The sequence below is a fragment of the Gymnodraco acuticeps genome, unplaced genomic scaffold, assembly GCF_902827175.1.
Source record: "Gymnodraco acuticeps unplaced genomic scaffold, fGymAcu1.1, whole genome shotgun sequence".
Classification (NCBI taxonomy): Eukaryota; Metazoa; Chordata; class Actinopteri; order Perciformes; family Bathydraconidae; genus Gymnodraco; species Gymnodraco acuticeps.
In genome coordinates this window covers 4,351,017-4,422,924 of record NW_022992351.1, presented here as the reverse complement: position 1 = coordinate 4,422,924, position 71,908 = coordinate 4,351,017, and the positions used below count along the sequence as shown (strand labels likewise).

At 40.9% G+C, this 71,908-nt stretch overlaps 3 protein-coding genes and 1 long non-coding RNA gene across 5 annotated transcripts in view; 1 reads left to right on the top strand and 3 right to left on the bottom strand.

Annotated features, from left to right (window-relative positions):
• Window positions 1-6,257: 6,257 nt before the first annotated feature.
• LOC117542089 lies at window positions 6,258-9,191 on the top strand. The gene is made up of 4 exons (XR_004568372.1): window positions 6,258-6,339; window positions 6,676-6,729; window positions 7,872-7,937; window positions 8,496-9,191. It is a non-coding gene; the product is annotated as an uncharacterized LOC117542089 (long non-coding RNA).
• Window positions 9,192-19,586: 10,395 nt separating this feature from the next.
• Window positions 19,587-48,525, bottom strand: pik3cd (phosphatidylinositol-4,5-bisphosphate 3-kinase, catalytic subunit delta). Its single transcript, XM_034209173.1, has 23 exons — window positions 48,284-48,525; window positions 47,007-47,181; window positions 45,476-45,704; window positions 44,247-44,479; window positions 43,903-44,079; window positions 42,893-43,045; window positions 42,232-42,321; window positions 41,035-41,256; window positions 38,523-38,619; window positions 36,973-37,103; window positions 36,832-36,882; window positions 36,561-36,728; window positions 36,096-36,217; window positions 27,558-27,701; window positions 27,375-27,474; window positions 27,117-27,283; window positions 26,321-26,427; window positions 25,751-25,829; window positions 25,481-25,651; window positions 23,640-23,763; window positions 21,510-21,655; window positions 21,291-21,423; window positions 19,587-21,211 (listed from the first exon to the last, which is right to left on the bottom strand). Exons 2-23 carry the CDS (start codon window positions 47,145-47,147, stop codon window positions 21,074-21,076), a joined length of 3,123 nt encoding a protein of 1,040 aa, XP_034065064.1. The 5' UTR covers window positions 47,148-47,181; window positions 48,284-48,525; the 3' UTR covers window positions 19,587-21,073.
• A 4,593-nt stretch (window positions 48,526-53,118) lies between these two features.
• tmem201 (transmembrane protein 201) lies at window positions 53,119-69,315 on the bottom strand. Of its 2 annotated transcripts, XM_034209111.1 has the most exons (11): window positions 69,062-69,315; window positions 68,314-68,434; window positions 68,038-68,226; window positions 67,761-67,940; window positions 65,906-66,270; window positions 65,600-65,800; window positions 61,658-61,878; window positions 60,773-60,835; window positions 56,085-56,375; window positions 55,755-55,883; window positions 53,119-55,138 (listed from the first exon to the last, which is right to left on the bottom strand). In XM_034209111.1, exons 1-11 carry the CDS (start codon window positions 69,169-69,171, stop codon window positions 55,041-55,043), a joined length of 1,968 nt encoding a protein of 655 aa, XP_034065002.1. In that variant the 5' UTR covers window positions 69,172-69,315; the 3' UTR covers window positions 53,119-55,040. The 2 variants fall into 2 exon arrangements, with proteins under 2 accessions (XP_034065002.1, XP_034065003.1); XM_034209112.1 differs by lacking the exons at window positions 53,119-55,138; window positions 55,755-55,883; window positions 56,085-56,375; window positions 60,773-60,835; window positions 61,658-61,878 and having other exon boundaries at window positions 62,459-65,800.
• Window positions 69,316-70,700: 1,385 nt separating this feature from the next.
• The window catches only part of foxl2l (forkhead box L2-like), a 1,430-nt gene continuing 222 nt past the window's right edge, over window positions 70,701-71,908 (bottom strand). The window contains 2 exon segments of the mRNA XM_034209482.1: window positions 70,701-71,643; window positions 71,646-71,908. The exon segment at window positions 71,646-71,908 is cut by the window's right edge and continues 222 nt beyond it. Coding sequence (XP_034065373.1) covers window positions 71,207-71,643; window positions 71,646-71,908 — 700 coding nt within the window. The 3' untranslated portion in view covers window positions 70,701-71,206.

Here is a 71,908-nt window from a genome sequence, read left to right as displayed (position 1 = left end):
ATATATTATAGGTCTCACCATCTCAGATATATACAAAACATGTCTGAAGTGTTTGGCTCGAAATAACAAGCAGATCACCCATTGTAGCATCCCATAATCCCCTCTTTCTGCCCTGTTTCTAAAGTGCTGATTCTCTGTCTGTTACTTTAGTTTAGATGAAAATAAGGGTCCACTCCCAACGCCCCTCTGCGAGATATTTGGTTAAAAAGAACATAATGGTGCTCTAGGAGGAGATTCAGGTGATAAGGTTGGCGGTAGTTACCTTGGTTGGTTATTGGCTAATGGTTACACCAGTCAAAAAATCGTTATGACATCATAAAGTCAAAATCTAATCAGCTTATTTTTCAGACAGGTTTTTATATAAATGGATCAGGACAAAAAGTGAGTGAATCTTTTTTCCTGAAACTTTCAGAATCTCTTCCCACAGAGGGGACACATGTTTATGTATAAAATACATGAAAAGGTGCATTTTGCATGATAGGTCCCCTTTAAAGAACCGTAAGTACGTTTATAGGCACTTATACATACATTACGAGAATATCTTCCATTTGTATTGTAACTTTCAATATGGATTTGTAGTTATTATTATAGTCTATAATTATAGATTAGTTGTGGCTGTGAGTGGGTTCCCGGAGTTATACGATACAATGTCGTATATCTACCGGGACCGCAACAAAAAGGAGCTGGCATGGAGGAAAATAAGCAAGGAAGTAGGCTTATCTGGTGAGTTATACAAAAATATACATCCGTTGTTTGCTTGATTACAGATACCAACAACACATTAGCATAACCAAGTTAGCTCAACCGCCGGTTTAACGGCAGATAACGGTTAAAAGTTACCGTTTGTAAACGTTTTTTTCTTGTCAGAGGAGGTAGGCTATGCCGAAGGAAGTGGGAAGAGTTTGAGGGACACCTATGTGAAAAAAAAGAAGAGGGAGAACTTAGGATAGGAGAAGTGGGTCAGCAGCAGGGACCAATACAAAATGGAAATAGTCTGCGGTCCTGTCCTTCCTCGACCCATTTGTTACCCCCGAGAAAAACTACCAGCAATATGGTGTCGGGGGTCGAGGAAGACAGGACCTCTGAGTACGGAGGTGAAGCGCAGGGAGCAGACGGGAGAGGTTGGTTGACAAGTGGTGCTTGAATCAGGTACCGGTGTTGACTTAGTACCGGTTCTCGATACCCATCCTTACTTATGAGCATCCTTATGTTCGAAGTCGAACATGGTGTTTGTTATGGCCAATCCATATAGCACAGAAGTCCAGTAACAAACCACCACTCCGGTTCAGATCAGGGGGGCCGTTCCTCCCAATCACGCCCCTCCAAAGTCTCCATCATTGCCCACATGTGCGTTGAAGTCTCCCAGCAAGATTAAAGAGTCCCCATACAGGACTCTTTCCAGGGTCTCCAAGAAGGCCGTATACTCTGAACTGCTGTTTGGTGCATAAGCACATACAACAGTTTGAGTTTTCCCCCCCATAACCCGCAGGCGTAGGGAGGCGACCCTCTCGTCCACTGGGGTAAACTCCAACAACGAAGCACCCAACCGGGGGCTTGTGAGTATCCCCACACCCGCCCGGCGCCTCACACCTTGAGCAACTCCAGAGAAGAATAGAGTCCTGCGGCATGGTGATGCTGGACCTACAAAAGGCTTTCGACACTGTCAATCACCCCATTCTGATTGACAAGCTAAAAGCAATTGGTTTTGATAAACTATCGGTGAGCTGGATGCAATCCTACCTGGAGCACTGAAAAAACTGATTTTAGATGTTACATGTTTTAATCTAGCCTTTTTTAATAGATTTGAATGTGTTATTGCATCCTTCTTATCTTTTTTAATTAATCTTAACATATATTGTCACTGTTTAAAACAAGCTAATTTCATTCATTTAAAAGTAATTAGAAAAAAAATATGTACAATTTAATTACCACATATGGAGAGGCGAAGTCCCTCCCCTTCCGAAAGCCTCCATGGGACCCCAGAAGCGGAAAATTATACATTGAAGTCAATGGAGAGAGAAAGGTTATCTTTTGATCCCGTTTGAATTGTGCCACGAATGACACATATGATGTTTGTCAATTTAAAAGAACATTTTGCAAGTAAAAAAAATAAAAATGTGTCGTAAAATTGTGAAGTTACACATTTTTTCGTGTGAAACCGCTCAGTGAACTACAGGTCTCTCGTCTCGCACAATACGCGTCTCCAACATAAAGATGGCCGTCACGTTAGCACATTTCACCACATTCTTTCAGAATGAGAATAAAAGTATTTTACGAGGTGAAAATCACTACAAGTCTGGGCACGTTGAGAGCTGTACCTATATGAAAGGGGAGTTAGTCGGTTCTGTAAGAGCCAGCATGCGGGACCGGCTTTACAAGGTTTCGGTGAGTAATATGAGTGCAATGTGTAACGTTAATGTCAGCTAGCTAACATTAGCTAACAAGGTACACTAACGTGTTTTGTTTTAGTAACTAGTTTTCTCCTTAAGAAATTCGTGGTCTCTGTGTATGCTGTGGATAACATTAGTGTTCACAAGAACAAGGTACACTCCCGTGTTTTGTTTTAGTTGCTCTTCAGATTGAAGCGGACAGTTTTATGTGTGATCTCCTTTTTCTCGTGTCATTTGAGTTTATTTGCTGTTTGTAGATTCAAGGATTTTGGTTATCTAGGCACAGCTGTGTGTGACTCCCTCTGGTACACTGGTATGTGTTTTCCTAATGTAGAGAGCATTGATTAATTAATAAACTACACACTGAGTCTAGATCCTGACCAAATCCTTTTTTATTGTTGATCAAATGTTTTTCAAAAATGTATTCATACACATTTAGAAAAATACAATGTACAATCACAACCAATACAACACAAATTACAAAAAATACAGAAAAAACAAACAATAACAACAATCAGACAAGAGGACAAAACTATGGAAAAATAAACCCTCCCAGATCCGGACCATCCTTGTATTATTGCTCATTCAATCTATTATAGCATGCTAACAAATGGTACTTACTTTATTTTTACAGATCTGCATGGGAGACGATGGCGCGATGCAGAGCGCTGTCTGTGATTGTGCACAGGAGATGTACAAATGCAGCCACGCTGCAGCATTGGCAATATTTGCCATGTGGCAGATCAGCTCCACAGATGTTGAGTGCCAGTGGAGGAAGCCTGGCACTTAAAAAGTAGTCCAGCCGGTGTCTCAACTTTACCAACAGCGAGAGGAGACATACAACCCACTGGCCAGAGACATCGCCAACTGTCAACTGGGGGGTTGTAAACGAGGCAGAAGGGGTGAAGGCTTTTGTGGAGGCCTATCAAGTGACAGTGTTAGAATCGAGTCTGGTCTCTTTGTGAGTGAGTCGGGTGTTTTGGGAGCATCACCCGATGGACTTGTGCAGCCATCTGCCCTGCTGGAGGTGAAGTGTCCACACAGCCAGAGGAACATGACCATCGCGGAGGCAGTCCAGTTACCATCCTTCTGTCTTCGTGAGGCGGGTGGGTCATATATTCTCAAGGAGAATCACCCATACTGGCACCAGTCCAAGGGCAGCTGCATATCACAGACCGGAGTCTCTGCTACTTTGTTGTGTGGACCACGAAGGAGGTGATCATCATCCCCATCCCCAAAGACCCCTGCATGGCATGGAAATCTCCTCCTCCTGGAAAAATTCTACACCCAGCATATGCTCCCTGTGTTGGCCAGTAGAGAGGAGGACATTTCAATAAACATACTCTTAACACCCTCGGACTCTGCGTTGTGTTTCATATGTGTGATGGGGTGTTATGCAGAGGGGAGGAAAACAGGACACAGCAGATTGGGATTGTGGTGGAGATGCTGAGCAGTTATTTAATTGTTGCATGTAATTATTATTATACTGCGTGCTTCTGAGTTATTCCATCTTTTGCTGTAACATGGATCTGTATGTAACTCTATATTTACTTGTTATCTACCACACTTCCTTCTACATCATACACCATCATTATACATGATGGTGTATATAGGATATATATATTTGTATACATATCTGTAAATTGTATAATTTTATTTAAACGTCTTTTTGATCTCTCAAACTGAGTAAGATTGACAATAAAGTTGACTTTGAAAAATATATATATTCTTTATGAAAATAGTTGACTGTTGTCAAATGAATCCAAATGAAACGTTGGACTGAACTACAACTACGCCTTTAAATCTCTACGGACTGTTTTTCAGTGGGATGGCAAGTTCCTATCTTTAAACATTTATTAGTTTTTTCTCAGAACAGATTTGATTTTCTGAAGTTAATTTAACTTTGCCGACCATGTAAGGTCATTATTAAAAGGTACAATCAATTTGTTTAGGGTTGACTAAAATAATGAAAAACATTTAATTTGGATAATTTACTGACAGAATAAGAAATTCAATGATGCTCTACTCACTTGTTCCCTTTTTATAAAGTGAAACAGTTGAAACGATAGATTTTAGTAAACTTAAAAACAACCTTCTCCAAAAGCTATCAAGGAATATACCGAATACTTGTTTTAGAACTTTATTACATATTTTTATATAAATAGTTTGAATGATCCATAATTGACAGAAGCTTGTGTTTACACTGACCTGTTACTCATATATTAATGTCTTTGTAACTTCAGTAAACCACTACCTCACTAATTTATTTCATTCATCACAGTTCAGTAAACTAAGTGATACATGAACCAGTTTAATCATTATAATAACGTAGGATTGCAACTCTTTGAAACTGTAGGTGGCTCTTAAAAGAGCCGTTGTGTTTGGGTGTGCTGGTCTCAGGTCAGTCTAAGCCCTCTCTCCGCGGATGCGGCGGGCCAGCTGGATGTCCTTGGGCATGATGGGGACCCTCTTTGCTTGGTTCATCTTACTGGGGGGCAGCTACATGGATGTCGGTGCAGTCCACAATCATTGCGCAGTTGAAGGCAGAATTAATTTATTATTGACTCCGAATGAAGCACAACTTCATGTCATACAATACAATGACTTTATTTGTAATTGTGTAAAAAAATATGAGCATTGATTAGCAAGCAGGACCTGCAGGAACAGAGAATGGTGATGGATGGAGCTGGGAAGAGAAAAGAATAAAGAAAACAGATCAACTTTATTATCGGATATTAAAAATTCAATTTCAAAACAAGTTGCCGCTCCTACAGTTTTCTAGTATGTAAAGATGATTTCACATGACCTATGCAAAATATCACACTCAATACATGTGTGTCTCTGGGGGGTGCATTGTGCCTTTGATGTATATAAATAATATACCATAACCAAATACTATTACGTACAGTGGAAATCAGGTTGCCAGAGCAGGTCAGTGTGCATGTTCCTCAACGTCTCAGCAGTTACAGGTGAGGTAAAGAGAAAAAGGTCAGTAACAACACTTTAAAGTAACAACACTTTGAATAATTATCTCTTCTAACAATTTTCTCTCAATAAGCACACAACGACTGTCTTTCCAACAAACAGATTGTCATCACAATGAAACACGTCCAGAAGAATGACATGCAAAGCTCCATGCCTGCCTTCGACTCTCCCTGAACTGCTTCCTTAGCACCCAGTGGAGGGCGCAGTAGGCTACTCTTCAAATGTTTCACGAAATACTTACCATCATGTTTGGTTACTGTTTAACATTTTGGTTTACTTCATGTAATAAAATAATAACTTCATGGTAAGGCTACTAAAAATGACAAGGCTAAGTAATGTAATGCTAACTAACGTGCTCGCTACTCGTCACTACTAGCTAGGTAGCTAACTTGACTATGTTCCATGCACAACATGTATATTACCTATGATATTACCTGATATGTCTGATCCAGCGACTCCTGGTCCTTTCATCAGACGGGAAGTGATAGAACGAGCAAGTGGTATGATCACTTTTGTGATTACAACCTGGTACAAAGCACACAGGCATCTTGTAAAAGTGAACCAACCACTTGGAGGATTATTGCCTGTGACATCACTTACGCGACCCAGAATGGGATTTGGGATTTGTAGTCGCGTATTTTTCATAGTCTTATATTTCAACAGTTTTACGACAAAATGTGACTTTTTTGACATGGAAATGATTGTTTAAGATTGACAAACATCATATGTGTAGTTCGTGGCACAATTCAAACGGGATCAAAAGATACGTTTTCTCTCTCCATTGAATTCAATGTATAATTTTTCGCTTCCGGGGTCCCATGGACCGGAAGTAGATGGGCGTGACTTCGCCTCTCCATACTGTCCTGTCTGCGCATGTGCATACACAAGAAGACCGCCAATTTTCCCTCCATTTTCCATTCGGAAGGACCACACCTGACTGCCAGCGTAGCTCCTCTGTCGTGAGGTGAATGTTCTCCTTCTTCTATATTATACTTAAACAGGTAGATTAATAGCTAACATTAACGCTATTGACTGTGTGTTTTGATAGATTAACATTAGCAAACGTAGGCCTACAGCAGCTAGCTAACTGTTAGCCTACTGTTAACCTAGCTTAGTTGTTTAGTAATGTTTAAGTAACCTAATTGAAGTGTAACATGTATCATTAACATTATAAGATAACTTGATACTGCTCTCAAATTAAATACGTGATAAATTCAATCTTTGTCTTGTTAGACTTTATTATTAGTTTGTGGCTAATACAAGTTTAATACTGCCTGTTACTATGCTTTTTTTTTTGTAGCTTCACCTGGCTTGTATACTGGCCATTCCTAGCCTACTGTGTTCCTGACAGGCTGTAAGTATGTTTTTTTGTTTAACTTGTTCTTATCACTGTGGTAATATTAGGACACAACTAAGCATGTGAAATCACGTTGGTTTTGGTAACGTTACTCTCTGGCGGCAAGGGGTTAATGTTACCGAGGCTAACGTTCATATAACGTTTCACACGAGTACTTTCCCCCCCGAACCTTATTTCCACCCCCAGATAGTCCCTGCTAGCGAGTTATTACTTTCCTGAGGAGGAAATGGTTCGTGGGTGTGTCGGCCCCACTACACCGCAAACAACTTCACGGCGTATACTGCCACCGGAAGTCCCCGGAGTTGGGGACTGGCTTCTACTGAAGCCTTTCGAGTAAATCGCCAGAAGCGCCGACACCTCCTCATCACTCCACCGCTCCCATGTATTATTTTGTGTTGCCATAAGTTAGTCAAAAATAGTTAGTGTTGCCGACACACCCACTAACCTTTTCTCCCCAGGAAAGTACCACCTCTCTAGCAGGACGGTCTGTTTATCGGTACTTGAGACATTTAACATTATATTGCAGTCTTAGTTTCGCCAACACCGTTTATAATATGCAATAAGACAAAATGCGTCGATGTATTTTCAATCTTTCCAATCCAGAGGAGAGATCTCTCTCTCCCCGTCTGCGTGCGAGGGGGTGGGGCAGTTTATACACACGCGGCTGCTACATGCATGCAACACACACACATGGTGGAGAGAGAACTAAGCGCTCCTAGGTGTGGTTAAATGTTACCCGTTTTGAGGTGGACAATGTTCTTTGCCAAAAGTGAGAAATCATTTATTGCTTTTGGCTATAGAATAGAATATATAATCATTTAATGTCATTATACATGTACAATGAAAGAAAGAAAAGCTTCTCCCTTTTTAAAAGCTGCCATCAAGTGCAATAACAGTTTAGCATGTAAGGGCGGTAACACAAGCAATTTGTCTAAACATTTGGCAAAAGTGCACCACATCCAGTCATATTTAGGCTCTATTTTTTAATTTTTTTAAAACGTTACATTGTTTGTCACAAAGGAGTTTGTAGGATTTTGAGTCATTGGCCTAACACAAGTCAGTAATCATTGGCAATCAATTACCTTTTTTCATTTACCATTATTATTTTTAATTTCTGCTCATCTTTATTTGTATTGCAGGTTTTGCTATCTGATGTTGGTGTGATGGGGAACAGAACCTTACTCACAATACTCCATATTGATGAGGTAAGTTATATATTTCACATGGTGAATGGTGAAATGCCTATTTGCTGTACACATCGAGCTGCTACAGAGCAACATGATCATACATTTGAAATGGTGTTTCTGTCCATCTGATAAGTCCAATATTCACATCTTTTAGCTCTGTTTATGCTCTCCACCAACTCCTTAGTAAAGTATTTGGCTCTTTAGCTGCTCAATGTTTCGCTTTCTTCACCAGCTATTCTCTAACTGTCAGTGTGATTGTCTGAAGAAAACAGCTGCTGCTGGAATTGGGGTTTTCACTTTATACCTCAACATTTTACCCATTGTCAATTAAAGTATTAGCAAGGTTTAAACAACCATACAGCTTACAAGTCTAGTTTTGAATCCTTGCAATTACCTTAGATTAATATAAATACTTTGGTTAGAACACACTGTGCACCAATACACGTCTTATCAAGGACTTGGTTAATGAGGTCAACATTAGAATCTATCCTTTAATTATATAGTAGATACAAAATATCATTACACCAATGGCTGAATGTGCTCTTTGTCTTTTGTCGTTTTGTTTTTGCATAACAGATACACGCTGAATTCCAGCGCATAACAACTATCCCACTTGAAACAGCCTTCATGGCGCAGTTGGACAGCCATCTACCTCAGCTGACATCTGTCTTCCAGAAGAAGGGAGGAGTTGTTGGCCAGAAACTAGCCAAACATCTGGCGATCTTGCAAAAGGTAAATGTGTGTATACTGTTTTATACAAATTGTCATATACTCTATGGAGCAATTTTATGAAATGTACCTGTCTAGTACCGTATAGAGCCCCATTTGCCTCACAACAGCCTGGATTACTTGCCAGGTTCAAGAATGCAAGACACATTTCTAAGGAAATCTGATCTTAATAAGGCAATAGTGGCATACTGGGTAGAGAAGCAGGCTTGTGACTGGAAAGGTGCAAATGCAATCCCCAGGTGGGGAAAGTGAAAAAGCAGAACCTGCCTTGAGCAAGTCACTTAATCCTCAGTTGCCAACAGATCAGACTGTGGTTGTACTAGGCAGATTCCAGGTGTGAACTGTGAAGAACGGAGCATTGGTCTTGGTGAAAAGCCCCTGGATGAGTAGAATTTGTAAACAGTGCTATCGCCCTAACACATTCAGACCTCTGACATTGTAATACATTTACAGTAAGTCACAATTCTTTAACATACTTAAGTTAGGGCATGCCATTTACATGTATAATGAAGTCATTGTATATATTATATTGTATATTTAGGTTACTACAGGTTGTAAATCTTCTACAATTTATAGACAATTTTGTTATTATTGATGTATTTAGAAATATTTTAATAATTGCAATTTTTTTACACAGGCAACAAGTGATGTTAAACTTAAAGAGCCTGTGACAGCATTCCAACAACTGTTGTGCAATGAAATATTGGGCTACTAGTAATCTCGAACCGTCAGTTTAAAAAAGAAAAAGCGATATCGTTCCGTTAAATATCAATAATTTCGAACATCGCGGGGAAATTCCTTCGACTCATTTTGAAGTTTTGGGGGAAGCCGGAAGTGACGTCAATGCGGGAACGCTTCACTGTGCGGCGAGAGAGCCAAACACGGACAAAGTGTGTTGTCATGCGTAGAAATGGTGAATTACTGAGTTTAGGCACGTTAATAACGTCTTAATGAAGTTGACTACAGTATATTCATATTTGTCAGTGCTTTCATGTCAATTCGGCGAACATAAACATAAATGATCGTGGTGAAGATGATGATTACATTAGGATTAAAAATCGGTAGTGAGAGCTGCTGAATTTCCTCCCGTAGGATGTGATATAAAAACAAATCGATTATTTTTGTAATTGTAAACTCAAGTGGATGAAACTACATTTATTAGTGCTTTCATGTCAATTCGGTGAACATATGATAGATTAAATGATCGTGAGAATGATGATTAAAAATCGTTTGTTGGAGCCGGTCTGCATTTCCTGATGAGAAAACAAACCGATGCTTTTTGTAGTTGTTCACCAACATGGATTAAACGTGTGGTTTTTTCACCACAATGTTGGGGAAATTAATGGATAGAATGCACGGATTATTATTATTATTCCCACTCCGATCGGGACACCAGGTCCACCGTTTCCCCGCAGCGAGGCTCCCCCCGTTGACAGTTTACGTGGGCTGGGTGCAGTCGCGGACTGGCCATCGGGACGAATCCAGATGGGCCGGTACCGAAGTGGGCCGGTCGGATAAGTCACTAGCACATCCCCCATAGGCGGCGCGTGAGGCTCAGGTTTGGGAAGGCTTAATAACTTATTTTACCTGACGCTGCCCGCCTCCGGCGTCTATAGAAAAGAGATTAACTCAGTGTGCGGAGTTTAAATCTCTCAAGTCATATTACAGGATAAAGGAAATACAGAGAAGACGCCGACGTGTCGCACTTATCATTCATATTACATCATCAATCAGATAATCGATCATAGCCTATAATATCATAATATAGGCCTATCATATATTTCCTTATCTGAGTCAGCTTCTCCAGCCGTATCTGGCCGTGCAACACTTACAGTGTCACATAGGCTACTGTATGCAGAAGTATTATTTTAAGCAACACATTATGTTGACGAAACACTCGAGTCAAATGTAATTAAAGTCAGATCCACTCGTGTTTTAGACGTGAACGCGCTCTCAGCTGGTGAGAGAACCCCTGGCTTGATTTACCGAATTGATAACCAGCGTCCTAGGACCGTTTAGCGAGATCTCGTTTGTTAGTTTGTTGTTGTTAGTTTGTTTGTTACTCAAACTAACATATTCAGGGTATGTTGAACCGAAAAACTTAGCAGCGCTAATGTCAAAGACACAGACATTGCATTATATTTGTATTTTACCAGGATGCAGTGACACAAATATTTACATATTTACATTTACTATCTACAGCACCCGCCGCCCCTGACATCCCCCACTCCCCCCGTTGACAATTTACTAGCGGTACCGAAATGGGCCGGGATGATTTTTAGTCCCAGTCCACCACTGGCTACATGACCGTATGATCGCCCATATTGACGCACCTAATTCCTAAACTTCTAACAGATACAACATAAACCGATCCTACAGCCTCATATGAGCTCTCAGACACGTTCAACATTAAACTGTCTGAGCTTGCTGCTGTGTGCACCATCGTGCGTTTACATGCAGATGCTGGGATCCTGAACGGTGCAGCTGGAGCGCTGTGCCCACAATGACGTCACACGTAATTTGGCGGGACTTGAAGAATCCCCGAGAAAATCCAGAAAATGGTCAACATTGAAGGGCAGATTAATGGTTATCAAAGTACAAATATCCAAAATCAGTTCAGTAATGGTTTTCAAGGGGACAATATTTACTCAAATTGATGGGTTTGGATGATGGGGGAAACTCGTGTCACAGGCTCTTTAAAAGGGAAGCAATCCTCAAGGCACTTTGCATCCACCTTGGTGAGGATGATGGACATCTCATTCGGGAGTATATGGTGAGTCATTGTAATTGCATTTGCCAGTCACATGTAATGTTTTATGATCCTAGTGTCAGGCATCCATTTTAGATCATTATGTTTTACCTTATAAGGAGCATGAAGGTTGAGAATATTTATATGTATGTATGTTGATATTCAACAACAGACTAAAGCATTTCAAACCATCAGCTTGGTTATTTATACGACGAGGTTGGCTTTATTCATAGTTTTTCTTATTGTCCAATGGAAAGACCATAATCAACAATGTCTTAGTCCATCTGTCAATCCTCTCTGACTCCTGACACTCAGCACCAAGCTTATTGGTTCCTACGTAAATCTTTAAAAACACCTCACACATATTTAGTTTGATTCAGAAATATATACAATATGACCAGCTTTGTTTTAAGGGATTAATAGGTATGTGAGCAATATTACAAAAAAATTATACGATAAAGTATGTCATTAAAATTACATATATTGAATAAATACATGTTTTTTCTTTAAATATACAGGACATCGAAGAAGATGACGTCACCAGAGACCTCCAGAAATCTACCATGGGCATATATGTCATCAACAAGGAGAGTGGAGAACCTGGACATTATGACAACGTTGGGATTTTTGTTGAAGGACTAATTATTCTGGACAACATTGGATCTGTAGCCCGAGCTTGTGCCATCATGCTGGGAGTCATCTATCCACTGAACATGGCTTACCCCAAAGAGCTAAGGTACTACTATGAATTCATTCAGAAAGTGCTCTTGCAAATGGATGGTGAAAGGCTTTCCCCCAAAGTCCTTGGACTGAAGAACAAGATACATGCTGGACTGTAAGATTTCTTCAGCCGCTCTTGTAAACCGATGCCATTAAAGCATTACAAAAACACCAGTCAAACCTCAAAGGTTGGGAGAAGAATGTGGAAATCTCGATGGACTTGGAAGACATTTGTTTCATGTATTAGTGTGAGGAAGGTTACATCCTCCTCAGCTGTTTAAGTCACATGCTTCATGTTACGTCAGGATTTATTCACTATGTCTGTTTCCACTGCACTTTGTTGCTGTCATGGCCTCCACCTCTGCCTAGTCAGTGGCCGTTTCTCAATGTCGAGTAAACCTGCTGCAGAGCCACTATTTCAAGTATACTACGTCATCGAGTGGCGCCGAAGGACTGCATGTTAAATGCCCAGCATTTGGCGCCACTCGATGATGTAGTATACTTGAAATAGTGGCTCTGCAGCATGTGTACTCGCGATTGAGAAAGTGTGTGTGTGTGTGTGTGTGTGTGTGTGTGTGTGTGTGTGTGTGTGTGTGTGTGTGTGTGTGTGTGTGTGTGTGTGTGTGTGTGTGTGTGTGTGTGTGTGTGTGTGTGTGTGTGTGTGTGTGTGTGTGTGTGTGTGTGTGTGTGTGTGTGTGTGTGTGTGTGTGTGTGTGTGTGTGTGTGTGTGTGTGTGTGTGTGTGTGTGTGTGTGTGTGGTGTGTGTGTGTGTGTGTGTGTGTGTGTGTGTGTGTGTGTGTGTGTGTGTGTGTGTGTGTGTGTGTGTGTGCCAATCACCTCTGGCATAAGACTCCGGCCCTGACTCCTCCACTTCGCCAGATCGTAGACTCTGTACCCACAGTCAGTCTCTAGCTTTGGAAAGTCTTCGATTGCGATTCCCTGTTTGACCTGTTTTCTCCTGTGCCTGCAGCTTCAAGCCAGCCTGACTCCTAGCTCCTGTCTCCAGACCACCTCCAACGTTGGACGCTGTCCCGCTCCTCCTGGCTCTTCTCCCTGCACTCTCCAACCTGGTCAGACCTCCGTTCCCCTCTCCCTTGGACTCCGTCTAGCTTCCCTGGCCCAGACCCCCAGTAATATTCAATAAATGTTATTATTGTGCTTGAAACTCCTGTCTTGCTCTGCTCCTGGGTTCCCTGCAAGCCTTAACAGTGGCCAGATTGTACTGTTAAGGCTAGCAGGGAACCCAAGAGCAGAGCAGAGACAGGAGGAAAGAGTTTCAAGCACAATAAAACAGTTTAATACTGGGCAGTAGGCAGGGGGGTCTGGGCCAGGGAAGCGACGGAGTCCAAGGGAGAGGGGAACGGAGGTCTGACCAGGTTGGAACTAGATTCCTATACCGGATCTCCTCTCTGGTAAACAAAAACACCCTGAAAACTCTGGCAGGAGCACTCATTCAAGGGTACTATGACTATGCTTGCACGTCATTGTACCATAGCATCTCCAAGGCGCTAAAAATAAAACTTCAAACATCGCAAAATAAACTGGTCAGACTACTGCTTGACCTTTCATCTAGAACCCACCTCACCTCTGCCCACTTTGACAACCTAGGATGGCTTAGAGTAGACGACAGAGTACAGCTACTTGCAATGGGCCTGGTCTACAAGATCCACTACACCTATGGTACCCATGTACATGTCAAAATTCTTCCCAAAGGTCAAGGAATACCATGATCATAACACCAGAGGGAGCTCCACAAATCATGTGAAACCCAGATTTGGCACAAAAAAGGGGGAATACACGTTTCGCAATTATGCCACATCAAGGTGGAACGCTCTTCCCACAACTGTAAAGGAAAGTAAAACTATACTTACCTTCAAAACCTCTCTTAAAGAGCACCTTCGGGGGAGAGCATTGCAAAACTGGCCCCGGTAATGGTACAAATCTCAACCTGTCGTTCAATGGACAGCTTCCCCCCCCCATCTATGTATATACTCGCATTTTAGACTCTGTTACTGTATATCTGTAGACTTGGTATGTCTTAAATGTCCGGTTAGGATGTATTAGAACGAAATCTAAAATGAAAATTGTAAATAAGCAATCTGTATGTAAAAAACCACCTGTATGTAAATTGTAAATAAGCCATCTGTATGTCAAATATGTCTTATATGTCTTAAATGATATGATGAATTGGAAATGGGGGACCCTGATGTAAACAAGACGAAGGTCTTTCTCTGGTCTGCATCCCCTTAACAATTGTATGTTTTGAGCTGTACTGTACTGGACCTCTCTGAAGAACCAGCACCTTACCGTGGTAGAGAGGTTTGTGTGCCCTGATGAACCTGGGGGCTGTGTTGTCTGGAACCTTGTGTTCCTGGTAGGGTCTCCCATGGCAAATTGGTCTCAGGCAAGGGGCCAGACTAAGATTGGTTCAAAAGACCTCATGAAAGAACAACAAAGAAGTGAGGATACCCGGCCCGGAGGAAGCCCGGGGTCCCCTTCTGGAGCCAGGCCCAGAAGGAGGACTCGTCGCCGAGCGTCTGGTGGCCGGGCTTGCCACGGAGCCCGGCCGGGCCCAGCCCGAAAAAGCAACGTGGGCAACACCTCCGCTTCTCCGTCCCGCGGGCCCACCACCTACGGGAAACATCGATGGGGTCGGGTGCGCTGCCAGAAGGGTGGCAGTGAAAGCGGAGGGTCTCGACGGACCAGACCCGGGCGACAGAAGCTGGCTTTGGGGACGTGGAACGTCACCTCTCTGGGGGGGAAGGAGCCGGAGCTTGTGCGGGAGGTGGAGCGTTACCAGTTGGATCTGGTTGGGCTCACCTCTACGCACAGCGTCGGCTCTGGAACCTTACTTCTGGATAGGGTTGGACTCTATTCTTCTCCGGAGTTGCTCAAGGTGTGAGGCGCCGGGCGGGTGTGGGGATACTCACAAGTCCCCGGTTAGGTGCTTCGTTGTTGGAGTTTACCCCAGTGGACGAGAGGGTCGCCTCCCTACGCCTGCAGGTTATGGGGGGGAAAACTCTGACTGTTGTGTGTGCTTATGCACCCAACAGCAGTTCAGAGTATACGGCCTTCTTGGAGACCCTGGAAAGAGTCCTGTATGGGGCTCCTGAAGGGGACTCTTTAATCTTGCTGGGAGACTTCAACGCACATGTGGGCAATGATGGAGACACTTGGAGGGGCGTGATTGGGAGGAACGGCCCCCCTGATCTGAACCGGAGTGGTGGTTTGTTACTGGACTTCTGTGCTAGTCATGGATTGGCCATAACAAACACCATGTTCGAACATAAGGATGCTCATAAGTGTACGTGGTACCAGAGCACCCTAGGCAGAAGGTCCATGATCGATTTCGTTATCGTATCATCGGACCTGAGGCCGTATGTTTTGGACACTCGGGTAAAGAGAGGGGCGGAGTTGTCAACTGATCACCATCTGGTGGTGAGTTGGGTCGAGTGGCGGGGGAAGCCTCTGGATAGACCTGGTAAGCCCAAACGTGTAGTTCGGATGAACTGGGAACGTCTGGAGGAGGCCCAAGTTCAGGAGGCCTTCAACTCACACCTCCGGCGGAGCTTTTCGGGCATTCCTGTGGAGGTTGGGGACATTGAACCAGAGTGGTCGGTGTTCAAAGCCTCTATTGCCGAAGCCGCGGCGGGGAGCTGTGGTCTCAAGGTCCTAGGTGCCTCAAGGGGCGGTAACCCTCGAACCTCCTGGTGGACACCGGTGGTCAGGGAAGCCGTCCGACTGAAGAAGGAGGCCTTCAGGCAGTTGCAAGGTACCGACAGGCCCGAAGGGCAGCAGCCTCATCCGTGGCCGAGGCAAAGCAGCGGGTGTGGGAGAAGTTCGGAGAAGACATGGAGAAGGACTTTCGGGCGGCACCAAAGTTGTTCTGGAAAACTGTCCGACACCTCAGGAGGGGGAAGCAGGGAACCATCCAAGCTGTGTACAGTAAGGATGGGACGTTGTTGACCTCAACTGATGGAGTGTTAGGGCGTTGGAAGGAACACTTTGAGGAACTCCTGAACCCGACAACTCCGCCCTCTATGTTAGAGGCAGAGCTGGAGTATGACGGGGGATCAACACCAATCTCCCGGGGGGAGGTCACTGAGGTCGTCAAACAACTCCACAGTGGCAAAGCCCCGGGGGTGGATGAGATCCGCCCGGAAATGCTGAAGGCTCTGGGTGTTGAGGGACTGTCATGGTTGACACGTCTCATCAACGTTGCGTGGAAGTCGGAAACAGTACCGAAGGAGTGGCAGACCGGGGTGGTGGTCCCCCTTTTTAAAAAGGGGGATCAGAGGGTGTGTGCCAATTACAGAGGCATCACACTACTCAGCCTCCCCGGGAAAGTTTACTCTAAGGTACTCGAAAGGAGGGTCAGGCCGATTGTCGAACCTCAGATTGAGGAGGAACAATGCGGATTCCGTCCTGGTCGTGGAACGACGGATCAGCTTTTTACTCTCGCAAGGATCCTGGAGGGGGCCTGGGAATACGCTTATCCGGTCTACATGTGTTTTGTAGACTTGGAGAAGGCGTATGACCGAGTTCCCAGGGAGTTACTGTGGGAGGTGCTGCGGGAGTATGGGGTGAGGGGGTCTCTACTCAGGGCCATCCAATCTCTGTACTCCCAAAGCGAGAGCTGTGTCCGGGTCCTCGGCAGTAAGTCGGATCCATTTCCGGTGAGGGTTGGCCTCCGCCAGGGCTGCGCTTTGTCACCAATCCTGTTTGTAATATACATGGATCGGATTTCGAGGCGTAGTCATGTGGGAGGGGGTCTGCAGTTCGGTGGACTAAGGATTGCACCACTGCTTTTTGCAGATGATGTGGTTCTAATGGCTTCATCGGTCTGCGACCTTCAGCACTCACTGGATCGGTTCGCAACCGAGTGTGAAGCGGCTGGGATGAGGATCAGCACCTCCAAATCTGAGGCCATGGTTCTCAGCAGGAAACCGATGGACTGTCCACTTCAAGTAGGGAATGAGTCCTTACCCCAAGTGAAGGAGTTCAAGTATCTCGGGGTCTTGTTCTCGAGTGAGGGAACAATGGAGCGTGAGATGGGCCGGAGAATCGGAGCAGCGGGAGCGGTACTGCAGTCGCTTTACCGCACCGTTGTGACGAAAAGGGAGCTGAGCCAGAAGGCAAAGCTCTCTGTCTACCGGGCCATTTTCGTTCCTACCCTCACCTATGGTCATGAAGGATGGGTCATGACCGAAAGAACGAGATCGCGGATACAAGCGGCCGAGATGGGTTTTCTCCGCAGGGTGGCTGGTGTCTCCCTTAGGGATAAGGTGAGAAGTTCGGTCATCAGGGAGGTACTCGGAGTTGAGCCGCTCCTCCTTCGCGTCGAAAGGAGCCAGTTGAGGTGGTTCGGGCACCTAGTTAGGATGCCACCTGGGCGCCTCCCTAGGGAGGTGTTCCAGGCACGTCCAGCTGGGAAGTGACCAAGGGGTAGACCTAGGACCAGGTGGAGGGATTATATCTCTTCGCTGGCCTGGGAGCGCCTTGGGATCCCCCAGTCAGAGCTGGTTGATGTCGCCAGGGAAAAGAAAGTTTGGGGCTCTCTGCTGGAACTGCTACCCCCGCGACCCGACCACGGATAAGCGGAAGAAGATGGATGGATGGATGGATGTACTGTACCCAATATACAAGCTGTTAATAAACTTTTCAATCAATTCAATCAATCAGTCCAACCCCTATCCAGAAGTAAGGTTCCAGAGCCACGCTGTGCGTAGAGGTGAGCCCAACCAGATCCAACTGGTAACGCTCCACCTCCTGCACAAGCTCCGGCTCCTTCCCCCCCAGAGAGGTGACGGTCCACGTCCCCAAAGCCAGCTTCTGTCGCCCAGGTCTGGTCCGTCGAGACCCTCTGCTTTCACTGCCACCTTTCTGGCAGCGCACACAACCCCATCGCCAGGGCCGCCCCTGGCCAACTTGGGGCCCCAAGCGACATTGTGAGATGAGGCCCCCCCCCCCCCCAACCGACAGGAGTGAAAAAAAATGTTTTGGAAACAAAGTAGGCTACTTTGCAAATATAATTCCTGTTTATTATTATTATCAACAGTTACTTTTTTATACAGGTTTATATGGTACATGTGCATGTGTCGCTCAGTAGGCCTAAGCCTTTACAGGTGAATACGTCTGTATTTCCTGCCAAATACTAGCCTCAAAAAGATTACAATATAATTAATGCAAATAAACGACTTCTACTAATAATAATAATAAACATTTCAATAATATAAATACTATATTATTTTATTATAATATAGTTGTAATATAGTCAAGACAAAACATGCTTATTACATGCTCAAAAACTGATATTTCTTAAATCTGTATTCAAATGTAGTTCAATCTGTCAGCAATGTCCCAACAACTACACACACATTTCTATCAGTATTTCTCTGTGTTGTGGTTGACGTGATGATGACTGTTAGGAGTTAAGGGGAGAGGCTGAGCATCACCATGAAATGTGCAAATTGACATAAAAATGAATAAAAGGGGAACAAATGCTCCACGTTTTTTAGGCTGTAAACTTTAACTGTTATGTAAGCCAACTAGACAGACAGTGTATCACTCTTCCTCCTGTACATTAGCAGATAAGAGGCATAACATACTTGAATGAATGGTAAATAAAGAATGCTGGAAATAACTGCATCTCCATTAGCCTACATGCTATGCAGAGACTGCCTTCTTCATGTCGTGAATTGCAGCTGATGTTTTAATATGGCAAGTGGCAATTTGACTTATACAACATTCACAAGTTGTACATTTGACTCATACAATAACCCACCTTCGGGTGATGCTCTAGTTTCTTCATGTTTTGTTTTTTTTCCCTCTTGCTTGCGCCGGACTGAAACTGTCTTTTCAGCTACATCTCTTCACCTGCACTAGTGGCCGTATCAAAGCCGTGATTGGTCAGATGTCGATTCATTGCAACGGTGTCGGGTTACAGACGTGCTCCGCTTGTCACCTCTCACTCTCACTCTCGTGGGGGGTGCGCGGAGAACTGAGCGGAGAACTGCGCACAGCAGCTGATGCCCTCTGGGCGGGGCCCCATGCAGCCTGCGTGATTGGCCTGTAGGGAGGGGCGGCCCTGCCCATCGCTGTTTCCCGTAGGTGGTGGGCCCACGGGACGGAGAAGCGGAGGTGTTGCCCACGTTGCCTTTTCGGGCTGTGCCCGGCCGGGCTCCGTGGCAAGCCCGGCCACCAAACGCTCGCAGACGAGTCCTCTTTCTGGGCCTGGCTCCAGAAGGGGACCCCGGGCTTCCTCCGGGCCGGGTATCCTTACTTCTTGGTTTTTCTTTCATGAGGTCTTTGAACTCCGAAGAACCAACACCTTACCGTGGTGGAGAGGTTTGTGTGCCCTGATGAACCTGGGGGCTGTGTTGTCTGGAACCTTGTGTTCCTGGTAGGGTCTCCCATGGCAAATTGGTCTCAGGCCAGGGGCCAGACAAAGACCTCATGAAAGAAAAAACAAATATCACATGACATTTAATGCAAAAAGGTAGGCCCATCCTCTTTTTGCATGACTGGACAGATACAGCATGTAAAGTATCCAGAACGCACCATGAATTGTTGATTCACACAGCAAAAGTGTATAAAGGTGTTTGACAGTACAAGTATGAAATCTCTCATGGCACCTCAGTTCAAAAAAGCAATGGAAATTACAGTGCATAACTAAATGCACAAACACGCAGGCACACGCACACACACCATATGAGATTGTATAGGCAAAACGTACATTTAAAAAAGGGAACATTTTTGAGGAACGCAACCACAAGTCTATTGCTAAGAGATTCCTGATCAGGTCCATACAGCTAATGTTTTCAAAAATGTTCTCCTGAGCCTTCAACCAAACATCTTATTATCTTTGCCTAGCACCTAAATTCATTATTTTTCAGTTGGGATGCCAGCATTAACACTGAAAACAAATGCAAACCACTAGCCTGGCTCCGTTCATAGGTAAAAACAGTCCACCTATATCAGTACCTAAAACGTTTTGTATGCTTTTTATTTTGTTACATTTCTACCGAGCCAGGCTAGCCGTTTCTCCCAGTTTTCAGTTTTTAAGCTAAACTAAGGTGAGCGAAATTATGAAATGCTCAAGTCTGTTAGCTCCAGATTCACATTCAATAGGCTGTCACAAGAGTGCAATACATTGTTTTATCCAACCCTCAGTAGCAAAGCAAATATGTTTTATTCCCAACATGTAATGTCTATTTCTTTGTAGTAGCTGTTTGGTACCAGGGGTGGTATCAAAATAAAGGTCCCATTTAAAAGTATCTCATTTTATATAATAAACTGTAAATGTAACAATGCTTTCTGTGTACTGGCCACATACTGCACTTCAAGGGAATACTACACAACAGTGCAGCAGTAAAACACAACAACTTGTTTAAAATATCCCTCATGGCTTTGTACAAACACTCCAGAGCTACCGGGTTAAATACAATAAAATCAAATAAACAAGACACAATTGCGTATATTGTTGAGTATACTGACATGAGAGCAAATAACACACAGCCATTGAGGGAGGTAACGGTAAAATAAACTTGAGGTGAAACTGTCGCTTTGTTATTGAACTCCGTGACTGAATAATGTCATCATGAAGTTTTGCTCCCTGCTGAGCAATGCAGTTGTTGAGATACATGTTCAGTGTCTGCTTCCTTTCAGGACAATATTTGCACGTACAGGTGGCTTTTCAAGTAGCGAATTTAACACATAAAAAAAGTGTGTTTATAATTGTTGATGTCCTTGAGTCAAAGGCATTCCCATGGTTTTATTTTCTTTGGATGCCTCCACTTAGTAGTTATTTACCACAAATTGGCAAGTCAGATGTAAACATGTGCAGATAGTCTTTGAATGCCATCAATAATGCCAATCAAGTTTTCTTCCAGTTTATCTCCACAACTTAAAATCCACAATTTTTGGTCATTCATCAGGTGTCCTTGGTCCATGGTTTTCAGGGTCTGTTATCTTTGGCCAGGGAGTGCATCATCCAGTTGACCTTGGTCTTCCAGCTTTCCCGTAGAGCCTCGTTGAACTTTACCTTGAAATTCTTCAGTGCCTCTTCCTCTGATTTGCCCAAAGCTAGTGAGTCCTTTTGAAAGACAATGAACAAAACAATGTCAACACTATGATAGCTCTCATAATTATCATCAGTGATTATTGTTGCATACCTTTAGGTACTGGATGTCTTTGAAGGAGGTGAGCTCTGGCAGTCCTGCTGCCTTCATCATAGCGAAGAGGTTGACGAAGAGCGTCCCGTTCCGACACAGGATCTTGTAAGCCCGCTCGCAGTACTCCCTGAACCTGACAACACGATCACATAATCAGACATTGCTTCTAAAATGTGCAAACAGAATGCTACATCAGTAAGGAATCGAACAATACTGTACCTCTCAAACTTCTCACTGTTGTTTGTCCTTCCTTGTTGGATCACATGGACAAAGTCATAGGTCAAGATGAACGGCACACGCTCCCTGTTGATCCCCAGTTTCCGCTTGAAGTTGCCCAGGAAATGCCCAAAGTCAATGTGAAACAGCTGAGGAGCAAAGGTGAAAAGGAGTTCTGAATCACTTCAGGCACATTTGTTAAAAACTCACAAAATGCTGAATGACCTATAGTATTTCAATGAAAGGTGACCTCATCTGGCAAAAAAACTTACTGAGTATTGTTAAGATTGCTAGACATTTTTTAAAACTCATAACCCTTGTCTTTAATAAATGTGTACTTTTTAAACAACAAAAAGGAACAGTTCACCCCAAAATATTGTTTTCCTCTGACCAGTATTGCTATTTATTAGTCTAGCTTTATTATATAAGCTGTGATAAGCCGTGGGTTGGTGATATTGTCTGTCTGCCATCTCTCAAATATAATGTAAGTACAATAGATGGCGCTAGGCTTGTTGTGTCCAAAGTGACAGAAAAATAAACAACAGAAATGTCTCTTTCCAGAAATGGTGACACAGAAACTCTTGATAATCCAAAGACTTTGTTGTGAGAAGTTCAATGTAGGAACTTACTAGGGCTGTGCGATTATGGCAAAAATCATAATCACGATTATTTGGGTCAATAATTGATATCACGATTATTTTGACGATTATTCATTGACCATTTATTGAACTTTAAAACAAATAATATTTTACCAATAAACAAGAACAAATATGTTGGAGCGCACTTCCAAAACCATACTAAACATATATTATTAATATGATAAATAAAAATAAATTGGACCAAAATAAATTAAATCAAATATGTTGCAGTGCACTGTCACAACCTACTGAAAACTCCTTAACATATAGCCAACATTTTGGTAAAACATATTCAACATATTCCACTCAGTTAAACGTTGAAGGCTGGCCAACCGTCATGGTCCAGAAGTAACAGGAAATAAATGTTGAACTACAATTTAAGACCAAATAAAAAAAAATGTAGGCCACCATGGCAAATGCTGGTAGGGCTGCTCATGTCATCTCTTAAAGATTTTTTGCAATAAACAACAGCCCGTTTACATGGTCTGGTTTCAGAGATGAGCGCAGGCAGGTGACGATATTGCCACCTGTACTGAAGACCCTCAGCCACGCTCCGACACATGTGACGCCGGCCAATCACAAAGCTTTGATGCGTTCAAGTGCATTATTTTGGCACAGGAAGATTATGTTACAGGACATTAACGATAAAACAGAATATTGTTGTTCTATTTGTAGACACATCTCGCGATCGACTGGTTGGGCACCCCTGGGCTAGACCATAGGTCTGTTGTGGTAGCAAAGTAGTCAGCTGAAGCCACATCTCTCTCAACTTCCCCACGGCATTTGTCATATAGTGCAGGCAGCGCAGACCTGCTGAAATAATACCGAGACGGCATCGCGTAACGCTTGTCCAACGTGTTGACAAGTTGCTTAAAGCCCTGGTTGCTAACAGTGCACATATCTTTAGCGATGTGAAATGTAATGGCAAAGTACTTGCAAATAGTGGAAATAGTTTTACCCTTCTTTTTAACGAGTTGCTGCTCTTGTTCTGACATCTTCGCTCTCGCTGAACACTCACAACACATGTCACTCCCACGTGGCCGAGTGGGCTTTTAGGGAGAGGCGAAAGCGCACCCAGCAAAATAATCGTATTTTGTCAATTATGCTGTTTTCATAATCGTCGCAAGCTATAATCGTAATCGCGATTAAAATACGATTAATTGCACAGCCCTAGAACTTACCTACCAAACTACACTCCCCAACTAGTAAGCACACATCTTGGTAAATTACACCAAAGAAATACAGATTGTTGGATATCAAGCACTACTTGTTAGAGTAAAAATATATATTTTTGATTTAGGGTGAAATGTTCCTTTTCAGCAGCAGTGACATCTACTATCCCATTATTTTTGGCCAATTGTATTAAGTGTTACATACTACATTATGAAACAGAGCACAGACAGCCACACATCTCACACTCATATGTTTAATCGCCCCCTTGTGGTAGAGTTTAGTGCTGTAATGTGATGAAAGATATCACAGAGGTAAGACTCACCTGTCCAGTTTCCCTGATCATGATATTGTCGTTGTGACGATCTCCAATGCCCAGGACGTAAGTAGCTACACAGTAGCCAGCGCAGGACAGTGTGAACTCTTCTATTGCCTGCTCCAGTTTATCCCTGATGAGAAAAAAGATCAGAGAAATAAGCAACAAAGCAAGAGTGGGATTTTTTTCACATGTTTATTCATTAGCATATCATATACCCCTCGTTAATTAGCTTTTTCAAGCAGTATGAAAAAAAGGTTAAACGGTTGAGAACACTGTAATGTTGTTATAAGCATATATAGGTTCACCTACTGAATAAAAAGAAGAATGAATGAACTAAAGAAAGTGAAAACCATAAAGCAAATTCAGGTAGTAGGCGTATAGATTCCCACTTAAAGTATTAGCCTACAGAAAAGTACAGCTTACAAAGAAGAAATTAAATCTGATCCTTTTACCTCAAACATAATATGCTCTTTTTTGGGTTTTCCTAACATTGTAATCCTACAAGAAATGTAACCTGATTACGTGTTTTTTTAATGTCGCTTTGGACAATCTCAAGGACCGCCTTCTTTCATCTACGTAACATTGCAAAAATCAGGCATATCTTGCCTCAAAACGATGCAGAGAAACTAGTCCATGCATTTCATTTCAATTCAAACCTTTATTTAATCAGATTGGTCCCATTGAGATCATAGATCTCTTTTTCAAGGGAGACCTGCATTCGTTACTTCAAGGCTGGATTATTGTAACTCTTTATTATCAGGGTGTACCAAAAAGTAAGTTAAGTCGCTTCAGCTAATTCAAAATGCTGCAGCACGTGTTCAACAATTAAACTCTCTTCTATGAACTTTTGGTCATTCATTATCGGTTTACATACCAGCCGGATTTGTATTTCCTGTTATGTACTTGCATCTGCTGCTATACTGTTTGTAACTATAAAAAAATGGTAAAGTATAACCAACAATAATAAAAATATCTGTTTAAAACAAAGCCAGCGGCTGTGACACATTTCACACATCATTGCGTGTCAATTCCCTTTAGTATTAAAAATATTTAAGGTGTTATTGTTGTGAACCCTTTTGCTATGTTTGTCACAATGCGCTCGGACGCATTCGTGTTGTAGATTTTTACGAGAATCCAATGGACCTATTCTAAGTTTAAGGGGGTTGCTTGTTATTTTTTGATTGTGTTATCATCGTTATTTTTACCTATATGACTTTCAAATTAATCAATTAAACAAAAAAAAAGTATAAAATAAGCACAACATTTGTTTTTGTTGTACACACTTCATACAGACAAAACATGACTAAAACTAGTATCGAATATAATTCGGCAACAGCTCTGGATAAAATCTGTGGCTCTTAGCAGCGTTTTATGTTGATATAATGGACCCAACGCTGAGTTCCTGGAGTTTAACCGGGTCATCACTTCTAGAGACATTAATACAATATCTTCATTGTATAAGATGATACGGAGCCCTAAAGGGACATGAAAGTCTGGATAACGGGTTAGTTTCTCGTGGCCGAAATGTCCTTAAAATTAAGTCTGAGTTCGAAATATATCTCAAATAATGTATGCACTGTCATTTCCCCACATAAACATAACAGTCTGCAATGAAATTGTTGTCTCCTGTGTGCTCCACTTCCTCCTTGGCGCACCGGTAACTTTCTCAAAAAAAAAAAAAAGAAAAGCCGGGATAGTTTCTCGTGAGCACGAGAAACTAACCCGTTATCCCGACTTTTCTTTTTCTCTCTTTTTTTTCTTCTTTTCATGTCCCTTAGGGGCTCCATAAAATGACATTATATGACTTCAAATAAAACCATTATGTAAAAGTTGCCCATCATACTCACTCAGGATTCTTAGATTTGAGCCAGTTGAGAAGGGCATCCTTGTTGAAGGCAGCGGTTAATAAGGCACTGTTGCTGCTGTTACGCTGGATGTTGGCGATGGTGTCGGAGTTCTTCACAACTTCAATGAGCCCCATCTTGTTCCCAGTGGACAAGCAGCCATATGGGATCATCCTGTAAATGTATGGTGAAAGTAACATTATTAGGTTGGTCTAGAAGACTTCCTTGTGCAAAATAATCAACAGCTGCTGCAGAGAGCTGCTCCCACGTTACCTGAGATCCAGGCCTTCTTTCTTCCATAAATTCTCCATGAGCTGGATCATCTGGAGGGTCAACATGTCTTGGCGAAGATCTAGGAGAAAAGTAGAAAAAAGTATATATTTATAGAAAAAATATATATCTTGATTTTATTGTCAACATTTCCTTTTGTTAGATTTGTATTCAAATAAAAAAGCATTAAGATAATGTAAATATGTAATGAGAAACATTTTTTAAAACGGTGTTCATGGCAGCATTTACTTCATGATTCATCAAGCCAAGGACTCTGACTCTTCTGACAAGATTAATCAAACTTAAATGTCATGCTAACTTTACACTGGTATTTTTTGTCTTTTCCAAACCGGCTGGGTATGTTTATCTTTAGGCAAGGCAAGTTATTTATTTAGCACCTTTCAACACAAGTCAATTCATAGTGGATGTCACAGGCTATTTTAATGTGTAACCTTGCAATTTTTGTGCTAAACTTTAGTCAACTTTAGCTTAAATCTTGACACTATGTAGCTACTCTATGCTAAAGTGTGCTGAATGTGTGTGGCCATGTCTTCAGATGTTCTTGTTTCTCACCATCTCCGCTCTTGAAGATGATGCCAACCATGTCTTCTTGAACCTTGGGGTTATACATCAGCCAGATCGGCTTCATCTTGGAGTCCATAAACCTGCACCTGTCTGCACTGCAACCACAAACAAACATGTTATCACTATAACAGCGACAGGACCAAGACTGCAGACAAGTGTATTGTAAAGTTTAGAAAATTCCTGTTTCACAAAATACATTGCAGTTTTTAACCCTGGTTACATTTTTACTTGGCGTTGTTAATGATTTAGGCCTATCTTCTTTTTGTCGCTGCTTTTAATTGAACTATTCATATCTTAGACTGCACTGTAACTTTGATCCATGTATTTTTTCTTTTAATGTTTATTTTATTAGCTTTTCTTTTTAATGACTGATTTTAAATGCCATTTTCTTAATGTCTTTCATTTTTTGTAAAGCACTTTGAATTGCCTTGTGTTGAAAAGTGCTATATAAATAAACTTGCCTTGCCTTACCTAAGAAATTGTAAAATTCGGTCAAGGACAATCAAGTAAGAGCCAATATTGTATTTCTTTAAAAATAAGGGGATAAAGATGGTTTGGGAAAGAGTAAAAATACTTAATAATTTCAGCTGTGAGAAAAAACTGTAAGATGGCATTAAGTGCAATTCTAAATCAAACAAAGTCTACTGGTTTTGTGATGATTATGGGTTAATTGTTCTACTGTATACTGTATGCTAAGTAAATGTCATATTTCGTAATTCAGTAAACATAGAGAGTGACCAAAGCTAACCCTGAATACCCAACCGTTTGTGTGCATGTCACTAACCAGATGTCAGCGAGGATGACGCTGGGGTTGAGCGGGGACAGCAGGTCTGACAGAGCCTCCATGTACGACTCCTGTCTGATACACAGCTTCAGGTCATCCGCTGTCATCTTCTGGGAGCCCGACTTCACAAAGTCACTCAGGGCCTTCATTTTGCCCAGGGCCTCGATCTATGTGGGAGAGATAAGACTGAGATTTAGTACAAAACAATATCATAGTTTCTGGGCTTGACGTCAGCTTGTTTTAGTGTGATGGGATTACCTGTTTGGATAAAAGCTTGATGTGGTGGATGTTTCCTCTGCAGTATGCTTCCAGAATCAGACCAAAACGTAAACTCACAGACGTCACATGAATCTCTGACCTACAGTAAACACAAATTCTCTTGTCAAACAAAAGGGTGCAGATGCCATCAATTTTGTGTTTTTCTGCTGGATAGCATCTCACCTGAGATGCCAAAACAGGAAGTGTCCTATCCTCCAGTTGGACAAAGCCCTTTCCAGCAGGAAAGTGGTGAGGTCACAGTCTAAGTAGGACTCGTACTTCAGGACCTGGACCAGCTGGATTAGGTACTGCAGCAGTTCAGCATCACTGTGGGGAGGAAGTTTAAAGTCAAAATGTGTGATGCTATATAGATATGAGCAAAAACATGCACATAAATATAAAAGGTACAGCATGTATCTATCAGACCCTCCAGAAAAACGCGATTATGCGATCGCATAATTTACCGCATAATCAGCAAAATGAAAAAATCGAATCCATCTCATTTACCGACGGACATTTCTGCTAAAGACCGGGCAAAGCAGTACCCCGATGTCTTGCACGAAAGTGGGGGGAAACTATTCTGCACCCCGTGCAACTGTGTGTTGGAGCATAAGAGAAAATCGACGGTGACGACCATAGCCGCGGGAAGTCATTTTGCTCAGGGGGTGCTGCCAAAAGTGCGGAGGGAGCGGCTTAAAAAAAAAAAAAAGGCGGTGCGGAGCCGGGCCCGGCTGTCAGCGATACGAGCCGCATACATTGTTTGTTAAAGGCGAGACACGGCAGGCAAAAACATCGTTTTTCATGCACTGGTCAATTTTGAGATGTTGTACTATTTTGATTCCATAACATGTTTTCTTTCAGGCTTTTGGAAGGAAAACGTACAAAATACACATTTAAGTGTTAATTTTACTATAGTTGGTCTATTTGCGTCTGTATATTTCTCCTAAATTCACCAAAAGTTAGCATTCTAACCAGGGTTCGAGTTATAAACTGAGCTCTATGGGGGTCTTTAAAACTAACGCATGCCTGCGCCTGCACGCGCGCACGTGCACAGGCATAGATTGCGCAATAATGTATTGCGCACCTTGGCGGTGCAGACTCCAACTGATGGTATATATTGCACACCCTTGAGAGTATACAATTAGTGTCTGATGTGTTAGGGCTTCAAAGATAATTACAAAATCACAAAAACTCAGGAACTCTGTACTTGTGGAGCGTCACAAACAGCGCCTCCGTTTATTAGGTTTTACTCTCTCTCCACAACTTCAGGACAGACTGCGCATGCTCAAACACATGAACTCGTACACAATCAATAACAACGTAAGAGCTATACAAATTAAAGAAAATACAAAAATTAGCTCTCACAGATAAAACGAGAGAGAGACTGACTTCACTTTACGTGGTCCAACAAACACACACGCACACACAGACACACACGCACCTTTACGCAGATAAAATAGCCCAAAGTGGTCTGTTTTCAGCAGGCTGTGGTCGCGGTCCTGGAACCCATGATGTGGAAGTCCGATGTCCTTTATTTATCCACGATTGGATGAATGGTAAAGGGTCAAATGTGTTGATAAGAGGCCCATTTAAGTCCACAAACAACAATGCGTTGAGGCTTCTGGCTCGCAGCCGGTTCCTGGTCTTGCAGTCGGTGTCATTGCATGCCGAAAAGCCCCTCTCGCACTCTGCAGATGTCGGAAGAACAGTGTTGCTCGCCACTATCATTCTTTTCAAGGTTTTACCCTGATGTTCCTTGCCTTGTTGTTGTAGTTTCCAGTCTCTGAACTCACTGACAGCTTCAGTTGCAGACTCTCCGAGAAGTTTAGCAAACTTCCCCACCTCCCTTTCTCCAAACAGAACAAGCTCTGTCCTCTCTTTTGGCCAGAAGTGCTGATCCAGAGGCTTCAACAGGGGTAGACATTAAGGGTAAAATGCCACTGGCCCTCCGGGCCGGTGGACTTGTATTATCACTGGCCCCACCATTGTAACCACTGGCCCGGAGCATGCGTCCACCAAAAAAAAAAATCGACTAATAATGAAGAAAATTAACACATTGTTGCAATAGTAATTTATGCTACATTACTACTTGTACTACAACATTTGAATCATCAGTTCTTCCTCATTTTCCTCAATTGTTCATATATGGTTTATTAAAATAAAGATATTGTGGTCATTGTTAAAACATTTCTGCTATTATTATGAGTATTATTATTTGTATAATGCACTTTCTGCCTTCCTGTAATTAGGAGTTAGACATGTAATGGCTATAGATTAGATTAGAACCTTCATTATCCTAAACTGCTGGGACATTTCGCCAATACCTTTATATTTTCTACTCTTCACTTACTTGTCAGCATAGGTCGGCATTGATGTACAGAGCCGACAGAAGACTTTGTTTATATTGGCATCATATTGAGAGGTGCAGCCAGTGACGCATCCTAAAACCAGGAAGTAAGCTGCTGGTTCCCTCGACAAAAAGCAATGGGATTTCTCCACAGGGTTTTGGAAAATAGCTGGAAATAAGGTCTGTGGAAAACTAACCTGATAAATGGGTCATTCTACAGAAAAGGTGGAATCTGGGTGATACAAATCTGCTGAAATATATTCCTTCTAAAACCTGTTAAATATCAATAACTAACTCTTATCTTGATGAATCCACAACAAGTAGAGCTTAAAGTATTTTAATTTTTTTAATATTTTGTATACTTTATACAAAGCTTATTTGTATAGGAATGTCACTGGTGTTACGTGTTACCAGGAAGAAGAGTAACACCAGTGACGCTAACACCAGTGACAATTTGGAGAAAACACTACCATTTTAACAAAATGGCTGCCCTGTGTCAGACCAAATATGGCTTCAGTCAATATCAAAATCGTTTAACTCTTCAATACAATACATTTTCCCATTCAAATGTTCACCCCTAGGGCTATGCAATGAGTAACACTAATGACAGACTTGAAAGACGCATGTAAAATTTGAAGATAAAAATTACACCTTTAACAAACAAAGTAAGAAGTATCTGACTTTCCTTATGTCTTTGTCCACTGCACTGTCTCAAATGATCTCTTGTTACAGGAGGCACTTCAGAGACAGTACATTATTTCAAAAATAAAAGCGTTTTGTGTAGCAAAAACAATCTTTTAAATTAAAACTATAGGCTCCACTTCCAAGGCAGTTCCTTGAACTTGGCATTTTAAATAAATTGCAATTTACGTATAAAACCATTTTTTATTTAGTACCATTGCAAAGACAATCTCTATTTATTCAACATAATGAATGTGAGTATTAGGTCAACGTCATGTATTTTGGTGTCTGCAAAAGTAAGTGACAGCACTTCCACCTTTTCTGTAGAATGACCCAAATGCACGTTTTGTTCAGCCGGATAATCTCCACATGTCTACCCTACTTTTATAATTTTCGAATCATAAATCTAATCGATAGATTATAAAAGGGTTTTAGGATGCGTCACTGCACCACTCTATAGAAGCCAACTCCATCGATCAAGCTGGCTGAAACTTTCTCTCCCTCTTCTTCTCATGCTCCCTGTCACTCTCCTTTAACTCCTCCGGTGACTTTCTTTTATTTGAAGATTGTTTTTTGCACGGCGCTTGGCCGGTTACCGCTGGTATTAAAAACATTTTGACGAATGGTTAGGTGGTTAGGTGGCGCGATAGTCTGTAGTGAAGGAGCGCGCTCCCGCTCACGGGAGCCTGCTCGCGCTCCCGCTCACGGGAGCCTGCTCGCGCTGAGCTCCTCAGCAAACAGCTGTTTGCTTTTCCTCCAACAACGACAACCGACTCACGGAACGCTATGTTGTAGCGTTGATAAACGAAACAATTTAACTAAATTGCTAGTCAAAATACCACAGGATTTTTTTTTTTAAACCAATATTTTTAGTGGCCCGAGCGGGCAAGTGGAAAGTACGTTATGCTGGCCCGGGGTGTCTAAATAGTGCTTCCGGGCCAGCGGGCCATTTATAATGTCGAGCCCTGCTTCAACATAGTTACCAGCTCACTATCGGGGAGACGCCTGGTGAGATTATCAAGGATTGACTGGTAAAATTGGGACTTCTTTACTTTAGGTTGAGTTTCTCTAATATCAACCCCTTTGAACTGGCCGCTTGTTATGCCCGCTTTGACTTTTAGTTCAGTTTTCCCATCGTTGTCCTTCATGGCAGAGAGCACCTCGATCGTCTGATCTATGTAGCGGCTTGCATCAACCAGGGACGTGTCGCGTTTCTGTAGTTTCAGGGAGAGACTTTGTAGTTCACGTAACACGTCTTTCATTGTCGCTAAATCAGTGAGGAATCCAGTGGATGTCAGATGCTTTAGTAAACCAGTGTACTTGGCTTTCTCTGCACCGGAACGTGAGCCATCTTCACTAGCAGATTTAAAGTGATGTGCTAACACTGGGAAGTCCTTCAGTACAGCTTTGACAGTGTTGTAACTGCTGGAAACCCATCTAATTGTAAAGACTTGTCCGATTTTCAGAATCTGCATGTTCAGTTCCGCAGCCGCTTCCTCTAACTCCCTGGGGCTTTTCGTGGACTGGTGGTAAAGAGAATAGAGTTTAGCGAGGACAAACTCTAAATGATTACAGCCTGCCACAGCCTTCAATGAATCATTCACCGCTAATTCCAAACGATGAGCTAGACAATGAACTGCCTGAAGACGAGGGAAATCCTTTTTCAGCCTGGCTATGAGTCCAGTCTGTCTCCCGGTTAGCACGGCAGCACCGTCTGTGGCTATGCTAATTAGGTTTTTACGAAGAAACTTTTCATCCATTCCCCCCGCCTGGAGGCTGTTTTTCAGTGCGCCACACAGCGACTCTGCATCAGTGCCCTGGTCCAGTTCAACAATGTCAAAATACACATTGTCCATATCTCCATTCCCAGTGACATCGCACCTGACATAAATAATCAGGTATGCGCGTCCATGAATTGTGCTTTCGTCTAGCGTTAGACTAATACGGGAATCAAGTGATTTGATATTAGAAATACATTTCTTTTTCATCTCTTGTGCAATGTGCTCCACAATCTGGGCACATGAATGATCGGATCTGTGAGCAGGGCCGACTGTCGCACCATTCATCTCATTAAGTTGCATAATGGGTTTCAATTTTGTATAAGGCATTCTTTCTTTAGCGACAGTATAGGCTGCCCTGAACGAACTAGCTGTCTCATTAAACAGGCTGGAGCTGAGTTCTGCAACTTTCTTCGGAAGCACTTGTTTTAGTTTGAGCTCCGCTATTTCAACAGCTCGTTTATGAGCAATAGAGTCGCGGTGTATGTAAAACAAATTCCCCAACTGCTTCTGCACAGGGCTACTCACAGTCCCATTGATCCAGGCATCCGCCAAATGCGTTCCATATTTTTTCTCCGAAAGTAAGAGAGTCTTGGCTTCCTTACAGACGAGGCATCCAAGACCACCCTCCTTTGAAAACAGCCAGGGGTTTCTTTCTTTCCAGGATCTCCACTGATTGTGTCCCCAGTTAAGTGGCAGTCCTTCTGTAGCAGTACCTCCTGCCTCCTCATGCCGCTCCGCTTCGGAACTTTCTTCGTGTGTGCAGGTGGTCCCACATTCAACAGCATCAGGTCCGCTAGCAAAGACAGCATCCTCCGTAGCTGCAAGGTTAGTGCTAGCTGTCACGCTAGCAGGTGCATTTTGGTTGTCAAAAGCTGTTTTTTGTTTCTTTGTGAGAAAACCAAAACTAGCCAGGCTTGTAGACCCCGTCGGCAGCAGTGGCCTTTTTTTGGGCGGCATAGTACTCGTCTGCTAGCCTACGGTACTCGTAGTATGTGTGTATCTTGTAAATATATTTGAATGTATGTTGATATAACGGTTCATTCTTCGGGCGCGCGCAGCACGTTCACAGCCTCACAGGCATAGATTGCGCAATATTTTATTGCGCACCTTAGAGGTGAAGTGCAGGCATATTGTCATTCAAGAGAGAATACGATGCGTAGTTCTTTTGGAAAACATTGTTTTGTTTGCCTATTTACCTCGTTAACGTAAATAATACTCATTACATTGAAAAATGCATTATTTGTGATCAAAATAATGGTTGTTGGTAATGTATATTAGCGACCCCCACAGATGTTTGATTTCATTGGGTCCGTGGGAGCTCAGGCACCTCCTTATGGGAGCTCAGCTCCCATTGGCTCCCACGTAACTCGAACCCTGATTCTAACGTAACATAAAGTACCGCGACCGCTGTTTGCACCATGTCATCGTTGGAAAGCTGAGTCTCTCCTGCACAATCTCATCAGATCCAAATATGGTCATTTCCTTTGTATCAGCAACCAATCGTGAAAGTACAAAAGGGTCTTAAACCAAGAAACGAAATCTCATTGGCTGGTGTCAACTTCTGACAACGTGATTCGTTCAGATGCATCACGTGATGTGCTTCCAATCACTTCCTGGTTAGCTTTCCGCTAGAAATGTAAATCTCAAAATGGCAAAGGAACGGCGAAAAAAACGTTCACAGAGAAGACAACAACAATTGTCACTTGCACGAAGCAAGGTTATACAAAACACAAATGACCCCGAACATGAAATACCTTCACGGAGTGCGTCGATGCGCAAGCTGTCGTCAAAAGAACAGGAGGGTTTAGCTAGCGCCTCACTGCAATCTTTAAAGGTCCTTTTCTCAAAATGAGTTTTTTCTCCTACTCTGAGTTCGAAATGTCCACTTCAGTTGCACGTACATACACCAAACCTTCCAAACCAAATATTCCTATCAATATTATGAAGGCTTTTACAGAAGGGTTTGTTCATAGATCATTCATAGCCTGAATTATATAAGATGTTATACCTAGAAACATGGCGAAAATTGATATTTTAGGGCTGTTGACAGTATTTTCTGATTTATGGAGTGATACAAAGAGATATCCAAAATCCCTTCTGTGAAAGCCTTAGATGCTAATATGACTACAAAATGAAACGATAATTTTGAACCTGGCTTTATCCAAAGTTCAGATTTCGGTTCCTGAAATGTGTTAAAATATGCGCAAATTTAATGAGATAATGGCTCATTTGCATATTCAGAAAACTTGTAATATAAGAAACAATTGCCTTATTGTAGGTAATTAACTGGAGAAATTACCCTATTCACCTGGGGTGTCTCGCCTTAACTTTAATAAACCATTATAGACCTTAGCAACAGCTGCACATGCCCACATTCTAACTATGGGTCTTACAAACCTACATAACATTACAAATAGTCAGAAAATATTATTTACAATATTAATAAAACTATGAATTCAATTTTAACTGATTGACAAGGCAAAACACTGCACAGCGGCAGCAGCATTAAAGGAAAAATATCGTCTTACCTTGTGTTGGGGCTTCACAAAACTCCAAATGTAGCCTGGGGTGGCACTAATGAAGACCCTCATTAGAGCAGATACATCCACATTGTCCAAAATGTTACTATGGACATGCATTAAAGTCAGATGTGTCAGTCTCTTCTGTGTCATATTACTCTAGTTGTAGAGGTGGTGGGCTGAGGAGTAGCTGGTGGTCCACTCTTTTTATTGGGTTGTTTGTTGGAGAAAAAAATCCAAAATCCTTTTTGCGCCATTCTATAAAGTTGTCACTCTGCAGTGTGTGTGTCGCGTCAATTACGTCACTCTCCCACGACCTATGACCTAGATGACTCGGATTTTATTTATTTGGAAAATAAATTCAAGCCACCTGATATATGCTACTGTATACAGCTAATTTTATTTTAAGTAAATCATAACTATTTTATGTAGTTTAATCATTTTTATTTAGGTGGTCACTCAAATGTACACCACTCGTCAACAGGGGGTGCTGCAGCACCCCCAGCACCCCTACTTCCCGCGGCTATGGTGACGACCCACTTTGATTCATTCAAACATTCGAACATTCGAAAATGCTTTCTGCTGCTGCGGACAAGAAAGCCAAACAACTCACGTTCACCGAGGCATCAACCTCCAAAACCCTTTCGAGGGCTACAAGAAACGAGGTGAGAAGCCTACAAGATTGAAGCTGGTCAGATAACGAACGAGTAAATGAAAACAGAATGAGGCGGAGAAGTGTGTGTGTGTGTGTGTGTGTGTGTGAGAGAGTGTGATTAAAATAGCCCAATTGCTTTTACAATAAATAAACATTGAATGTGTTTAATTGAATAGTAAAGGGGTTTAACGGTAATGGCAGGTTGTGTGTGAGAGAGAATAAATAAGACAGCCCAATATTTAAAAATATATATTTAGCATATTTCGCAACTTCCCGCAATTTCACCGCATAAAATCCACATAAAAACCCCGCATGTTTAATCGCATAATCAAGGATTTTTGCCCGCGTTTTTCTGGAGAATCTATTGCAGATTTCTGCATGGTGTATCTTTGTCACACCTGCCAAACAAAGAAATGTTGAAACTGTAGCAATTAACTCTCCCGGCTCCCTTAGAGTCAAGTTTCCAGCAAAAAAAAAACATGATTTATGTACCTCGTGTTTTGCCTAAATGTTGTTGATTATAAAATATCTGGTATTGCATCATTGCTGCAGATGCTAAGGTTAAAAATGAGATCAAATCTGTCTACTGATATCAGTTTTAGACACTACAAAGGCAAACATATGAGGACCCTGATCATACAGTGAGTAGAGTAAAATATTAGGGTTGAAAAATCTAGAAGATTGCAAGCACCTGGTCTACAGGCTTACGGCATTCGGGATAAATGCATGTATGTGTACCTGAGCTTCCTGAGGCATCTGATGGTGAAAGACCGCACGGCTGGGTCGGGAAAACTGTAGTCCAACAGCTCCAGGGCATGGATGGCAGGGAGGTCCCGCCAGTTACTCAGTAAACTCACCATCTGAAGAGAATACAATTTACACTTTTTACTATAATGAGAACAATTAACACCAAATAAGCACAACTGACTTTGGTAATCGCCTGATTTTACTCTAGCAACAGCTTGAGGATTATATTTTTAGTTTGGAAAGAAAGTACTCAATCATCAAGTCAGTCAGTTGTATTTAGAGTAATGAATAGTATACAGTATCTGCTAAACATTAAGAAATGAGGCATCGTCTACAGCCCTATTGATTGGAAAGTCCAGTCTGACAGTGGTTTCTCAGGACTAGACCTTTACAAGAAAACATGTGATACACTAAATACATTATAGTAAGGAATATATATAAAATCTCCATTAATACCTGAACTACGTCCTCGCGTCGGTTCCACTTGGTGATGAGGAGCAGCTTGGACAGACTTTCATGATAACGGTCACGGACTTCTGTGCGGAGCTTCCACAGAAGGTCCTTCTCATCCTCAAAGAACTCTGTGTAGTTTTTGTTGTCCATGATTACTTTTAGTTTTATGAGCTGCAGAGAGCAAAATGCCACAAAGACGTAGAAATATGTGGTTAGCAGGTAACAGCCTTTAACTGAGTGAGAATAGTGAAATGTGAGGTGTTGAAAGTCCTACCTCTTCTTTTGTTGCATTGGCTGCTTCATCATTCTTCTCCATGTCACCCACCTGACAACAGATGAGAATGTTTTGGACTCACTGTGCTACAGATAAGACATTTCCGTATGCAAACAAATAAATCCTTATGAGAAAAAGTACCTTGTCCAGTGGAGGGTAATAGAGAGGATGTGGCCGGATGTTTGGGAAGCGGATGAGAAGCCCGGCAGCACTGTCTACATTTGGGTTCTTCTCCACCGTTCCCATTGGGTTGAACAGGTCGGTTTTGTCATCTGTGATAAAACATTTATTTATTAAAGTTGCCGTTTGGTAAGGCAAGGCAAGGCAAGGCAAGGCAAGGCAAGTTTATTTATATAGCACTTTTCAACACAAGGCAATTCAAAGTGCTTTACAAAAAATGAAAGACATTAAGAAAATGGCATTTAAAATCAGTCATTAAAAAGAAAAGCTAATAAAATAAACATTAAAAGAAAAAATACATGGATAAAAGTTACAGTGCAGTCTAAGATATGAATAGTTTAATTAAACATTAAAAGAAAAAGTACATGGATCAAAGTTACAGTGCAGTCTAAGATATGAATAGTTCAATTAAAAGCAGCGACAAAAAGAAAAGTCTTCAGTCTGGATTTAAAAGTAGTCAGAGTTGCAGCGGACCTGCAGGTTTCTGGAAGTTTGTTCCAGATATTTGGAGCATAATAACTGAACGCTGCTTTACCATGTTTAGTTCTGACTCTGGGGACAGAAAGCTGACCAGTCCCTGAAGACCTGAGAGATCTGGATGGTTCATAATTTAGCAGGAGGTCAGAAATGTATTTTGGGCCTAAACCATTCAGTGCTTTATAAACCAGCAGCAGTATTTTGAAATCTATTCTTTGACACACAGGAAGCCAGTGTAAAGACTTCAGAACAGGAGTGATGTGATCCACTTTCTTAGTGTCAGTGAGGACTCCAGCAGCGGCGTTCTGAATCAGCTGCAGCTTTCTAATAGATTTTTTAGTGAGACCTGTGAAGACACCATTGCAGTAGTCGAGTCTACTGAAGATAAAAGCATGGACAAGTTTTTCCAAATCCTGCTGTGACATTAGTCTTTTAATCCTAGATATATTCTTTAGGTGATAGCAGGCTGATTTAGTAACTGTTTTAATGTGACTGTTGAAACTCAGGTCAGAGTCCATGACTACACCTAGATTTCTGGCTTTATCTGTTGTTTTGAACATTGCAGACTGAAGCTCAGTGCTAACTTTTATACGTTCTGACTTGGCTCCAAAAACCATTACCTCAGTTTTATCTTTGTTTAATTGGAGAAAGTTCTGACACATCCAGTCATTGGTAGATGAGTTAATAATTTTTCTTGTAATCTATTCTACTAACTACTGGCTACATTTTCATATTCATATCACTCCAATATCTCAAAAATCAACATTGGGTTTTGCTTTTCTAACAGCAGAGAAACATAAAATCATTTTAGCGAATACAAATATATCCATAATTTAGGTTGAAGTTACCAACTCTGATTACTATATCTTTAAAAGGCTATTTTGTGCGAACACGTTAGGTGTTAATGTGTGGGGTTGTGATTGCGCCACATGTCATTTTCACTGTGGGGCTGCCAGGCACTGAGGAGAAAGCTGCCGACATGTGAGTTGTTTTTAAAAAGGAGGAAATGCAGAAAAGGGAAGGCCTGCGAGTACCAGGAACAGACGGCCATGTGGACAGGAGGAACTCCCCAGTCTTCAGCTGGTCCTTGTAGTCGAACACCATGGTGTTCACCCAGGCTATCGGACAATCCTGAAGAGAGGGACAAGGAGGACATGGTTTGTTGTTTGGCTTTGAAGACCATCTGCAGGCAGTAAAATCATGCAAAAAGCAGGAGAGAGATAAAGAGAGAGTACGCTAATTTTTATTTAAAGTGTCAATACAAATAGAGGATCAGATTTACGAATGTAGATTTTTTGTTTTATCAATACATTTTTTGTGAATAATATAACTTTTATTTTATTTTATTTCTATTCCACACACTACCTTCTCATTTTGCTGTAACTCCATCATATACAATGTTGTTGTTTGTTTTAATCTGTAAAGCCCACTGAGACAAACATGTTTTATGATATTGGGCGATACAAATAAAGTTGGATTTGAATAGATTATGTCATCGTTTGTAATAATTTGCCTCCACATCTAAATTAACATCCATCTGCTTTTTTGAAAGCAGAAAGTAGGCGAACATTTTTCTATCTAAAAATATATATTTATGATTTTTTAAAGGTAAATTACTTTCATCAATTAATCTAAAATGTATTGAATTATTTTGTTATCTTCCTAGTATAACATTTCCTTTTGCTATTTTGTATTAAAATCAAAAAGCATTAAGATTACGTAAATATTTAATGAGAAAACATTTTTAAAGGGTGTTCATGGCAGCATTTCATTCACGATTCATCAAGCCAAGGACTTTGACGATTCTGGTTCAAAACTAATTACATAGTAATAATATTAGATATAGTAAAAATAGGACCTAGGCAGTGACTACTAAAAATATAACATGACTAAGATATTTGTTTAAAACACACACACATTTAGACTGAGTGCACCAGGCTGAAAAAGAGACTATGCACACTAAACCAATAACAGCTAAAATAGCTCAACTGCTGTCTGTCTGCAGGACTTCTCTTACGGGCAAAAGAAGAGAGAAGTGGCTCAGAAAGCAGAAGTGGCCTTGATGCACATAAACACACCTGGGCACTATGTTGGGCGGACTTCAGAAACATGTTACCCACAATGCTTCAAAACAATAGGCCAGACCACAGTTGCAGAAAAAAAAGGGGATTTTGCTGTTGTTCACTGTACTTGTCAGTGTACAGTGAGCAGTGTGTGAAGTCTCTTAGAATACTGCTACTGCTGTCATAGTTTTGTGCATGAATGAAGTAAATGACAAGAGGATCGATTACTTTAAAATGTGTGCTTCTGTTGGCATGTTATCTGTGTTACTAATATTGGCACTGGTTACATTTGACAAAAATTATAATAGTTAAACTAAATCGGCCAGTCGTTATTTGTGTCGATGCTTCAGCAAGTTGTTCAGTTTTGTTGTTTCAATTGTCTGTTTGTTTTTTAACGTGATGTCATGGATAGTTGGTCCTGTGTTAATAATAATACATATTTGCACATTTTGTTACGCTCAGGTCTAGGGGAACCTAGGCGCAGCACAAAGTTTCACCCTCCCCCACTTTTCCCACTCCCAAGAACATGGACGCCAAGGCAGAGCATGTCGTTTGGTATATTTAATTACCAAATCAGAATCCAAAAATACTTTCACAAAAACATGCTGAAAGTGTGATTACAAATATAACAAACAGGAGTAACAAAACCACAAAACAAACTAACCTTTAACACAAAAATCTTACCTAACAAATGAGAAAAATAAACGTATAGGCTTCTTACCTACTCTAACGTAAAACAGGGGAAAACGAATAATCCAAAAGAAAAAGGGTTTACACATATAGAGAAGATCAGACACTGCTTCTGCAACGTCAATGTTTATCTGTACTTGTCCTTTGCAAAACAATCTTGATTTTAAATATTAATAGGAATACATTTTTAATGTAATAAGACGGGGACTAATAGAAATTATTCATTAATTATTTAAACTGCCAATTGTTTTCTATTAAATGACACAACATTGTTAAAACATTAAGCTAGAGACGACAGTTAAAAAGCATATTTTGTCCAAGCAACAGGCTTAAATTATAATATATTGAATTAATAGAGCAATTAAAAAAGGAAAGCAGCAAATGTTTGGTATTAGTTGCACAGTTAGTAGACCTTAACTACTCAGTTCAAGCCTTAACCGCGAGCAGAGGAGCTGTTACCACGCGTGGCGACTGATAGGATGATTTTGGAATTCCTTGAAAATGTTTGTCAATTCCTTCCTTCCTTGCAGTGATGTACAGATAAAAGAGCTGAAGCGGATGAAATGTTAACCGCAGCCTTGCCACGGAACACACTTGCACAACCAGACGCAGCAGCACAACACACCCCCGCAGCACAGCACTGACTACACACACTACGCAGCAGAGAGGAAGCAGATCTGTTTGTGCTTGCCAACAACTTCACACCCACGACCACCAGCCCAAAGTACTCGCCTGCTCCATCACAGGTTGTAAACTAAGCAATGAAAACATAATGAGTTTTTGACAAACTCACCGCTTTCTTATTCTTCTTTTTAGTGCCGCGGGGTTTCTTGGCCTTCTCGATGACAGCATAGAGTGCAAAGCACAGGCGGCTCATGCGAGGCAGGTCAGCCACGTTTATGTCAAACTCCAGCTTTTGATTCCACAGCGGCTCAGAGCACACGGACACCTCCATGGTTGTCACCACCTTACAGAGGAATTCGCTGCCATGGAAGAGGCCGGCCTGCACCACAAGCTAGAGGGGAAACACAGACACAAACAGTATGGATGAGATGGACATATCACATGGAGTTTGGATGCTGAAAAGTTTGCGTGAGGGAGATTGTTTTTGGAAGATTTACAGAATTCACGAGATGATTCAGAGTTTCCTGTGTCACGCTATGAGTCAAAGGGTCTACACAATCATAACACCTTTCAATCCTATGCAAAGTCTGTCCAAAATGATAAACAACCACCAAAGTCAAAATTCAATATTGTGGGGCCATTAAGCTTGTGCCTTTTGCCAAATCAAGATAGTCTAAAGCTATACTACCAAATATATGAGTGGTTATTCTCCCTCAGGGCGTGTTTTCTAACCTCTGCCTGCCAAATGCAGACATGACTGATAATTGTGTGACAGGACACATTTGCCATGAGTCATGATGTGCTCTAAGGCAACAGCCCGGAAGTGCACTTACTCTTAATAACCCATCTCAACCGTAACATAGTTAGTTATGAAAATGACTCACAAACAGAGACACGCATTAACAGAGTTCCCCTTTCACTCGTTTTCTTATTTGTCAGGGGGAAAAAGGAAAACTGAGAAAAATGGGATTTCTACATGGACATATACAGGGAAACTACCTTTAATGAACATTTTGAAACACACTAACACTTAGGTCATGGCCAATCTGCAGTAGTAACAAAATGTGTGCAACGCTTTCAAAAAAGAAGTGCATTGAAAGCGAGAGAGGGGTGACAGGCTGCAGTCTCTTTTTCTTAGAATCTAGGCCTCAGAATGAGATGTAAAAGCAGATAGGCCCTCCCCACTTCCTGTTTTGAAGTTTCAACCAACCGCCACGTTGAATTATGGGAAACGTGCGGTCTGGATCATGTGACCCTCTGTCATTTACATGTCAACTTGCTGTTCCTACAACTGAAATTGAGATATTGGTAAACAAGTGAATGCCACATTTCATTGAGCAACAAACCCACGTAAAACCACACCAACCTTCATTCCTTCGTCGGCATTGACTCGGCTGCCCTGCAGCAGGTGAATGTAGAAAGGCTCATTGATGGACCATAGAGAGGAGGTGTTCTGCTGCAGGAAGGAGTCACAAGATAGGGACATTTTATTTGTATCCCCTATTCTTTTCTAAGTCACATAGAGCTTTCGCAGAAGTTTAAAGCCGCAAAGCTCTTGCTACAATTTCCTGTTTGGCAACACGAAAACAAATAACAATGACACTTTGAAGAACAACAATAAGAAAGGGAAACACACTAGAAGAAACTGAAATAATTAATTTAATATTTAACCCAACCTCAATTCATTTTAGACAGGGGCTTAGGAGGAAAAGTCCAAAGGCAAGAGAAGAGGCAATTCCTGGACACTTCTGTTCACTTTCAATAGAAGTATCGGTACCTTAGACATTTATCTGGTAAAGCCATTAAAACTTGAAAACACACAATTCACTCTACAAGTGGAGTTTCAAAGTAGCCAATATGTGCTCTATGTCAAACTACAGTAAGAGGAGTGAAGAGTCAATTATCAACATCGTGTTGCACAGCATGTTTCAAGTAGGCCAAAGTCCACAGTCCTGTCGAGGAACAACTGTGACGAGCGAGGAGAGAAAAAAAGTTGCCGCTGTTAATGAAAGACGTGTAACTCTTACCTTCTTCAGGGGCAGTGGAGGGGGTCTGGACAAGGAGCGGTTTCTGTATATCTGACTGCACAGGCCCTGGTCATTCTGATACCTGCGGATGGTGGAGTGGTGTACCATGGTGACCAGAGGGTTTTGGCCATTTCTTATACAGTGGAAGATGTACTGTAAAAGAGAGAGAGAAGAAGAGGTTGTTTATAGCCACCAGTCAGCTCACCCACAGATATTTCCCAGTGTTCTGATAGCACTGGTTAACTCCTGGAGGCTGTTCATTTGCGGTAGGTTAATGCAACTGAAATCTCATTATGTGTGGATGGATGCAGATCCTTTCTGCAGGGCTGCGAGACAGATATGAGTCACCCCTGCAGGTTGATGGAGATTTTAATTCAACAGCAGAGTCTTGTGCCACCAAAACCTTGACTCAGCTCACTCCTGTTCTGACTATCATTTCAGTTATCATGGACCACCCGCACAGAACTTAGGCAACATGCAGACAAACAACACTGAAAATAAAATCACCTACAACCACTGGGAAACAGCTCTCAGATCAGATTGTTCGCAATCATTATCCACATATGTATTCAAATCCCTTTAAAACAACATCATGCAGATATAGGCAGCCTGAGGGATTTGAAACAAATGCACAGTAAGATTATTCAGTGCTTGTTTGAAAGAATTGTGGAAAACTACATCTGGTCTAATGTTGTCTGGAAGCGTGTGGGACCTTCTGAAAAAAGTGCTGGAAGATTATTTTTTTGGTGTGGTGATACTAGAATATTTGCTTTTTCACACTAAAAACTGTTAGGAATAATCACAAAACCACATATCAGCAACACAACAACATAACTAAGAAGTATCATGTTAGAGAGATTTTTGTGTAGATGGTTTGTGAAAATAGAGGATCAAAATTCAAAACACAAACAATATGATGGAGGAAAATCAGCTACATTCTGACTGATAACCAGAAGAAAAAGCTAAAAAACAGAGCTTTATTTCCACACGCTGTTGCTGCAGTTACTCACTTTGAACTGGCACAATGGATGTTTCCCGTAGATGAACTCCCACCTCCCGTTGACCTGCAAGGTGAAATCCTCCGGCTCTTGTCGCACGGAGCGAAAGACCGTGGCCTTCTTCTTCAGGGCACTCCTTATCAGAGCCACTGGGGGGTCCTGGGGGTCCTGCTGCAGCATGAAGCTTTCCTGTAACAGATACATTTATAAGAAATAAAGGTTCCAGCATTACAGAAAATCGAACTGAATGTAGCCTACATGTTGGTGTTTGTGGCGTGAGAGCGGGCTTTCCAAATGAGCTCACATTTACTTAAAATCCAAACCAATATGACTCACAGAACAGCAGATCTACTCACATCTGAAGCCTCAAACATGACATTGATGAACATCTTCTTGGTGTTTTTTGACTTTACGCTCCCATACTCTGGAGGGGAGACGCACGGCTCCAGGTCACATGGGAAGCTGTACTCCATCCACTGCTGCCATGGCAACATCTGGCGCTCCTGAGCCTTCTCTTCACAAAATGCACGCATCTTCGTCCGAAACTCATTCACCTCGTGGTTCTTCTGGGCTTCAAACTCATGGAGACCTGAAAAAATCATAATGACAGTGTCAGGAAAAAAAATCAGTGAGAGGAACGCTTTGCACGGGTTGAAAGATTTATTTATAAAAGGTTAACTTCTGCAATGTTTCGGTGGTTTATACTCAGTCTAAACAATTTTTCCGGACTGACTGAACAGAAGCTAAGTGAACAAGGCAACAGAGAATATAGTGAAATCTTCCTGCAACTGAAAAAATGAATAAGCATTACTTAGTCTAGATGAGTTTTATTTTAAAGTAAGAAACATTATCTCATAGCTAGTGAGTAATATGTCAACCCTTCAAGAACATTACCATTAGGAATTAAAGAGACAAAAATACCAATACAGTTTTCTAACTCTTCTAACTGCTCCAAATGCAGTTATTCAGTTGTCACTCAGCCAATGGGATCATTTCTGCCTCCAGAGCAGCTTTAACTCAGTCTAGTCCCAGACCTCTGAATCACTGTCACATCTTCATTTCATTCATTTTAAAAGTGCTGCTGTTGCTATGGCTGTTTCCCTGAATGGAAAAACAACCGAGCCAATCACAGTTTTATGTGCAGGGATAAACATTGGGTTCGTCACCTTCCTCTGCTGGAGCCTTAAAAATGGTGGCAGAAAAATTAAAGTGGATGAGATCACAGCTGGTACCGGTTGATAGTCTTAAGATATTCTTAAGACTACATATTTCTTAAATCAATGTGTAAAACCAACACAAACACTACAAAATCTTCCTCGTTACCCAAAACAAGAGAGCTTTCACCCTTGTTTGTGACAGTCAGACTGAATAAAGAAGTAAAACCGCAGTTCAGTCTGAAATAGCCATTTAGTTTCACTTCATTATCTTATTAAATGAAATGATCAATACTAATCTGTTTGCATCCCTGACAGTGATTCAGAGGACTGGAACCAGGCTAGAAAACTCCTGTCTTCTTTTTAATAATGAGAGAACCACTAATATCTCTATAAAGCTGCAGAACTCTATTAGAGAAGGACCTGCTGACCTTTGCCGATCAACCAGCTGATCTGTGTGTTGGTGAGTTTTTCCACCCGGTCGCCCTCCCTCGCCACCAGCCTCAGAACACACATGAAGGGCCGTATGTCGCTTATGCGTCTCCATTCTTCCTCCAGTTCCTCTCTCTCTGCCGTCTGGTTGATGCAGGTGAAGACGTATGCGTCGGGATCACCCAGAGCACTGAAGAGGGCCTCGCTTCTGGCATTTTTCCAAACCATCTGAAACAAGAGACAGCAGCAACACATGAGGTTGAGAGCAGAGCGTTGATGAGCTGAAGTGTACAGGGTGTTTGCTGTGAAGTGTGTGCTTGAGGGGTCTTGTAAAAACAAATCGTATAGAAACAGTTATTTAGAACAAATTGACTGGTATCATTACTTTTTTTAAACTGTCAATAAAGACACGGATAAAGAGTAACAAAGGCCATTTGAACTATGATTTTGCAAAGATATTGATCCTGGGTGTTTTTGAACATTTTCTAAAATTCCATGTGAATTCCCCCAGTTGGTAAGACATTTAATCTTTAATCATCTTAACAGCCTCCAAGATTACCATTACTTCACACAGCTTAATCAAAAAGCCTGAAGTGGCAGAACTGTTGGCATAGAAACTGGCACATTTAGCAGCAGATCTGCTGGAGCCGTGCACACCGAGGAGAGGAAAGCTGTAGCTCCCACTAATAGTTGCATCAAACTTCAAGATGAATGAAAAGCACCAGCAAGCATTGTTCGAATGTTATCATGTTTTAATTAGTTTAATGTCTGAAGGGAATATTAAGTCAACCAATTTGCCTAAAAGCATATTGAGTAAATACTGTAAACAACAACAGCATTTCACAACTGTGGTCACCAGAGCCGCAGTGCTGCAAACAATCAATTGCAATCTATGAGAAACATAGTGCTATCCTCTAACACAGTGCTTCTCAAACTTTTTTCAGTAATGTACCCCCTTTGAAACATTTTCTCAGCCAAGTACCCCCTGACCGATCCAGAACATTTTTGATCGAAAAAGCCTATATAAATAATTACAATATAGTGATGTTCCCTCAGTGTGTGATGTATTAACTCCTTCGTGGTATGCATTACAAGAAACTAAGGATATTTTCACTTTATGCATGAAAAAAAACAACATAACACTTTTATAAAACAGATTTTTCCAAGGAGTTTTTCAATTTAAGTAATATGTTATTGTGAAAAACTATCAAATACAATACACACATTTGACATGTTTATATGAGGACCCCCTTGGTGGTTCTAGGAATGTTTTATATAAAATTGTGTTTTCTATTTAACTTATTCTACTAAGATTATTTTTTTAATTAACCTTTTTTTTTTTTTTTTTTTTAATCTCGCGTACCCCCTGCAGTACCCCAACGTACCCCCAGGGGTCCGCGTACCCCCATTTGAGAATCACTGCTCTAACAGATAAGATATTATGATGATATTATTAACATAGTCTCTGAAGGTTTTTATGATTTCTAAAAGTAGCTATTGATAATTGCATGTGGATGAGAGGGGACATACCTTTTTGAGGGTTTTGATGGTGTCGTTTGGAGACACAGGGAATTTGAGAAAGATCCCAGTCGGCAGCAGGAAGTCCATCACAATCTCCTGGTCCCCCTTCTTCTCCCATTCCTCCTGCATCCCATACTTCCCTGGGGGCATGGTGACGGCCTCTCATTTACCGTCAGCTCCTCTGCTGCTCACCGGAACAAAAGCCAGCCGTCCAAACAGAGGAAACACAGCCAAGGTTAATATGTCCACTATTAACATCAATGTTACTGTGCAGTGTGTGTTCATAAAACCGAGGAGGATTTCTCTTTACAGGGCAATTTAATGGAATCACAATGAATCACATGAATTACTAAATAAATCACACAGTAAACAGTGGCTAGTATTAAACATTTTCCCCTGATCCCTTCCTACATCACCACAATGCAGTTTTAAGCATATATACACAAGTAAAACAATATTTTAAATGTTAAATTAAAGCATTATTGTTTCGAAAAGTGTGTTTTAGAGTGCTGCTTTCAATTGATAATCCACAGTGTAATGCCTTCAGTTAACGTAACCCATTTGTAAAGCTTAACCCTAAGACTGGATGTTCTAGAAGAAAAGTGTGCTCAGGCGAATAAGGTGAAATAAGGTGAAGACTCACTACAGAGAAGCTTTAATCCACTGATTCATAAAAACGAATGCCCTATTAACTTAACAGTTCAGGTATTGTATGGTCATCTTGTTGATGTGGGGGGAAGGACCGTGTCTCTAATGTATTGGTCATGTTTGTACAAATTACGATTCGAAGAATGATAACATCAAGGCAATTGTATGTCCTTTTGGTGTCCAGGAATGATTATATCTGATATACAACAGGTGCAGTTATGTAAGCATCTACTATGTTTTTTTGTGTTGCGTCTGTAAAAAAGCAACATAACAAAAAAAAGAAATGTGACGTCCTGATTCCTGCAAATGTATTCAGCTGACTGTTCAGACTGAAACTATTGTATTACTAATTGTAATTTTCGATAGGTTTCCATAAAGTAATTCTACACTATTGATTTTGGTAAGAGGAAACTAGCTGCATTGTTACTATCTTACTGGCTGATTCACGCATACGTAAAGATGTATTTGAACGAACTTACCTACACTATGCATTTTATCACATTATAAATTAGAAACATATTTGAAATCAGCAACGAGGAAATCTAATAGATGATGCACAAAACAACAGTGAGATTTCGCTGTCAGAGTGAAACTTATGTATGACAGCGAGGCTTGCCAACCTGTTAGCAGATACTTGCCTGTCAGCTCTACACGCTGGTCATCCCTTCATGCTTTAAATCCAGCGAAGATGGACGCTGTCTCTTCACGGTGACATGTCTCTCTACGGATGTATCGGTGAAGTGAGGCGAGGTGCCGCTCAAACGGACCGACACGGCTCCTGAGAAGCGGCGAAGTGTTTCCCTGCGTCGGTCCAGTGCGCTGTCATTCATGCAGTGATGTAGCAGCACCGCCCGCTGCGGCTAGGGACCGTCTGCCAGCACTTCAGGCGCCAAGTGAAAGTACGTTCTCTCTCTTTAACTCTCCCCCCCCCTCCATGTCATGAACAAAAAGGTCAAATATGTCCAAGTTACAGTTTTTCATAATGTGAGAATGAGCTGCTGCAACATGCTATAAAATATATATTGTATTTCTTTAATTTTCTTCAAAAGTCATCAAAGCAAGTAAACGACTCAGCCATTGATATTGTTATGATAGTTTGATTGAATGTTTGGGTTTTAGAACCAAAAAGTACCACAATGTAAATATATACAATCTTGTTGCACTTATAGTCCCTATAGTAGAAGTACAAAAGTATTAGTGACAACATGTACTTTAAGTATTACAAAAAGGATTAAATGCCAAAATATAGGTTTGCTATAATATATTGATGTGTTAGTTCAGTTGCAATTTACTGCTGTATTTAATGGTTTTATTATTTTGAATCTATTTTGTAGATGAATCACAAACAAAAAGCAACTCGTTTTATAAGCTCATCAGATGTTTATCTAAAATATTTATGTGTGTTAAGTATCAAATAGCTATCAAATAAATCAAAAGGAGTAAAAAGTTAATGTATTGCTAAAATGTTTTTTTGAGTAATGCACAGTGTCATCAAATATAAATACGCAAGTCCTTTTACTTGATTAAAAGTTTAAGAGCAGTATTTGAGTTAATGTACTTTGTTTAATTCCTCCTCTGGATTTGAACTGTTGGTCAGATAAAACCAATTAAATTAGTCACATCTGTCTTTGGGTATTAAGAAAGGGGCTTGGAACATATTAAATAAACAGAATGAAAGAAATAAGGTCAAGTCAAACATCAAGTTTATTGTCAACAAATTAGGAAAGCTTCTTTAATTTGTCAATGACCCAATTGTTAGCTTCGCATGTTTAACATGTGACAAAGTATCTCGTACTTTTCAAATGTCTTGTAAATCAAACTGAGGTGAAGTATTTCCAGGTACTGTAGTGTCACTTCAAAATCCAGCCCTCTGACATTGTTATATTAAAACAATTGAGGTTAAAATTGTGCAACCTCTTGTCAATGTGCTTTTAAGAATAGCCAACGCATCATTAAAAAGAGATAGAACATCTCAGAATAGAAAGAATATACATTATACTTCGACTGAGAATTGTTCCTACTATCAAGTCAGCAGAAATTTAAAAAAATCCAGAAAAGTCCCCAAAAATCCCCAATGAACATTGTTTTTCACATTCATTTATCTTTCATTATTTAAGAAATGTTATGTCTGCAATCAAACTGACACTTCATTGGGAAATCTTCCCCTTTTCATATTTCCATCGAAAACTGTAAAAGACTAAGTCAGTTTTGAAGCACTGTGAGCAATGACACCGCTTATTTGGAAGTGGAACATAAACCACAGTTGTACTACCATGAAAAGGGGAAATGCAGGGGCCAACATCAACAGCATGACATTACAACAATTGACTCTGTCAGTCGTTACACAAATACTTATTTGACTTGATATGTTTGCCTTACTGTGACTGGGTAAGACACATCATGGTAAATATAAACATGGGTAATACGTCAGATTGGTCTGCAGGTGTTAATCCTTCACGTCTTGTAGCACTGGTGAAAACAGGAAATGATTGTAGAGAAGAGAAACTTTTGGCTTTTACAGACTGAAAGTATCTACCTGCTTCCCACCCTTCAGTCAGTGAACTATTTTAAACTCTAAGCCCCGCCAGTAGTTGAGCCTTGTTATGTTTCTGACAAAAGGCTCAAATCTTCCTGCTTTTAGGAACTCTGGTACAACAACGCTGTATGGGTCACAGAGTTCAGACAGTCATGCTGGAAATTAAATGAAAATTTAGGGTGTATCTAATGTCAATAATTATGACCCAGTTTAACTGGAAAATAGCAGTTCTATTTTAACAGTAACACAGACATCACCAGAATCACTTCCTTTTTATTTGCAAAACGTTTTTTTTATAGGCTAACTATGTAATAGATGCGTTTACTGTCCTTGGGTTTACCCGGAGTGCTGTGCTGGGGGAGGGGGGGCGGGTCGGAGTCAGGTCAATTTATATTGTACAAATATTGACGGTCTAATAAAACCAATTAGTATACTGGTAAATCAATCTATTAGCACGAGGGAAGTTCCATCATCCTGGAAGGTGGCCACGGTGACACCGATTTTTAAATCTGGGGATAAGGCAATGATGTCCAACTACAGACCAATCAGCATCCTCCCCTGTGTCTCTAAGATAGCTGAGAAATGGGTGTCAAAACTAATCACCAAACATTTAGATAAAGGTTTCGCTCCACTCCACCCAATGCAGTTTGGTTTTCGTGCTCACCACTCCACTGAGACAGCTAACTGTGTTTTTGTGGAAAAGGTTAAATCTATGGGGACACTATTGGACACGAGCCCATATGTAGGTGCTGTCTTCCTTGATCTCAGGAAGGCTTTTGACACTGTTGACCACCAAGTGCTCCTTACAAAGCTGACGTATTTCAATTTTTCGGCAGATTCAATACATTGGGTTGAGTCTTACTTATCGAACAGAAAACAGTGTGTTTTGGTCAACGGTACCAAATCCCCCTACCTTGTCTACCCTGTTGGGGTTCCACAAGGTTCCATTCTTGGACCATTACTGTTTTCTCTGTACATTAATGACTTGCCTAATGTATGTCCTGATTTGAATGTACAAATGTATGCCGATGATACGGTCATCTTTGTATAGGGGAAAAATACTGAAATAATCACATCGTCTCTCAAATGCATTGGACAAGGTTCAACACTGGCTGAACAACATTTGCTTACAGTTAAATGCAAAAAAAAACAGTATGCATGATGTTCAGTAAACGACCAGTCAAAATCGAAGGATCCAATGTGTTTTTAAACGGAGCAGAATTAGAACTAGTCTCCCACTTCAAGTATCTTGGAGTCATACTGGACTCGAACTTGACTTTTAAGAAAGTATCCAATACCGTTAAATTCAACTTGCAACATTTTAAACAAATCAGACCTTTCTTAACTGTCAATGCTGCAAAGTCATACCTCCACTGTATGATTCTATCCCACATTGAATACTGTTTTACAAACTGGTCGTTTGCTTACAACAGCTGTACAAGAGAGCTATCAAGGTGTTTGACAGAAAGCCAAATTCATACCACCACTGTACCATCCTTGAAAAACACAATTTCTTGAGTTTTGACAATTTAAAGTATTTTAAACGTATGTTTTTTTTATAAATGTTTACATGGACTGCCCCCCCCCCCCCCCTTAGGGGAATTCATCCACAAAAACACACTGGACGCTGCACTAGGTCAGAAACCAGAGGAGACTGAAGTCCACCGCAGACGGACCACTTTTGGACAAAATGTCCTCTCCGTTAAAGGCAGCTCATTCTGGAATAGCCTCCCAACTGAGCTACAGGATTGTCCCACTCTCAATAGCTTTAAAGGTCAACTCAAAGAATGGTTGAGAAACAAACAGATGTGCAATCACCGCTAAATGCACTTTAATACAGGGGTATCTCCTCTTGCACTTTATGTAGCACTTTTATCTTTTCTTGCACTTTATGTCGTTGCTGCTATATTGTTCTGCCATGTGGTAAATACTTGTGTATGCTGCTCTTGCTCTTTTGCATATCATGTATTTTGTTTTTGCTATGTTTGTAAAATGTTTTCTTAAATGTTTTATGTGAGGGACTGCGGATGGAAATGAGCTCAAAGCTAAATCTGGCACTGTTACGCTTGACACATTTGAATGTTTTAAGTGTTCATTACTGTGCATTGTCCCTGCCAAATAAACTATTAAATAAAAAAATATTGAAATAGCCAAATATTACAATCCCAAATCAGAAATCCTTCATCCAAGGTTGAGTTAAAGATGTCTCCCCTTGAGAGGGACAAAGTATTTAAGAACAGTCACACAAGGAATATACCTTTTTCATTTTAGAAGTGTCACAATAAGGCTTTAATTGAACAAGAGGATGTAAAGGGGATCAAGCTAAAGTAACAGTTAATGGCCGGATGCCATTATCAAAAGTTTTAATGATTTTAGTTAATTGATAGGACGATCATATGGCTCATGTAGTCAGCAAAAATATTAGTTTCCTTCAGATCTTTGTAAAAAATGTTTACCAGAAAGCTTAAATGTTTTAGTTTTCCACCCAGTTGATGTGATCAGATTGAAAATATACTATATATATTGATTGCCATTTTGTGTTAACCATCATGTGACAACTTGCGCAAATAGGATTGTTCAGCAAAAACGTACACTTGCATTCTTATTTCATACCCACCGAATACAAACATTTCCCAGCGTAACATTTATACATTTGATTGTGATGTGTTTGGAAAGCTTAGAGAGGTGGAGGACATTTGTTGGCACAAATATGTAAGAATATGTTAGTGCACCCCTGTGCTATATCTACAAAAGCCTGTTTTAGGAATACACAGTCCCTTCCTTATCAGCTGTCATACTCAGTCCATCATTGCTAAGGCAACATTTAAGATGTTTGTCTCTTATCAATGTAAACTCAATAATACCAACTCTCAGTATAAAAGTGTCATAGTGGATTGTTCAACAAAGACACATAAATGTTAACAAAAAAGATGCTAGTTTTTGCAGATTAAGTTGACAGATTTAATTTTCACTTATTGTATAGAAAACAGATTTATATACCTGGATAAAGAGCAGATACTTTATTTTTAAAAAGTATGGGTTAAGATGAAACACGCCAATTTTGTTCCTTACATTCACACAGAAAAACCATTTGCTCTGATGAACACAGTGGAATAACAACCATTTGATGCATGAGTAAGAGCACAGGTGTATATTTCTTCAAAACGGAAAACCTTGGTATTGACTTAATCGTAATGTGAAGTCCAGAAGAAAAAAGTACTTTCATTACTTTTTAAATAAAAACTCCAAAATAAATAAATTTTATATTTGACTGAAAACAATCCTCATTCAGGAAAGTTCAAACTTATTGACAAAATATTTACATTTCAACATGAACATGATCTTCCAATGAATGAGCCTCCTTTAGAGAGGAATACGTACGCCGGGTTACACATTCAATACAAATGCACTAGTCTCCATACAGCATGTGAACAGGTTAATACCTTTCAACAACAATTATTCAGTATAAAAGTTGTCTAATGATAGGTTTCTGAGTAGTTTAGAGGTCTTTCAGTAGCACGTTTAAGTTTTCTCAGAAACTTAATTTTACATTTCTTACATACATTTTTACTTTGGTTCAAGATAAATTCAGAACACTTTTAATGACCTCAAAGTGTCTAAGAAAATCCACAAAACTCACAAAAAAAAGGATTCCTCTCAAATTAGGTGCATGTATTCAACAATACAATTACTTTAAGGAGGAAATAAACAAGATACAAATCATTACATGTCCAAAATGTACAACTTTGTGTTGCTCAAGTTCAACATAAACACACACACACATCTGTCACATAAATACAACCATCAATCCACGAAATGCGGAAAACAATTCAGAAAACAAACAAGTGCAAATGCATTCCAAATTATTATTTAGGTAAGTTTGGGTATATCATTGACGCACTAGAAATTCTGCATAAATTAGTTCACAGCTCAGGAGTAAACTCGTATGCAAACATCATGTAAATGTGATCCATTTTGTATAGATGAGATTTTTAATATAAAGACATTGCACTTGGCCAGAGGAGTTTTGCCCCTTACAAACTACCCTCTGAACTGAGAATCTTTAAAAAAATAAAATACAAAATTGTTCGGTGAAAGGTAACCATTTTAGTGAATGATCGAGACATGCATCACTTTATGTATGAGATATAAAATCAACATTATTTGTAAAAATGTTGACTGTAAAACAAAAACATAAGGTCACCCCTCTTTTCTAGCTGAATATGCATATAAAGAAACTAACACCAGTGCTGTGAAGTAATGACATACAGAGTGAAAATGTGTTCAAATGTTCTAAATCTAAAACTGTCATTTTACACCAAACAAACGTTACATGCTGCTTAATGTTTCATATGTGGCTATTGTACTGGACCAGAAATGTAATTGAGTTGGGAGAGGTAATGCAGTCATTACAGTTCACAATAAGTAGGTAAGACATGACCCTCTGTGTTTAAGCAGCATCAACTCAACAGTACATGTTTAACTCAATGCACAGTATCAGTGCAAGAATTGAGCCTTTTAAATCAATAACACATGCACCTGCATTCATGTAAGAGGAGCATTGACAAACCAAAAAACAAGCCCAGATCAAAAATAATAAGAATTATAAGCAGTCATTAGTCATAAATTAAAAGGCATAATATCTGATTTCGCCACAGTTTTCTCGTAACTGAATGGGAGTTACGCTGGTGACAATCTGTCAGCTGACATCTGTATTTTCCTTAAGCCCCATCAGACAATAGGTAGCTGCCAGAGATATAATGTTTTCTGGCATCACTGACCTACCTCCTGGTCCACAGACGCACCAGGGCTGTCAGAAGCCAGAGGGTGACTCACGAGAGCACAGAGCCATCAGCAGCTCATCTCCAGTTGAGGTAGATGTAGACTGAGGCAAACACCAGGTTTGAGGTCAGGCTCACCATCAGGAGCCCAGGCCATATCAGACACCTAATGAAACCTGGAGAAGTCACAGTGAAAGTTCATTCATTTCATTAGAATCATTATGATGTGTGTCTTTTATACAGGTTTATTGTCAGCTAATACTTTTGCTTTAGTGTCAACAGTTTTCAGGTAGTTTAAAGTGAATTATATGTGGGTAGGACCATTACATGAGAGCAGTTTTGTTACAATTATATATTTGGACGGTTAACTTAAGAGAGAAACTGAAGTTTGGGCACCACCTGGTGGCTACAGTTGGTCATTGGCACATGTGTTTTATTGTCGTTTTCAATAATATTGTTTGGCTCTTGTATAAAATAAAAGGATCAAAATTATTTGATTAGAAGTAAATACAATGCATTCAGGAAGTATTCAGACCCCTTAACTCATTCACATTATGCTGAAGCCTTATACTTAAATTATTGAAATAAATCTTTCCTCATCAATCTTCATTCAGCACTCCATCATGCAGCAAGAAAGGATTATTATTAGAAAATGCATTAGAAAGAAAAATGAAGTACTGACATCAGTATGTTAGTGTAATTAATTTAGTCGGCCATCCAGTTAGACAATAGCCATGAAACCATAATTAAATGATGGTTTACGGCCAGCCATGTTTAAATCAGACTGCTGACCTTTGGGAGGAGTGCCGTTCTCAGGTCCCTGTGTGGTCGTACCAACAATGCATGCAGAGGAATCAGAGGAACTGCCCTGCTTCTCTTCCTCTTCAATCACACTGCCGTCCCTAAACAGAGAACTCAGATCTGCAAAGCAATAGATAAAACCGCAAATATATTAATACACTTTAAATATATTCACTCAGCAAAGAGACTAAACTGTATGTAGGTTTTGATATTGTTGGCCATCTGGTGGTTATATCATGATGACAGTATGGTAGACAGCACAGCATTGAGATAAATCGCTAATACAAGGAACATTTCCCTTTTAACTCAAGCTGTACTTACCATTTTGGCTTTGAAAGGGAGATACGTCAGGGGATAAACAGCCACTGTAAATGGAAGAGGCCGAATTGAAATGGAAATGTGAAGAAGACACAGAGGGGGACATGAGCGTGGCTTCTTGCTCCCCTGAGAAAAGCCGGAGTTGTCGGCCGCTGATGTTGAGGCGGGCGGGGCTGATGAGGGGGCGCCGGAGTCTGGCAGAACCTGAACTGGACGTAACTGACCCGGCGACTGAGGGAGCTGGAGAGGGGCCCGGGGAGGATGGACGGCTCCCGGATATCAGTGAGAAGTAGTCTGTGCCAAATAAAGACAGCGACAAATGTCAATGAAGTGTTCTGAAAGGGTTAGGAAATGGGTCAAATGCAGGGTTGAGGAGAAATCACAAAAGGTGGTCGAACAATTTTTTTTTCTTGTGAAGGTTGATACCTAGAAGTATCTAATGTAAGGAGCTGTTTAAATTCTCCGAAAGCTAAGGAAAGGTGCTTAACCCTTCTTTTGCGTTTCGGGTAAAAAATGACCGAATTACTTTTGTTTTAATCATAAATATTGTGTTTTTCATCCAATTGCCTCAATACCTTATGTTATCCTCCACACTAGGCCTCTGAACGTATACACTTGATGATCACCACTTGCATTGAATTTTGAGTGATTTATTCAACAGTGAAACACCCTTGATGTTTTTGGTCAGAATTAACCGCCATATAAAAGAATGGGTTTGAGTGTATTATGTTCATCCTGCAGATGATGCAGAACACATGCAGAACACACACACGCGCGCGCACACACACACACACACACACACACACATCCACGCGCTGGGAACCTCTCCCTTTCTCACGCTGTATGATACAATGTATCATACCTTCTCACAGGTGCGAGCTCTGTGCCCCTCGAGAAACACAAACCTCTCACTTTCTCGCGCTAAATGCGCCTCCCTTACTGGCTCTCAAGTTATATTTGTGCGTTGCTCACATTTGACTCATTGACACAATGAGCAGGCGACCGATTAGGCGATTTTCTGTACGAAAGGCTCTGGACACATATTTTGAACCAGATGAAGGATGAGGCCCCTGAGATAGAGGAGCCTGAGGTGACATTCCACAATTTTGCATTGCCAACTATGTGCGTGAGCACACGCGCGTTCTGTTATGGTATATTTCTCTTTCAATAAATGTTCATTGAAGAAAACAGTATCAGTGTGTATTTTATATTCATCACAGTGAATGCTGAACTTGATGGGCCCACCGGTGGGTCTGGACTATGACATGAAACACTAGCTTGCTTGTATCAATACATCCCATACATCATTGGAACGGGAAGAATCTCAGCTACAACACTAACTAAAGCATTTCCATCTCCAGTAAACACAGCCTACATGGCAAGCATTTTTATAATATACAGTAATGTAAAATAAGCACTATCTTTGAACTTACTGCCAAACATAATATGAAATTCACCCCTGGTGTAATTCTGTCTGTCACCCCTTGATTCTACTTGCTTTGACTGTTCAAATGAGATGCCAACCATCAAAATTGGACAAGGGGTTCCAGAGATATCACTGTGCAAAACACACCGGTCAATTTTGACCGAAAATAGCATGGGAAGGGGGTATGAGCTAACGCAAGAGAAGGGTTAAACACTTACTTTATTATCTCCTTAGGGTATAATAGACTTTTACTTTACTTTTCCAAAGGAAAGGAGATGATGGCATCCCAAAATAACTTTTCATGATACAACATTTGAAGATACACACCATTTGTCCATCAATAACAAAACCATTGCATGGTGTAGGTCAGGGGTGCCCAACCAATCTCCCCGCGATCGACCGGTCGATCGCGGGGAGATTCCCAGTCGATTGCGAGATGTGTCTAAAAATAGAACAACAATATTCTGTTTTATCGTTAATGTCCTGTAACATAATCTTCCTGTGCCAGAATAATGCACTTGAACCCATCAAAGCTTTGTGATTGGCCGGCGTGACCCCATGTGTCGGGGCGTGGCTGGTGAGCAGTGGGCAGTGCACTAGTTCGCTACCGCTGTCCGTGTCAACAGGAGTGACAGTCCGCACACACACAAGACCGCAATTATGGCAGAAGCAAAACATATATAATTTTCACTCTGAGTGGGAGGATGATTATTTTTGTATTTATTCCAATTGAAAGTCCATCTGTCTCATCTGCAATGCGAGCGTGGCTTTATCGAAGAAGGGTAATTTAGGAGCGGCATTTCAAAACAGCGCACAAACGCTACGAGACGGAATTCCCTACTCTGCCCTAATTCTGCCCTACGCTCCAAAAGGGGAGGGGCCTGAAAGGACAGCTAAATGCACAGCAGTCCATGTTCACCAGGCCCAACAACAAGAGCAAGGCTGCTACCAGAGCATCTTATCGTGTCAGTCACGTTCTTGCGAAACACATGAAGTCTTTCAAAGACGGCGAAGTTGTGAAAGAAGCTTTCCTGGAGGCTGCCGATGCGCTTTTTGGGGACAGTAAAAAACAGCAGCATTTCAACAGGTTTTTGATATAATAAAAACTCAAGTTAGATACCGTTATTAATCAGCTGTAAGTTTTAGTTTGTTTGAACTTATTCATTATAATTATTGTACAAAATGGTATAAGAATGCAAACTTAAATTGATTATAGTCTATTATCAATTCAGGTTAAGAAGCTAGTGTTGCTTGCATCCTATTTTAAAAAAGGCATTTATTTTTATAATCTACTAAAATGCAACAAAAAAGGGTTTGATTCTATTAATTTTGTCTTTTTTATTGCACTTTGGCAGCAGATTCCTGAGTAGCTTCAGATCTGAGTCGTCTTATTAGTAAGCCTAATTTATACTTTTGTAGCAACACTATTTTTATATAATGGCAAAGAAAGAGTTCAGAGTCTTTTCTTTTTTTCATGTGTCATATGTGGCAGCACTGTTCAATGTTTCTTGAAAACATTACCCACTGTAGTATGTGCATGCCCGGCGCCGTGGGAGGAATGTCAAATGGGAGGGCCAGGCCCTCCCATTTGACATTCCTGCCCTCCCCCAATAAACACGTTTTTTATTATTTATAAAAATTAAAAAAAATATATATTTTATTTTTTTAATTATAAATAAACTGTGAACTTTTATGCTACGATGTATGTGATGTCAGAACAAAAAAAAAAATCGCAGGCTATGTCAAATAAATGCATGTGTCTGTTGTGATTTGTGATTCGTCCCCATTTAGACCAATCACAGCGTCACACTCTGCCGCCTATTCTGTATTTGTTTATTGTGCATTCTGTAGACTCCCATTTCTGTTTGAATTACAAAATGGACATCAGAAATCGGCTTAAAAGGTCTAAGGATTTATTAAAACGAAATAGCGCTGAAATAACTGCAGCCGATGGTGATGCTGGCGACCCTGCACCTGCCGTTGCAGCAGCACGCCTTAATGTCACAAGCTTGACCTCGGCAAACCCCGGGGCTGAGTTAGCGATGATCTTGGGTTAATAAACCCAAGCAAGTGAAGCTGGATCGTTATCCAGGGAGATTGTTTTCAGGAAAGAAGCGCACTTTTGCCGCTGCATGGTACACAACAGACCATGGCTTGAAGATTCGTTAAAAGCAGACGCAACCTTTTGTTTCCCCTGTAGACAGTTTAAAGTCAATACGTCTTCATCTGATGCGGCTTTTACTGTCAAAGGTTTTTGCCACTGGAAACACGCATTACAGACTGATAAGACATGCCGCATCAAAAGAACACATTTCATGTGAGAGTTTGTGGAGAGAGAGACAGATACGAGAGGAAACAAATAAAGAAATTAGAACTTTGGTTCAGATCAGCTGGCACGGAGCCGTTATTACGTGTCAGCTGTCGTTGATATTAAAGCTTTTTTAGCTGTCAACCAACTCCCTCTCAGAGGTGACTCGATTCACTCCACAGCAAGTCCGAGTGCAGTGCATAGGAACATAAACCATGCCCAAGGCGGGCTAAACAGTTCATCGTCTCCGTCTCTACTATTTCTCTCCGAGTGCAACGATGAGGAAGCTGCCATCCGTAACCAGTGTGCCTTGCTCGTGATTTACCAGTGTCTGTGCTGCCACGCACACAATGTTTCAAAAGTGGTTTCTATGTTGCCCTTTATTTGTGTATGTATTTGCGATAAGTGTGCGTCTTTACGCAATGCTGTTGGCCTTGCTGTTTGATATATATTGTGCCGCAGGCCCGCAGCACGTGACGGTTTTGTGGGCCCTCCCATGAAAATCATATGCCCTCCCTTTAGATTTGTTCTGGCGCCGGGTCTGAGTATGTGACGTGTGAATAAACTCCAACTCTGTATCAACAACACTGTTGTGTAACTTCAGTTAAATACTTGTATGTGTGTAGATTAGAAAGAGGTAAGATAAAGGATCTGCAGTATTTTATGGAGAATTAATCGTACAAAGGTCAGTTGTATACAAGTAGAAGTGTGTATTTACCTGATAGTAGGCTGTCAGTAATGGCTACGCCTCTCTATTTGGACTGGTAGATCTCGGCAGACTGGCAACTTTGAAAGTAGCTCTCGGTTCAAAAAAGGTTGGGCACCCCTGGTGTAGGTAGTCTGAATTTCTTAGCACAACTAATTCCTTATGTCTCCTTAAAATCTTTGCTTGACCACATGACGACAAGAGACGTAATTATTTTTGACTATTGGACTGCAGCACAGGAGGTTTAGTACCTGAGGGTGGGGAGTCTTTGTAATGTGAGGCTGGTCTGCTTCCACTGAACAGGTAACCAGAATCTGAAAATAAAAAAACATATACAATCATACTTTTCATCACAACCAGTAACCAGGGCTTTCCTTAAAGCAGAAGAAACACAATTTAAACCAAGAGAAGCTAATGTTGTATTTTTACTTAAGATAAAGCAGCAAATAGTCAAAACTGAGGCGCTGCACAAGTTTCTTAATAAAGTTCTGCTTAATAAATAACAAATGTCAATCAATTATCCAAGGTGCTGAAGACTAGGTCATGTTGAGCATCTATTGAATTAACATTTCAGCTGTGCATTGAAAGCTTTAACTTCAGTAGGTGTAGCATCATGGTACTCTCATGAACAATGTTAAATGCACATTCTTATACAATTATATCTTAAAATGGATCTAAATTGACCAGTCTTTAATATCAGCCTAAATTAACTCATTGCATGTATATATGTATATGCTTGCAGGTTGGCCACTTAGTTATGTTTGGAAACAGTAGCGTGACCCAATTTTATGCCAAGCAGCAGAAACTGAAAGTAAATCTACTGAATCGTATCAATCTAGATCTTGTCTGCATGCAAAGCAGCACATTGCAAGAAGCAGCTCAAGATCAAACATGTCTGAGCAGATATGGGGTGCGACGCAACAAGAACTTTAGGCAGAAGTGAACCGAGTACTCCTGAAGTCCCCATCACTGATTTTTTGTTTGTTTTGAGACCACAAATGAATGACGTACAAATAACCAAAATCACACAAGTCCCAACTATAGAGATTATGCTAATAATAAGAAAGATTTGACAGCATCAAGCATTTCGTTTTGAATCCGTCTTCTAAAAGTGTATGGAATAACATTAATGTTACCTGTCCTGGTGAGGGGAGGGATGGTGCCGAGGCTGAGAGCTCTGCTGAGGCGCCCCGGCAGAGAGGAGGGGGACGCCTTGCGCTCGCGAGGACCCTGTTGGCGGTTGAGGAGCTTGGAGAAGTTGGGCGGCAGGGTTGGGACGAAGGAGTCCACCAGCTCCGGAGAGAGCAAAGGAGGCTGGCTGCCGAAGGGGGGGGCTGCAGAGCTGCCTGCAAGGTATCTGCAACACAAGAGCAACGGTCTACTACCAAATTACAACAAAACTGCTTTGATGCTAAATAAAAAGCCTAGTTATACACTTGTGTATTTTTCCAAATAAGGACCCCACAAAGTCAATTAAAATAGTGCTTTACAGAAAATTCCCCTTTTGTGATTTCTTGTGTAAAGTAATCAGGAAATTAGATTTATCATCAATGTACCAATTCAATTCTAAGATCTGAATAACAAAACTGGTAAAGTCTGCAATCAAATCAGTGGAGAAACTGTGTACCCCACATCTCTGTTATCCATTCAATGAGACCACTTTATAAGCACTGAAATGCTACTGCAGCTGTCGGACCACATGCAGCAGCTGATGGCTTCTTCAAAACAACAGCTCCAGGACAAATGCTGCCCAGCAATACAGACCAACTCGTTTTCATTTCCACAAATCACAATCAGTGGCCCATACATGTTATATCTCAAAAGTCGTCCTTAACAGTCCTTTGACTCCAATGTTGTGTAATTAAGCTACTCTGCAAACAAATTGGAAACATATACATGTGGACAGGGAGTTTGTGTTGAAAACAAACAGAGAAGACTTATCCTTTCAGCAGATGTTTATTACGTTCCATGTACAGCGTGCATTTATAGTATACAATGTCTTCAAACTGGAGCCTTACATTAAATGACAAAGACGTCCACTCTTAGCATATAGGCACCAAAAACATGGTACGTTTCATTGGGTGGAGCATGTATGTTGCAGGAAACTATCGTCATGGACGGACCTCCATATCTGAGGCTACTAAACATTATATAATCGCATAGTAAGCGATTAAATTGAGATATAGTTAATTAGCTTATTTAGGCTTTGGATTAAACTGGCAAATTATTGCTTTGAGTGTCAAGTTCCAAGATGTGGGTTAAATAACCTTTTATCTTTTAAGCCTTGAGTACTGAGTTAGTGTTTCTGCAACACACACAATGCTTAAACATTTAGGTAGTATACATACTGGATATTCAGTGAAACAGTGCAGTAAAAACATGACATTCACAACAACAAAAAGTAGCTCTGAAGCTATCACTGGTAAACCATCACCACATGTTCTTGGCGATGGTTTAATGCTACACTAGAGCTTGGCAGTTTAAATGTATGATTAACATAAATGTTTGATGTAACGATTCTAAAGCTAAATGCACGACATTAATGAAGGTTAACACTCGTATCAAGCAGATACAATAATTCACTAAAAACCACACACAAATAGCCAAATACTCAGACTCACTTCAAATACTATATATTATGCACATCATAGCATGACAAACATGCACAATGAAAATGTATAGCGGACACAAACTTCTAGCACAGCATGTAAAACTTTGGCATAGACAATACATCTTACCATACATAAACAAAAAAGGTTCAAACATCTTACTTTGAACACACACATACACTTGAGTGTCATTGCACGTCTTTCATTGGTAAAAAAAAAAGAAGAAGAAAAGTGTGTGTCCTACATAATTAACGAGACCTTTTTGGTTATCTTGAAGACTGAATAAAGCATGGCGTGTTGGAGTTGCTACAGATTAAATGTTATCTTTGTCAAGAGTTTATGCAGTCTGTCACATGACACAGTTTATATAAAAAGGTAAAAAGGAAACTGAGTACATACTGATAGATGGTATGATGAATCAATAGCCATCACTTTCAAAACACCATCAAGAATAGTGAGTTGTACAACTAATAGCGGAGACGATACTTTCCCCATAACCTACAAACATGATGTCTTAAAATGTGCAGCACTTTTATTCTAAAACAAAAAAATGTAAGCTTTGAAACTACTACCACCATATGGCTTGGGTTTGAGAACATAACTAAAGGACAGCACCACATGCAATCCAAACCCTACAGATACCGTACAAAACTCACCAAATGCAATTTAGAAACACTTTCAACAGCTATTAGCTTGAAAAACCTTTTCACATTACTGTCATATAAATACATTTTTCCTTCACGTAATACATTCTAAACAAGTTCAATAAAAAAAAACTATAAAAAGGAAAAAATTAGCGAGAGCCAAAATGTAAGAGCATGCAACTAGTAGTCCATCAGTGTTTTAAATACATCAACATGCAAAGTTAATAAGGGAAGCGCTAAAATAAATCTAATAATATTTGTTGCTGATGGCAACGACGCATTTTCTAATTTAAACTTAAAACTATTAAAAGAGTCTACTTATATTGTACACACATTAAATGTTTGTGCGTTCAAGCACTGTCACAAAGGCTGCCGGACATTACCATTTGGACATGATCACCTACAGCAAATACCAAGACAAGCACCTGCCTGATCAATGGTCATCTTGAGGCACTAGTTTTTAAGCAATAGCTTTCAGCACATAGGAGAGTAACAGGAGACTATTTTAACACAGTATATCTATTGTGGGTATAACTGGTTTAAAGTGAAAAAAACTGCGCAATTAAAGAAAAACGGATTAAGGGATATTACAGCAATGGGACGGAGCGCATCGAAACACGACTTTCAAACTCATAGCACCGTTCTTGGGACGGCCTTTTCCTTGCAGGAAAATGGCTAGATTTTCAAATTGCAATATGCAAATGAACCTGACGCTATCATAATGGTGAATTCCCATCGTTGATAAAAACGATATAGGAATAAATCCTGCTCAGCCTTAAAACTAATTGTTGTTGCAGCACTCATGTTGGAAGAGATTCCCAACAAACAACAGTTATGAATAAAAGTGGCTTCAAAGGACATACGATGAACACTTTCTGAAATGTCCAGGGCCATTCTTTGTTCAGAAATTGTAGATGACGTGGCGCAACACAGAAGTGAAGAGATTATTCAAAATAGCTATTGAACATGGCCTGCAGTGTATCGCAAACTAGTGATTCATGCAATGAGCGGTTTAGTATTTATATATAAAGTAATGATTTTCAATTCCACCGCTTCACCAGAGAGTTAATAAATTAGTGAGTACATTCAAAATGCTTTCAAACATTCCAACGGTGTAAAATACATTGCTAAGTTTAGTTGTTCAGAGCTTAACGTTAAAATGGCTAAATCGTTATGATTGGCTTAATAAGATATAGTCACAAATGCACATATGTTATAGTTAATAAGGAATTACGAAAGTAGTTAATACACACAATTAATTTGAGATTTTGGTACAATTTTCCCAAAAACACTTTCTGCAAAATCAGCACGAGATGAAAACGTATAATACTCTTTCAAGTGTTTTTTTCTTCAAAACCCTTAATTCTCCATGTTGATTACATTGTTCATACAAGACTAGTCCATTTCTCTCATTGAAACATTTTAACAATGAGAAAGTCAGCATTAGTTAGACCAGAGAGATTGAGAATTGTGAGCCGTTCATATCATACCATCTTGTTTTAGTGTAACAAATTCCTTTACAACTAAATTAATTTCAGCCTGTGCTTGAGGGTGAGGTTTTGATGCGATTGAGCAAGAATCTCTGATTCTAGTTCCCATAATGGGCCACACACACCCTATGCTTTTAGTTTGCCATTCACGTCATAACCTCACAGTCATTCGCACATTGCAATAAAAAAGTTGTTCCTTTACTGAACATTAGATAGAGATAATAGATTTTGGCTTCATCCTGGTTCTAAAAAACACCAACAATTATTGGAAAGAGGGCTCTTTACAAAAATCTATGTTTTAAGCACAATGAAAAAATTACTGCTCAGATTCTGACCTTCGATATCTGGCTCTCCTTGGACCCAGTGGCTTGCGCGTTGCCACAGCAGCAGCAAAGCTGACTAGGCAACAGAGGCAGACGGTGCCGAGCTTGGCTGTTTCTGTCCAGCCGGAGGCATCAGTAAGGTAGATCTCTGCCAGGTGGAGGCATAGGATGAGGAACCAGAGCACAGACGCCACAGCATCAATTCTCCTCAACCTGAAAATGCAGCAACATATTATTATTATTACTGTTATTTTTTTGTCTGAACATGTCTGAGATTACTTTTCTTAAAAGGAAAATAAAGAAGCGAGAACTGCTTACCTGACAGGTCCTGCTAAGAAGATAGCAGTGAGACACGTCAACAGGCCAACACAGACTATAGCCAGCTGGTTGTTCTTTCCATGCTGCCACACCAGCTTGGCCTTATCTATGGCCTCATCTGGGAGTAGCTCCAGCAGATCCTGCCACAAGGGCACGCCTCCACTGCTGTCATTGTTGGGGGCAGATTCATTGTTGGGCGCAAGCTTCGGAGGAATAGCCCCACCACTTAATATCTGTGGGTCTCCAAGTGATGTATGCTGGTATGGCAAGGCACACAAAGATGTAGCGACTAGGAAAGCACATATGAAGAAGGTAAGGGCCCGTAACAGTATGACCTTCATGGGAGAGGACACAGCATGGGAGCTCTGCGGGAGAGAGGAGATTTTTGCAGTTAGAATCATGACATTTCACAACGTATGACTATCAACAAAGACGAATGTTGACATATTTTAATAAGAGCAGGCAGCAATTCCTGGTGGAGGGTTTAGCCAATACAAGTTTTCACTTTCACACAAGACTAAGGGCCTTTCTCATTTCTCTAATTCCCCTCCTCGACTCCCCTCCTCCTATCCTTGTGTCTTAGTCCCGCCCATATGAGATGCGACCGGAGGAATCGAGGAGGGGAACCGAGGAGAGAGGAGGGGAAGCAGCAGGCGGTTAGAGAAATGAGAACTCCTCTCCTCTGAGCGGTCATTTTAAAGAGACGTCCATTAATGATGACAGGAGGCACAGCAGCCCTCTGTCTGATGGACAGATGTGTTCATGACCACTTATACATTTACTTTTAATTCATTCACAGTGCGGTATAATGAGACAATAACAGGCTACAGATGCGGACATATATACACACACAAATATTATTTATATATATTTATATAAATATATACAATTTCAGATTCAAACAAGATTGAGAGCACTCTCATAATAACGTAACACTATCAGAGACTGGATATATCCCCAGCCGTGCGTCACGACTCTTTTAAACATCACTATTGCCGGAAATACATTCGCGGAGAATCCGCGGAGGACCCATCAGTGTATCCTCGATTATAGCTCCTCCAGAGAGCCTCCTTGATGCTCGATCCTCGAAGTGCATTTAGAGAAATTAGATGTCCTTCAACATGGCACGCTGAAATCCATTTCCGGGTCACTACCGGAGGACCGAGGATTCGAGGAGGGGAAATTAGAGAAATAAGAAAGGCCCTAAATCTTCGGTTGATTCCAATTAAAAACACTCAATATGCCAATTGTTTTGACACAGGTGGTTCTTTATAACTGGAGTTACAGAGCTGGTTGACAACTGGCTGTGTTAGCCCAGGTTTATCAGTTCAGGTTTGGGTAAATGCACATTTTTAAATTACAAACCAAGCTCATGCTATATAAACTGATCGTAAGTAGGTTTATTTATTATGAGATAGTTAAGCGTACTTATTGGGGTTACAATAAGTAACAAAGTGAGATCAATTCACGTATATAGCAAACATTTTTGCAGTTTCTGCTTACCAATATTAAGTGAAAACTTAAGAAATGTTAAGCTGTGAGAGTGTTTAATTTTTGTGGAAAATACAAAATTAAACAATGTGAAGACACATTTTCTTTATGACTATCACCTCAGTGAATATATAAAGATTTGACCATCAGATGTTCTAGAGAACGACAGTTAAAAAGTAATTGATTTAATAATTGGACAGAATTTATATACAGGTTGTTCATTGGTATGTAGCACTTGTGTGACCAACTGTTTTTATATATCTGGTATAATGACATTTTGTTGAAATGTACACACTGCACAGCTTAAGGTTACCCATCAAGCCTTACTTTGATCCATGTTAATGCATCGTTTGATTGCACTGACCGTTACACAGCCCTTGTCGGTTTCTCCGCTGCGTCGAAGAGGATGGTTGAGGAGCACAGTTCGAAGGTGACGGTTTTGAAATTTGATGTAGTACTCCACTGCTGTCTGACATGGCTTGCATAACTTATACGTCTGCTCCAGGTGGTGCTTGTAGGCTTCAATTTCCTCATCGTAGTTATCCTACAAATACAAAATAATAAATGTAGTGTTTACAGATGTCAGTCGTAGTAACCATAAAGACAGTGTTGCAGTGAATAGGGGAGAAAAAAGTACTTGCATCATTCCTTGGGATAAATGAGGCCAACTGTTTGATGACAAATGTCTGGTTCTTATTGCACTTCCTGCACAGGAGCATCTGACTGCTGACCGACTGCTGAGTCTTCGGTGTTGAGGGAAGGCTACCAGATACTCCATGGTTCAGATTCTCCATGAACTGAGCTGGTATGGGTTTGTTGTAATCCCCATTCTGAGAACAAGAGGGCAACACACATTTTACAGCACTGGCCAAAAAGTATCTTCTGCAATGAATTATTTATGTTTTTTAAAAACGTACCTCCTGAAAGCCATTGTATTGGTCGCAGTTTGGACAGTCCCAGCAGTTTCTGTTCCCAAAGGGTACCACATAGTTCTGGTTACAGAACCAGCAGTTCACATCTGCATGGGTCGGCTTCTTTCTGTAAATAAGAGGTATGGTTATTAAACGATGCACCATGACACTGTTAATAAAACCGGTTGATGTTTTTCTGATTAAGAGTTGTCCCACAGTGGCACACTACTTGGTGTTTTCAGGGTGGTTCGATTATTCCCCAGTATCACTATGATATTGAAAAGGTGCTCATTGTCCACTGAGTAAGTGGAGTACACGTCAAAGTTCATGTTAATCTAATTGGAAGTGATTGACAAGCAAACGTGTGTAAAGCCATGATGTTATAAATGTGAAGTAATTGTGTCCACATTGAATCAATGTCACAAACGCATGCACATAATACACCCAAAAACTAGAAAAATGTGTGTGTCCAAAGAACATCAGTGAAAGTCACCGTGTATCCAAACGTTAGAGCGGCACATAACTGCCTGGCTTCAAGTTATCTTTAATTAGCACAACTGCTAGCAAAGTTAGTGTTCATGCTAACGAAGATAAACAGACTCCTCTTGGGATATTGGAAACCTATTTATATATGTTATTGTTTCTCGAAGGTACATTTAAAAAAAACAACAACTATGCAACATGGTGTGCTTACGTCTTCGAACATCAGCGGGAATAAAGGTAAAAACACACAAGTTAAGAGCCTTCAAGTTACCTGGTGGCTAGTTTGTATATCAGCGCTCCAACGGCGACAGACGCCGTAGCTCCTACTCCGCTGTACATGAATTCCGGATATTCCAGCAGAAGCTGGGTAAAAGCCTCCATTTCCACCAAATATGCAGAAGTAAGTAGTTTAACAAAACACGAGAAATGTAACTTATGTGTTCGGTACCGCAAAACACGGCGCGAGAGCGCACGCGGCAAGCGATCCCCTTTTGTCAACGCCCATGTGCCGGAAACGGAATCTGCGTCACTGCCCGGACGAGTTCCAATAGTGTTATCAATTCCTTCATGTCGACTTTTACAGCCACTCATTACTGAACTATTACACACGTCTTATTGGGTGTATACGATTTGGGTTGTTATAAGAGTCTGTATTTGTTAAAACCAAAACAATCACACTTATGTTTGGTTAAAAAAACCGCGTATTTCAGTTGAGGGTGAGTATGATAGTGTTGGAATGAGTGATGGGACCGTTTCTATGTTTTTCCCTCGAAGCCTTGTACTGTGCTGTAACCTTTATATATTCAGTCTATGGCTGTAACCTGTTTCTACATTTTGATTTCGGTCTTTCAAATCATAATAACCTCCTTAATATGACTTACTTATTTTGTTGCATCCTTACGATCCTTACACGTATCACGTATTATGCCTACATTCATTCAGGCAGTCTACTGTAAAATGTCGAGGTAGTCGACTGGCTACTTAACTTAATAGGCTAGTTGCTATTTACTGCAACTTTCATACTTTACTCCTCCACAATTCAGAATCAAATATTGAACTTCTACTCCATTGCATGTGCTGTAGAACGTTAGTAACTATTGTCGTTGCAAATATTGTATTATTATATTAAATATTAGGACTATAATATTAACAATAATCTACAAATGAATGTATGTTTATAGGTTAATCTTAGATAAAAGTAGTTATGTAACTTAAGGAGTAATAACCCAATTACTCAGTGATAAGTAATTGTACTTAAAGTGCTTTAGTTTAAGGTGACCTAAGTAAGTTTGATGTGTAGGCTACTATTTTCACTTTTAATTGTTACGATTTTTTGAATGCATAGTTTTATAAGAGTATCGCCTATTTCAAGTTGATTTGCTACTTATCACTGGTTATAGCAAGACGTTTTTAGTATACAATTAGCTTTATCATTTAAATTAATCAAAGCTTATGTTCCGAGATGCATCAGTGTAAAGGTGGGGTAGGTAAGTTTGAGAAACTGGCTCGAGATACACTTTTTGTTATATTCCATGGAATGCTCTTAACATCCCGATAGCAATGAATATCTTAAGTGCTTTGACAACAAATCCATACAAAAATGTCATCTGTGGAAGCCGTAGTACTGTAAAAAGCACGACCAATCATTTTAGCCGGCCCGGCTAAAGTAACTGGATGGCCTACCTGCCTGTCAGCCTCCATCTGTGCACAAACTTATCTCGTGCCCTCATTGGTCATGTGCGCGTTCGTGTGTGTTGGAGGAGGGGCTCTGTAAGGATTTTTTCCGTGTTGTGTATTTTCAAATTCTAGCGATCTCGAGCCGGTTTCTCAAAGGTAGCACAAAAGGCCTTTCTCTAAAAACTGTTAACAACTTGAAGTTAAATGTGCATAATAATAAAAAGGATTAAGTCAGTCAATAAGGGTATTTAATGCAAAAATAACATTTTATTTGAACAAACATGATGTATTTTTACATCAAGCAAACATTCACAATTGAATAAGAAAACTGATCAGTGCTTTGGTGTCACCAATTTTGCATAGCAGCTTGGAGCATTGGATGACCCAAGTGAAAATAAATAACACAAAATATAAAATGTAAAGGCCTATAAAAAATGTTTGCATATTACAAGTGTAAAAATATAAAAACACAATTTGATTTGGTTGCTTCATATATCTCTAACTTAAGAGGCATAAACTAAGCTTCTTCTGCAATTTACACTTGATCTGTGCCATTTGAGAAGCAATGCGATTAGACAATACTTCCTTGGCATTTGAAACTGTGGCCAACCGAAGAAAACTTAACCAGCTTTTTAACAATTAATACACCGGATAACTTCACCTTATAACCGAATGGCAGTCCAACTGAAATGGTGAAACAGATAAACCTCAATGAACTGGCTGTCAATAACTGCGAACCCTACTGGTCAAATGAATAAGCAAGCGGAACCTCCGTTTGCCGTGCATAGGTGCTGAGCTGCTGGTACGCCACCGACACGGTGCCTCCGCCGGGGCTCAGCGGCTGGGTCACTCCTCCGTAGGGAAAGGCGTTGTGGGGCACCAGCACCGGTGTGTGGCGGTGGTATGAGCCGTAGGGAGAGTGATGGAAGTGTGAGGGAGAGCAGTATGAACTCACGGGGCCGCTGGGGGGCACGCTGCGGGGGTGAGTGATGACCTGGGGCGCCTGGTATCCGGCCGGCTGGGGCAGGCTCCAGGAGCTGCTCACATAAGGCAGGTAGAGCGGCTCGGGAAAGTCCACGGAGCTCCCGGTCAGGTAAGGCACACTCGGAGGTGTGTAGGGTCTCCTCACCCTCCTCCGCCGCCGGTAGTTCCCCTGGTCAAACATGTCCTCAAATGCGGGTCAAGCATCCAATAGTTCCCTTTCCTGTCCCCTCCGTTCTCCCTGGGTATCTTGACGAAACACTCGTTGAGAGATAAGTTATGTCTTATGCTATTTTGCCACCCTTTTTTGTTCTTCTCATAGTAGGGGAACTTGGAGATGATGTAGTCGTATATCCCGCTGAGCGTCTGTCTCTTGTCGTGGCCGTCCTTGATGGCCATGGCAATGAGAGCAACGTATGAATACGGAGGTTTCTCCTGCTGGCCGGTCTCCTCCTCACAT

Coding starts and splice junctions, on each gene's coding strand:
- tmem201 (XM_034209111.1), bottom strand. CDS start 69,171: ATGGAGGCTTTTACCCAGCTTCTGCTGGAATATCCGGAATTCATGTAC. Junction 66,271..67,760: donor CCGACAAGGGCTGTGTAACG/GTCAGTGCAATC, acceptor TCTCTCCCGCAG/AGCTCCCATGCTGTGTCCTC. Junction 65,801..65,905: donor TTCTTAGCAGGACCTGTCAG/GTAAGCAGTTCT, acceptor CTGCATTTTCAG/GTTGAGGAGAATTGATGCTG.
- pik3cd (XM_034209173.1), bottom strand. CDS start 47,147: ATGCCCCCAGGGAAGTATGGGATGCAGGAGGAATGGGAGAAGAAGGGG. Junction 36,883..36,972: donor ATTACCCTCCACTGGACAAG/GTACTTTTTCTC, acceptor ATCTGTTGTCAG/GTGGGTGACATGGAGAAGAA. Junction 23,764..25,480: donor CTCAAATCTAAGAATCCTGA/GTGAGTATGATG, acceptor TTTTCTCATCAG/GGATAAACTGGAGCAGGCAA.